This window comes from Podarcis raffonei, chromosome 4 (assembly GCF_027172205.1).
Source record: "Podarcis raffonei isolate rPodRaf1 chromosome 4, rPodRaf1.pri, whole genome shotgun sequence".
In the NCBI taxonomy this organism is placed as follows: domain Eukaryota; kingdom Metazoa; phylum Chordata; class Lepidosauria; order Squamata; family Lacertidae; genus Podarcis; species Podarcis raffonei.
The window spans coordinates 58,846,393-58,908,934 of NC_070605.1; the positions used below are offsets into that span (position 1 = coordinate 58,846,393).

A 62,542-nucleotide genomic window follows, 5' to 3' on the forward strand; every position below is an offset into this window, starting at 1 on the left:
CCCAGTCTTAAGTTCACTTCTTCATATTTCCACATCAGTTTGCAATTTGTTTTTTTTAAAAAAGTCATCGTGAAAATTCATGAGCATTTTAGTGAGGACTTCTTCTTGTTTACATATTATTCCACACATTTTTGGCCTAATACACACATTTTCTGCAAAGCAATTTTCCCTTAATGTGATGCCTTTTTGTATGTTGTTTTCACTGATATGTGCATCTTTATGCACACTTAGCATTTTTGTAGACATTGTTTAACTTGAAGTGCATTGCAATGCAGAGAAGAGCACATTTTGAATGGTAGCTCCGTTTCAGTTTGCGTATTGTTTTGGATAATGTGAGTTACGCAGCTTCCCCTTTAAATGTGAACTAAATTCTCCCACAACCATGTCTGTGAGAAGCTGCCCACAACCTGAATTCATTATAGGAGTGGGTTTCTAAGAGCAGCCACCCTGTTGGCTTATTTTCTAAAGTTATTAACTAGTCAAAAAGAAAGAGAAAGAGAGAGAGAGAGAGAGAGAGAGAGAGAGAGAGAGAGAGAGAGGGAGAGCGCTTGCAAATGAAGCTTTTCCCAGCATTATCACCTGTAAATTTCTATTGGTTTTTTTTACAGAAAAGTTAAAAACCAGATTAAATGTAAAAACAGAAGTATGGGCTGACATATTATGATGATGTTGCGTGGACACCACACAAAATTTGGGAGCAGCAACAATTCCCTAATAAACACCTGTCTGGAAGCACCCCAGGGTCACAGAGCGACTGAAAACAACTATTGTACAAGCAAAGGGAACAGTGAAAAGCAAAGAAAACACAGAAACTTAATATTATCCTGATGTTTAACATGAATTATTTTGATGTGTCAAGACTGTTTACTGAGAAAAAAGCCAGTAATCGAAAGTGTGTGTGTGTGTGTGTGTGTGTGTGTGTGTGTGTGTGTACACACACACACACATTTTTGAATGATTTTTTTCCTGTTTGGCTCATAAAACATTTAGGTTTTGTGAGGAAAACTGTGTAACTAGATATTGAGGTGATCCATTACTGGGGTCGCTTATTGGAGTTATATGCTTTTGTGCTGACAAGAAATAATTTGGTGGTAGCTATGGCCTGAATTGGAGCTGTGGTTCAGTGTCGTCTGTTAGAGGACACAATGGGAAGGGAGGAAACTAGGCAATGGGAAAAGGTGGGGGGAATGAAAAGAAGCATCTTGTGTGGGAGAGATTCCTGGCTGACCGTCAAATAGAGCCAGAGCAAACTTTCTGCATGGCTTGGTGATAGTGTGGAAATAAGGACAGATTGATGGGCTGTGGGCTGCTTTTGAGGGCTATATATTTTCTGCTTGGGAAGCATCAAGAAAGGCCTGAGCAATAACAAGTAATAATATGGATTATTATTCCAGATGGGGATGGGATAATATGAAAGCACAGGTGATAGTCTTCCAAGATCAGCATGATGCTGCAGTGTTTGACTTCAATGTACAGTGCTGAGAAAATAGTTCATGGGGCTAGCTGGAGATATTCCAAGAAAGCAGTTTTGTGAGAGAGAAGAGAGAGAATTACTCAAAGAGAAAGTGAAGCAAGGATACCATCATTTTAACTACTGCTGGACCGGGCTGGAGAATCTATCATCACCATATGTGTGATTGTGGCTATGTAACTGTTGGGAAGAAGGTGAGGCTGGTGAATACATTGCCACTATGCCTGTTGCTGAAGAAAGTGTGATTACATGTGCCACAATGATCTGAGTCTGAGAAGCCCAGGGGTACAGCATGTTCATGGAGTTTTCTTGGCAAGGATACTGGAGTGGCTTGCTGGTTCCTCCTCCAGGTGGATCACGTTTGGTCAAAACTCTCCACTATGACCTGTTCATCTTGTGTGCCCTGCTTGGCGTAGTTCATAGCTTCTCTGAGTTCTTCAAGCCCCTTCGCCACGGCAAGGCAGTGATCCATGAAGGGGAATGCTCCAACTACCGCACAATTGCACTCATTTCACACGCTAGCAAGGTTATGCTTAAAATTCTACAAGGAAGGCTCAAACAGTATGTGGATCGAGAACTCCCAGAAGTGCAAGCTGGATTTAGAAGAGGCAGAGGAACCAGAGACCAAATTGCAAACATGCGCTGGATTATGGAGAAAGCTAGAGAGTTCCAGAAAGACATCTACTTCTGCTTCATTGACTATGCAAAAGCCTTTGACTGTGTCGACCACAGCAAACTATGGCAAGTTCTTAAAGAAATGGGAGTGCCTGATCACCTCATCTGTCTCCTGAGAAATCTCTATGTGGGACAAGAAGCTACAGTTAGAACTGGATATGGAACAACTGATTGGTTCAAAATTGGGAAAGGAGTACGACAAGGCTGTATTTTATCTCACTGCTTATTTAATTTATATGCAGAATACATCATGCGAAAGGCTGGGCTGGATGAATCCCAAGCTGGAATTAAGATTGCCGGAAGAAATATCAACAACCTCAGATATGCAGATGACACAACCTTGATGGCAGAAAGTGAGGAGGAATTAAAGAACCTTTTAATGAGGGTGAAAGAGGAGAGCGCAAAATATGGTCTGAGGCTCAACATCAAAAAAACGAAGATCATGGCCACTGGTCCCATCACCTCCTGGCAAATAGAAGGGGAAGAAATGGAGGCAGTGAGAGATTTTACTTTCTTGGGCTCCATGATCACTGCAGATGGTGACAGCAGCCACGAAATTAAAAGACGCCTGCTTCTTGGGAGAAGGGCAATGACAGGCCTAGACAGCATCTTGAGAAGTAGAGACGTCACCTTGCCAACAAAGGTCTGTATAGTTAAAGCCATGGTTTTCCCAGTAGTGATGTATGGAAGTGAGAGCTGGACCATAAAGAAGGCTGATCGCCGAAGAATTGATGCTTTTGAATTATGGTGCTGGAGAAGACTCTTGAGAGTCCCATGAACTGCAAGAAGATCAAACGCATCCATTCTTAATGAAATCAGCCCTGAGTGCTCACTGGAAGGACAGATCGTGAAGCTGAGGCTCCAGTACTTTGGCCACCTCATGAGAAGAGAAGACTCCCTGGAGAAGACACTGATGCTGGGAAAGATGGAGGGCACAAGGAGAAGGGGGCGACAGAGGACGAGATGGTTGGACAGTGTTCTCGAAGCCGCAAACATGAGTCTGACCAAACTGCGGGAGGCAGTGGAAGATAGGAGTGCCTGGCGTGCTCTGGTCCATGGGGTCACGAAGAGTCGGACACGACTAAACGACTAAACAACAACAACAACAGCATGTGCATAGGTTTGATTTCATGCCTAGGACAGATCTGGCCAAGTTACAGACTCACAAAGTTGTGGGTTGAGAGGAACCTTGTGAAGTCATTCAGACCAACCCGCCATCTTATTACAGAGTTACAGAGCCTCTTCCTTTTTCAGAAACATGACTGGGCATATCATTAATTAATTTAAATTAGGTTCCTCCCCATTTGTCCAGCAGAAGGCTTCAGAAGGTGGTGGACTCTTCTGCAAACTGAGGCAGGACAGCCACTTATCAGAGGTGATTGTAGTAGTAGGTTTCCTGCATCAATAAGGGTGTTGACTAGATGACTTTTTGAGATCTCTTCAAACTGCATATATATTTGGTAACTTATTGTTTCATTGGGTTTTTAAAAAAATAGCCAATAATACAAAAAACATGAAATGAAATTCCCATCCTTCCCTGCGTATAAACAAATTACACATTTTAGAGTCTTCTCTGTAGCAATAATGGTGGCAAATGAATATGTTCTCCCCCTATGCTACTGCATTTGTGAAGCTATTCTAAGTGGAACAAATCCTGCTCCAAGTAGTCCCTTCCTAAGTGATTAGAAGAAACTACTAGCTGGCCACTGTGTCATCGACAAAGCATTATGGATAAAATCACTTGCATTGATTCCATACTGGATACCACTTGAGATACAGGCGGTGATGGTTACATGCACATCTGAAAGACACGTGATTGTGCACGCATGCAGAGCATCGAACCAGGAAGTGACCAAAAACATTTTTAAAAAAGGGTAGAACAGGGTGGAATGGGGGCGGGCATTCTTATATGGGCTCCACTGACAAGCATGGGGGCTGCAAAGGAAACCCCCGAGCAAAGTGGTCCTTGACCATACAGTATGAATTCTGAGTGTTATCAGTCAGTCAGATTTAATGGCCATTACAATAGAAATCACAAACAACAAGAAGACAACCCGAGAGTAAGTTAAAGATGGGCACTATCTTGCTGTTATTCTATGGATGAATTTCAGTTGCTGCAGCCTGAGGCATCAAGGTATGGAATTTACTGTCACAAGAGACACTGATGGCCACTGGATTATATGGATTTAAAAATGGATAGACAAATTGATGGAGATCTATAAGCAACTGTTAGCCATTATGCTTAAGCCATTGCTAGAGGTATATGCCATTGAACGCCAGTTGCCAGGGGGTACAGGGGCATCCTGGCCTTCATGGCCTGATTATTATGGGCTTCCCAGAAGCATTTTGATAGCCTCTGTAAAAGGTTGCCTGACTATATGGACTTTTGATTTGATCCAGTAGGGCTTTTCTTATATGCTTAAGTGTGCAATCCTCTATACATACCTGGGAGTAAGCCTCATTGTAGTCAGTGGGTCTTATTTCTGAGGAGACATGCCTAGGCTTGCACTGTATGTTCTTAGCAAGCAGAAGGCCACCCTCATTTAGATAGGTGAGGAAGGGAAAGAGGAGTTTAGCCTAACATCTATTAAATACACATAAAGAGCTTCAGCAAACGGATCTCTCCATCTTCCAGACTAGTCTGCCCTCAGCTGTGATTTAGCACGAGACATAAGCATCCTCCTCTATTTTAACCATAAAGAAGTAAACTTAGAATCTGTCCAGATTGCCAGGAATTGGGAATTTGATGAATGGACATTTGGCTGAACACAGTAAATTCCCAGCTAATTGAAAGCAGAGAACAAAAGTTCTGTACCCACCTTAGAAAAATATTGCTTTCTTAATAAATAATTGAAAATGGCAAACTCTTGACATATGAACTAAAAAAACCTCTTGTATAAATTTAGAAGTAATTCCTGTCATACACATTACCGTGTGGTAAGCAGTTGTGCTACGGGAAGGCTAGAAGTCATAAATCATTGTGGATCACATTTGTAGACACCACAAAATCCAGATAGAGTACAAGGGACCATGATATTATGTTGGTGCCTTGCTACTTTTTTCCTTTCTATTTGATGTGCCTTTGAAATGAGATCACCGAAGGAAAAGGGAACTGGTAATTCTCGTCTGGTGCTCATAAAAAGGTAAAGGTACCCCTGCCCGTACGGGCCAGTCTTGACAGACTCTAGGGTTGTGCGCCCATCTCACTCTATAGGCCGGGGGGCCAGCGCTGTCCGGAGACACTTCCGACTCACGTGGCCAGCGTGACAAAGCTGCATCTGGCGAGCCAGCGCAGCACACGGAAACGCCGTTTACCTTCCCGCCAGTAAGCGGTCCCTATTTATCTACTTGCACCTGGGGGTGCTTTCGTACTGCTAGATTGGCAGGCGCTGGGACCGAGCGACGGGAGCGCACCCCGCCGCGGGGATTTGAACCGCCAACCTTTCGATTGGCAAGCCCTAGGCGCTGAGGCCCTAGGCGCTGAGGCTTTTACCCTGCTGGTGCTCATAGCAGATAGCAGATTTTTACCCTGCTGGTGCTCATAGCAGATAGCAATTACAAATGGATACCAAGAGAAACCCTTTGGTTTTACCTGGGGCAATTATACCACAGTTGTAATGTTCTCATGAAAGCCTGACTTGTGGAAAACATTCTGCCTAATAAGGGTGGCCATGACTCAGAAACTCTCAGTGGCAGAGACAGAGATAGGTCAATGGAAAGAAAATACACTTTGAACTTGGTACATCTTTGTCATTTCACCAGATGCAGGTGATGTATAAAGACCATAGTGCATGGTCCAATAGTCAGTGCTAATCATAACTCAGAGTGCAATCTTATTCATTCATTTTTTGTAATACAGTTTTTCCTGATATACACATTTTTGCAGGTAATATGTTATTTTCAGCAATAAATGCATTTGTATGCTACTTCCCTCTAATATACACATTTCTGCACACTTTTGGGGTTGGAGAACTGCACAATAAGAGTTCAAAGAAGTGTGACTTCCAAAGGCTAGCTATTGTCTCAGTTTGAATATTGTTTTAGAAAGTGGAAATGAGGTACATTAAGATTAAAATTTGAACCAAACCAAATTTCTTGCCCATCCCTACTTATGAATAACCATGTATAGGATTTTATTGTATGTGTCCATGAAGATTCAAGAGCGCCTGTACAGGAGAATGAAGTATATATACTGAGCACCTGAAATTTTATTTTCTTCTAAAATTAAACTAATCCCTAAGTGCTTGTTTCTTCACTTGATTACTGCATTCTAGCCATTCTTGACTGACAACCTGTGCACAGCCTGCCTTCTCTTAAGCTGGACTGTTTGATGAAGCATGAGGTGGGCCTCCAGTAAACCAGATTGTCCAATAAAAGCAGGTTCAAAATGGCTTGTAAATCTTGAAGATAACTCTGCAATTTATAGAGAATCTAAGGATATCAATTATTGCATATTTGTCATTCCAAAGCCTTTTCTCTCTCCCCCCCCCCCCAAATCTGCATCTAGAGAGATCATTCTCTGGGCCGAGCTGGGAAGTGAGAGATTTAAATAGGGAGGAACATCAGAAACACTTTCTCATTTCAATCCTTTAGCCCTTTAACACGAGCACCATCAATCAAACAAGAGCCTTGTTTTGATTTTGTTTCATTTTTTGGCTTAGATACTAAGTATGCTTTTTAAGAAGTAAGCCCCATGGAAATGTATTATATAAACCACTGAGCCTCTTGGGCTTGCCGATCAGAAGGTTGGCAGTTCGAATCCCCGCAATGGTGTGAGCTCCCATTGCTCGGTCCCAGCTCCTGCCAACCTAGCAGTTTGAAAGCATGAAGTGCGAGTAGATAAATAGGTACCGCTCTGGCAGGAAGATAAACGGTGTTTTCGTGCACTGCTCTGGTTTCGGTGTTCCATTGCGCCAGTAGCAGCTTAGTCATGCTGGCCACATGACCCAGAAAAACTGTCTGCGGACAAACGGCAGCTCCCTCGGCCAGTAAAGCGAGATGAGCGCCGCAACCCCAGAGTCGTCTGCGACTGGACTTAACTGTCAGGGGTCCTTTACCATTACCTTTTAAAAAGGTTTTTAGTCTTGAACTTCCAGATGGAGGAAGGTATCAAACTGCACAGCAGGAAGGACCTGTCACTTTTGAGCTGGATATGCAATCCTATGCATATCTACTCGGAAGTAAGTCACATTGAGTTCAATGAGACTACTTCCAGGTAGGTATTACGTACTGGAATGCAACTTTAAACATCCTTTCTTGGAAATATATATAAATCACTGAACAACCATTGTTACTATTAACTGGACTGTATCAGACATGTAATTTCTGTTTTGAATTTCTCTGGATCTAGAACCCTTCAGGATTCTATCTTTTCATTAAAAGGTATTTTTTATTATAAAAAAATCCTTATAAATGAATGAACCACATTTAATCTTCAATGACATGCTCGATCCAGTAAGTTTGCAACTGTGGTCAGAGCAATAAGGCTATAACCCCGTGCCAGCCCCCCTGACTTTTCAGTACCTGAGGTGAAATGCCTCTTACTGCCCCCGCAACCGAGTGGGCACAAGGCTCTGCAAGGGCTGGCACCTTAAGGAGAAACCCTTTGCCTTCCCACTTGTTGGTGAAGCTGGGTGGTAGAACACTATGCTGCTGTGGCAGCGTTACAACCTCCCTTACTCAGATTTGCTTCTGTGGCAGCGAGGCAGGGCAGTGCTGCCCCCTTCCACCTGAGGGAGCTCCTCTCCCTGCATAAGGGGTAGGTCAGCTCTGCCCCATGCTCACACTTACCTAGGAGTAAGTCTCATTGAATTCACTTGTGAGCAGACCTTGCACTGAGTTCAGGATTGGGCTGTAAAAGAAGCAAAGTCATGAAGACGGATTTGCCTTCATTTATTTCATTCATTTAGCCTTTATCTCACATCATTAACACGTGGATCCCGTGGATCATTCAACCTTGCTGACGATTGGTAATGGACTTGGGAACCTTCTTCGTGAAAGCACTGAACGGTGGGTGCCAGCTCATTTATTCTTTTCCTCCCTGTGGATGGAGGACACCCTAAATTAATCACAGAGATTTGGAGGGTAAAGGTAGCAAACTCCTAAGTTGGTTTGGCCTAAGCTGTTTAGCTATAATTGAATGCACTGGATGCATTTCAGGAACAGAAGGAATACAATCCTTCGAAAATTAAAAACATGTCAGTCAAGGGACCAATTTTGCACCCACACAGTCTTGATTGCACTGGTAGCGTCTTTAAAGTGTGTATAGGATGCGGTGCTCCAGTTACTTTTAGGAATGTGTCTGCATCCTGCATGTAGCAAACAAAAAGGCTATCTTTGTTTATATCTGGGTTCTCTGTGCTTGCATATGCATGCCTTCTTTTAATCCTCTCCATATGCCAGTGCTACAACAGCCAGCTTCTTCCACTTGTTGGGTTTTGATGACTTCTGCTTCTCAAAAGGCCACAGTGCCTTGCTCGGCCTGTCTATCTCCCCATCTTTCTCTAGAAACACACACTCTATTGCATTTCTGAGGATGTGTTCACACATGTATGCTTACCACCCCATGACTGGAATGTCAGCTGATGACTTCTCATTGTGTATAAGCCAATGACCATCAAATATATTAGATGGAGATTTCATATCAAACACAATTGCTTTCAATGGATGCTGTTAATAAACCCATCTGCAGATAACACAATTGCGAATCACTGAGCAATGTAAGTTTGGGTGTCATATATGTATGTCTTCTTGTGTCAGCTCATTGCCTCACCTTCTTTTTTCCTTTCACATTTCCTTATTTTTACTTCCCCTTTCATCAGTTTCCCCTTCATCTACCTTTCCTTCAGGTTCTAACTCCATTGCTTATACCACACTTTTCCACCAGCTATCTTGCCCCTCTTTTCTCCTTTGCTTCCTTACTCCCTGTTATCTTTATGGAGGCCTAAACCTGCCCTGAAAAATGCTAATGTCCCTCAAACCTGTGTGATGCTTTGATCCAAGCCAAACTGATAGCAGTTAGCAAAAACCAGATACGTAGTATGAAGTGTTGCCATCCTTTAAATCAATCAGATAATCAGAGCCTTAAAAAAACCCGATGAGTGACTGGCAACACAGAAGAAGAGAGAAGGACACAGACCACCTTTTTCTCTATGGCAGGGGTGCCCAAGCTTTTTTCAAAGAGGGCCAGATTTGATGAAGTGGACATGCGTGAGGGCCGACCAAGGTTGTTGTTAAAAATCTTTTTAAAAGATTTTACCCCAGGAAATAAACTGGCACAGGGGCTGAATTAAACTGAGCGGCGGGCCAGATTAGGCCCCCGAAACGGACTTTGAACAGGCCTGCTCTATGGGCTCTTCCCGGCATCCTTTTTATTATATATTTATGATGTGTGCTTATGATGGTATCAGGGCAATTATATGCTTCAGGGTTACATATGTTTTGTTTCCAGTCAGTGTGTCTCCTGTAACTTCCTGCTGAAATCCTGTAACTTTTAATATAACAAATGTTTTAGTTTATTTATTTTTCTCCCACTTTTGTTTCCCTGTTGTGTAAGGCTGCTCCTCTAGATGACATTAGTGCAAGAACACTCAAGAAGCATCACAGAAGAACTAACAAGGCAGAATGGTGTGTGGATGGCCCAGTATAAACCCATCACTTTTGCGCTACCATTGCATGAGTGAAATGTTGCAGAATATACCAGCAAAAACAAAATGCCAGTAGGGAAGTCCCTGTGAGTATAGAAGAAAACAAGATGTCCATTTGCCTTTATTACAAATATATGTATGTACAGTGGTACCTTGGGTTAAGTACTTAATTCGTTCCGGAGGTCCGTTCTTAACCTGAAACTGTTCTTAACCTGAAGCACCACTTTAGCTAATGGGGCCTCCTGCTGCTGCCGCGCCGCCGGAGCATGATTTCTGTTCTTATCCTGAAGCAAAGTTCTTAACCTGAAGCACTATTTCTGGGTTAGCGGAGTCTGTAACCTGAAGCGTATGTAACCTGAAGCGTATGCAACCTGAAGCATATGTAACCCGAGGTACCACTGTATTTTCTTTAGAGGCTCTGTGTCTTGGATAGCCTTAGAGAGATAGTACTTTTTGATTATTGGTTTGTTAATTTTTATAACCATGACACTCGCTAATAGTGAGATCAAATCAACACCACCACGCGAGGTGAAGAGGTTAACTTGTCAAAAAGCCATTCCCAAATGTTGACTACTTTGTGGTAAAATGGGGGAGGGGGGAATACAAAAATGTGCTTCTGTTCACAGAGATGATACAATAATGTTAGGAAGGTTGACAAGCAATTGTAAATGGGACTTCCTGCGTGGTCATAAATCAATGTAAAAATCTGATATCAGAGCATTTAAAACTGATTTTTTTTTTTGGGGGGGGGGTGTCTTTCGTGTAATGATACCAAGAGCAGGAGAGAGGTTCAAAAGCCCTTTAAGTGATATGTGAGTGAAACTGATCTGTACTCTTAATACACTGTGCTCCTTCCCAGGGGAAAAAAGTTGGGCAGCAGCAAGAGAAGGTGCTCACATGAGTTTCTGCTTGCATAGTGACAGACTGAAATGGTGCAGAGCTTGCTCTGTTTGTTGGAGTGGTTTCAAATTGTGCTCTGTGGAGCCCTGGGTTTCTTGGTAGCTTACCAGGGGTCTCTCAAAGGAGTCCGATGATGGTAGACAAACCTCCCTCAAAGACAGTTTGACCTTTGCTAGGGATATCTTCCTCTAGAATGTTCAGTCCTGGAGATTGTGATCTGAGCCTGCACCCTTAAGAGACAATACAAAAGATGGCAGCCAGGCTCAATGGACATATTTGAACAGAACATGCACCTTGATCCTCTCATAACATGCAGGTTTGTGGCAAACACCAGGGAGCTTTTAATATGGAAAGGGTCCCCTGAAGATAGATAGCTTTTGAAAAACAGCCCTCTGGTTATAAAGCCATACCATGTGTTTTTTCAAGTCCCTTGTCACCAAGAAATATCGTCCACACATAGCAGATCCATACAACAAAAGTGCCATAGTCACGAAGCAGGAAATAAACAGAGCAGTTACCTCAAGAAAGTGAGCCAAGCCATGCATGATATGTTTTACATGAACAAGGAATTAAACATGTTGAAGGCCTTCTAGAAGACTTTTTTTTTTTAGATTGGGAACACCCATTGGGCTCATGCAACAAAAATCTACAAGCACAATCCCCTTCTCTCTTCCTGCATAGCAGGTGCTGGGGACAAATGGCAGGGAATTACTGTTGCCCTCATGTCCCGCTTGTAACCTTTGCAGAGTTATTTGGTTGTCAGTGGCTGATCTTGGAAACAAAATGCAGAACTAGAGTGAGGCAAGTGATTTGCCCAAGGCCACGGGCTCTGCTAAATGCCACGCCAGCGCTTTGATTAGACATTCTTCAATACAAAACACCCAGAGAGGAAAAACCAGCAAGATTATGAGACAAGTACACTTACCCAAGAAAGTGAATACAGCCAGAGGGGGAACTGAACCCCACAAACATTACTCCTTTGATGGGCACACATTTCTTTCTGCCCACTGGTGGGCGGACAAACCTATCAGGAAAATAGCCTAGGCTGTGGATTAAACCGTTGTTCCACAGCACTGTTACCATGATGCAAATACCCTCCAGCTTTTAAGCTTCAAAAAAAAGAGTCAGGAGATATAGTGATTAAAAATCCCCTGCCTAGTGGCAAATTTATTCTCTAGAGCAGCCTTCTCCAACCTGTTGCCCTCTATATGTTTTAGACTACGTATGCCCCACGCAGTGTTGTCAGTGGTCAGGGGACATAAGAAGAGCCAGCTGGCTCAGACCAAGGCCCCATCTAGTCCAGCATCCTGTTCTCACAGTGGCCAAGCAGATGCTAAGGGGACTCTCGCAAGCCCGACCTGCGCACAAGAGCACCCTCCCCTCTGGCAATGCCCAGCAAGTGATGTTCAGAGGCATGCTGCCTCTGATATCGGAGGCAGAGCAAAACGCCTCTCCAACACTAGGGTGGGGGAAAGCTGTCTCCCCCTTCCCACCCCATGCAGCTAGGAAGCTCATCTTTCGCCTTCCCAGCCCCACTTGTCTCTTCTATTCTGCAGCCCCCACTTGGCACCTGTTGTCGCCTCCACCCCCTTGCCCACACCTCCCACCTTCTTTTGTGCAACCTGCCCTGCACACTGCTCCTGCGTCTTCCTCTGCTTACACATTGCAACTACTAAGCACCTTTCCACCTTCTGCCCAATTATGAAGCCACCATCCCCTTATTCTGCAAACCCTTTCATGCCCCTGCTTTCCTCTCCACCCACATTCCCATGCTTCCAACTCCCTCCTTTTTTTTGCAACTCCTTTTGCACATTTTCACCTTCTCTCCCTTCTCCCCTGCTTCCTCCTTTTCTCAACTCTCTCTTGCGCACCTATCACCCATTTTCATGCCTTCTCTTCTCTCCTATTCTGTAGCCCCCTTTGCACACACACCATATGCTGAAATATGCTATTGTATCTTTATGATGAATAGCATCTGAAGAGCAAATCTTTCAGTTAGCTTGTTCAGTTAGAGAAGGTTCAGTCTAGTTGCTGGGTGTTGTACCAAATGGGTGTTTGCTTGTTGATAAAATACCTGTTATAATTTTTATTATTATTATTATTTTAGATTTTCAATGCTTTATTGTACTTACTTACATCTAGACAACATAAAGTTACATCCATTGTTATCAATAAATTGAGTCACTAAAAATCACAAAAATACAAACATTTTAACAATATTTTTTTCTTCCAAAGCGTCTGACCTCCCGTCCTTTCCATATTTCATTCATTTTAAACTTATTGCCTAACTTGATCTGCTTGTTAGAAATAAAAGAAAATGAAAAATATCTATGTTTTTCCCTTTTTACATAAATTATTTACAGAGGTTGTTCAAAGGCTGCTACCGAGTTTAAATCACAGCAACTGTTCTTAAGGTAGTTCTTGAAAATTTCCCAATTTGAAATAAACTCCTGCTTAGATTTATCTTTGATCTTTTCAGAAAGGTTATCTAGCTCGGCATAGTCTACACGCTTCAATATCCATTCTGATTTAGAGGGGATTCTATCACTTTTCCAATACGTAGCAATGAGAACCCTTGCAGCTACTGTGGCGTATAAAAAAAACCTTTTCTTACATTCTAAGGGATGTCAGGTCCTGTAACGCCAAGTAAAAATGATTCAGGTTTTTAAAGAAGAGGTACTTTTGTGTGTTCAGACCCAGAAACCTCCCCCCTAAATAAGTTCGCAATTGACTCAAATTTTGGTTTTGGTTTTTGGCAGAATTTAGGCCACAACTTTATTGATTACAGAAAGTGACTGGTTGCATAGGCTCTGGTTCGACTAGCTCCCTGCCATGCAGCTAGCACTGACCCAGGGCATCAGCATAGGTCAGCCAAGGGTGAACACCCGGATAAGCGGAAAGCCGGGAATGGGCTAACTGCGCCACCCAAATGTCCCTCTGGACTCAGGCATGGGCACAACCCACTCTCAGGGGTTGACCAAACCACCGAGTCCCTGGATTCCTTTAACGGAATACCCTTCACATAGAGATGGTGAGAGCGTTCTCCCATCCCTATCACCTGAACAAGAGCCTATCCGCAACCTTACAAGTTGTGATGATTTGCTACGTGGCAGGCGAAACCCAAATGGCAAAAGCCAATCAGCCAAGTGGGGAAAATTCCTGCCATGCCCCGTCCCAACGGCAGACGACACACGACAGCATAGCAAGGTCAAGCGCAAGCCCTAAAAGTAGGGAGAGGTGGGCGGGTGTTCCGAATGCATGCACCGAAAGAGGAAGCTCTGGGTCACGTGCATGGGCATAAATAGGTGCCTCGAACCATTTAGACTGCGTCCCATTGGCCAGATTGCACCCAGCTTCGAGGGACCTACCAATTGGGTGTTGTGGCTGACCAATCGTACCCACCCACAACACAGGATGTCAGTTTTCCGGGTCTCACCGCAATACCTCTTTAAGGGAGGACTGAATTTAATGTTTTTTTAAAGTTCTAAATAAATCTCATTCCAGAAGGCTTTGATCTTTTTACACACCCACCACATACCTGTTATAAATTAATATGTTGACTCTGAAACTTCATGTTGAAGACAACACAGGGTACCAGGAATGAAATACATTGTGGGAAGGTACTATGGAATATTTGAGAGCACCATATTATTATTTTTCTCTTACATGAAACAGCTGAGGAATGGAAAGAAAGAAAGAAAGAAAGAAAGAAAGAAAGAAAGAAAGAAAGAAAGAAGGGAGGCACAATGGAAGCAAAAAAGTTACTATTTAAACAACAGCAGAGGTTTGACTAAAGCAGGGATGGGAAGAACACTGAGGGATTGTTCTTAAAAAAAGTTTCAACAAGAAATCGAGATGAGTACAACAAAGAGGCTAACACAAAAGCGTTAACACAACTGAACCTTTTCAAACTCCCTGGTTGCACTCAAGTCTTAAACTGCCACTCCCCTCCCAGTGCTACCCCTTGTTTGCTCTACTCAAACTTCTACCATTTTAAAAAATTGCTACTTGGCTCTCCATCCTGGCTTTACTAAAACTTCAGCCATTGTTTAAAATTGCCATTTTCCTCTCTGTATTTTTCCACCTCTGCTTTAGTCAAACTTTTTCTATTGTAGTAAATCACCACTCACAGTTTCTGCCTTCTCACTCCCGTGTCATGGCTACTGCTATTGTGCAACCTGTCTTCACTTTCATTCCCTTACCCCACCCTGACTTCATGCAAATCCAGGATTGTGATGTGCCGCTACAAATCCCCCAATGGAGGCTGCATGATGACATTCTTACATTTTTATTATATAGAGAGACATAGTCTCCTCAAAAGATAAAGGGGCAGATTTTGACATTAGCAGACAAATAGCACAACCCTATATATTCCTACCCAGAAATAAGCACCCTTGAGTTCAATGATCTCATTTACAGGTAAGTGGGTATATTTGCAGCCCAAGTAATTCCCCCCACTAACTAGATGGTGTGCAATGTTAAGTGGTGTGAGTGATTCTGAGAATGGATTTCTACAACAGGCTATGCACACTTCTTAGATATCTTAGGCTCCTCCAGGGCATTTCAGTAATAATAATACCTATTAAGTTTTCACTGATATGTATAGATTGATATCTTTTACCTTTTAGCACCAAAACCACCCCTGTTTCCTCTTAAGCTTTTCAGTATTTATTTCTGAGATCCCTTGTTGTTTTAAAAATACACTGGATTTGTATCAAAAGCTTTTATTTTTGCCTGACTTATTTTTAATATTTTTATTTTTAGCGTGCAATGTCCTGTCCTGTGCAGAGGCCACTGTTAGCAACAGGGTGGAATGCACAGAGTATTTTCCAATTGTCTATGTTTACATGCTTCCTCTTGTCCTAATCAGTTTGCCACTTTAGCACTTTGATGACAATCTCAAAAATTATATTGAATTTCAAGATGAGCTTTGTACTCACATTCCACTTCAACAGTTTACACATCAATAATACTCAAATCATTGCTTGCTATTTGTGTTTTCAGCAAGTCACTAAACTGTTTGTTCAGTATCAGTTCCCCTAGTTTTCTGTATTTGTTTCATTAACTCGCCTACCTCCTGCCAAAGAAACATATGCTTCAAATTATAGCACGCAATAACCATGGGGAATCTTGGCCGTATAACCATTGGCTGTATTATATCACCTGTAGGTAAATTATGTATGGAACTAATATTCCTGGTAATGATAGTACCTGCTACTCACTAGGGCCCAACTCACAGATTACTAAAAAGGTATAGAAGGACCTGTCTTCCTATTGCCTGATTCCATGCCACCCCACTAACATTTGTGGGGGGAAATCACATGGGTTGATGTGGAGAAATTGTGTTTGTGTGTGATAGTGAGATAGTGGTGGCATTCTCTTTTGAGAATGCAGATGTTTTGGCACAAAAGGGAATATTACAAGAATGAAAAATAGCACAAGAGTACAGACAAATTGGCATGAAAAACTGAACACAATGAGAATATAATATTTTATGCGAATACATAACAGTGATGTGTGAGTCATAAATTTGTTTTCTGAACTCCTGGCAGATTTTTGGAAGGGCTGCCGGGTATCAAAATTCTGTGGTGGTGGGGTCGAAAATACATTTGAACTGAATTTTTCATTTTCATTTTGGAAATCCAGAGATGAAATCTGTGCCAGTCCAATGGCGGCACACAAAGAAATTACATCCAAATGTGCTGAAGAAATAACTTTTCTTTTAAAAGGCCAATTCCTTTTGAATCAAAAAGTTATTCCTTGGGAATCTTTCAAAGAAGAGCAGATTTGCTTTCTTTCATCTTACTGCTCTCTCTCAGATAAAGGTAAAGGTACCCCTGCCCGTACGGGCCAGTCTTGACAGACTCTAGGGTTGTGCGCCCATCTCACTCAAGAGGCCGGGGGCCAGCGCTGTCCGCAGACACTTCCGGGTCACGTGACCAGCGTGACATCGCTGCTCTGGCGAGCCAGAGCCGCACACGGAAACGCCGTTTACCTTCCCGCTAGTAAGCGGTCCCTATTTATCTACTTGCACCCGGGAGTGCTTTCGAACTGCTAGGTTGGCAGGCGCTGGGACCGAACAACGGGAGCGCACCCCGCCGCAGGGATTCGAACCGCTGACCTTTTGATCGGCAAGCCCTAGGCGCTGAGGCTTTTACCCACAGCGCCACCCGCGTCCCTGTCTCTCAGATAAATGTGTTTAAAATGTGTCAGTCATTGTAAGGATAACATTCTTTTCAATGTCATTTCTTTGGGTACTGCCAGCGGGTCCATTTGGCAGGCCTGTTGTACAGGCTTATTGGGCCAGATGCAAGAGATGTTTGCTCAGTTCTCCACAGGCATGGGGTGGTGCATTAAAACACCCAAGCCTAAAACTTGGGGAAAGTGAGTCTCAATCAGTCCTTGATTCTGTGATCTGGCAGACAAATCTGTTTTTTTATTATTCAATTGGATCAAAGGCCTGAAGTAAAATTGTGGCAATAGCTCTCATTCTACAAAGTGCATAAAGTTAGGGAGTAGTAAGGCAGGGTGGGGGCCAGATCCTTAGATCCCCCAGCCCTCGTGGGCCACTTTGACAGGCACGTGGGGCCACACACCTGTCAGTCTCCTGACATTGCCATAACGTCAAGAGACCCATTTTTCCTTTGCCGCACAGGTTGGACTCAAGATATGCTGCCAAGGAAGATTCCAACTGAATCAACGAAGGCATGGGAGTCACTGCCAATCAGCTGATCAGAGCTGACTTCAATCCCCACTTTTGCCAGGAATTGGCTCCACTTGGAAGCTTCAACCTGAGGCTCAAGAGAGGAACCAGTTCCAGTGGAGCTTGAATTTGGCACCAAATTTAAAAGGCACTGGATATAAGCCCAGCTTGCCAAGGAACAATCAATAGCATAGTTTAAGGCTCCTGGTTCCTTTGCAACTGTGCCTTAGGCAAAGCTTTACAGAAATGATCTCTAGCTAATTTGCTTGCCTTTTGGCTCTTGGTCCCACTTAGGAAAGATTTATACTTGAATAGTCCAAGATCTGGCATGAGTGCCAAGGGTGTAAGTCAGTCTAGCCATCCACAAATCTCCATTGGACACAGGTGTTGTGGATGTATCTTCTCCAGCCAGCAGGAGGACACCACAAGCAAGAAGGAAGCAGAGAATTAGTAGCACACGAATCCTGGAGCCGAGAAGTATGTGAGTAGCTGCTTGGCATTGCCTGCCACTACAAGGGTAGTTATCTTAGTCATCCCTAAGTGACAGTTTTCCCACCAACTTTTTTTGGCATATGTGATGCTGACAGGGACTTGGAGCTAAAGTCATGGCTCAATGCCTCCTGGGAGGTGCTGAGCAGTTTTAGCTTTTATTGATGCAACTGAGCTGGAACCACAAAAAGACAAAAAAGTGGGATCAAAGAAAAAATATTATCTTTTTAAAAGTAGCAATATGGCATTTTTTTAGAGGAACGGAGTGGGTTGTGTGTGTGTGTTGTTGTTTTTTTAAGTTCAAACATGCTCCAATTTATAACTTCTTAGAGATTTATTCTGTTCTTTCCAGAAATCCTCTATCTGATTTATGTTTAAGGGATGCGTTGTACTTTGTAAAAAAACTTCCTTTTTGAAGAGCCTTGTAAAAATTGCACAAGAGACTGAAACAAACCACGCTCACTTGAGCCAGAACAACTCCTCCTTAATTCATTGTTTTAGGTTTCTGCTATGTCACACAGTAATTAAAGTCTCGAGTTTACAATGACAGCATAAATTGGAAGACAGAAGAAACAGCATCTCCTCAATATTAGGAAATAGAAGGCATGAGTTTGGTTTGCTCTAGAGCAATTAATGGAATACAGGAGGACACAAAGCATGTCTGGTAAAAAGAAGCAGAAGGAGAAAGAGGAGAATGTCTGAAAAAAGCCGACTCTTTTAAATACTCCCTCATCTCCTTCGCCTCTGACCAACAGTTATTGGAACCATAAACAGGTATTTCACACCAATAGGACTATCTGGAGTGCTGACAGCTCTGGAGGGTAAGGAACAGTCAGAACTACAAATCAAGGATTGCCAACGAAGGACAGACTGGGGTCACAGCCAAGCCGGGGTACCTGGATAGGAGCAGGAATTTAGCAGGCTCCCAAACAAAAGCAAAGCAGGAGCCAGACAGTTGGGGGAACTCTCACAAAAGTTCAAAAGCAGGAGCAAGGATGGGTCAAGGTGAGAGCAGAAACCAGCCAGGCATCTGAGTAGCAAACAAACATAGCAGCTGTCATGTTGCTTAAATATTTTTTTCTTTTGCTTTCTATGTGCTGTTTTATATAGCCCCCGGGCAACCAATGGGGAACCTCAGAGGGCTGATCAGTCATGGAGTGAGGGTGTTGCATGCAGTTGCTAAGGCTGTTCGGCAATAGGAGAAGAAAACAGGCAGTGGAGAAGATCTGGGGGACGACATGGCATGGTTGCAAAGTCTGATCAAGCTTGGCTTTGTTTCATATTAAAACACTCATGGACACAAAACACAACAGAAGGTAACATCCTCCATGCTGGTTAATGCTTTGCTCTAGTTTTGCTTAACAGCTGGGATAGCCCACTTTGTAGTAAATGAGACTCTTAATCTAAGGATTGTGGGTTCAAGCCCCATGTTGAGTGAAAGATTATTGCATTGCAGAAGTCCAATTCTGTGATTTTACTGTTCTACCCTGACTTTTTATTTATTTATCTGTTCATTCATTTATTAATTATTCTATTGAATTTTAACAGGTAAAATGCTATACTTCCATTTACAGAGTATATAGAACATACACAGTTTGCTTGACAACAACTGCTGTGACTTATAGCGCAATCCTATATATATCTACCCAAAAACAAGCCCTACTGACTTCAGTGGGGTTTACTCACAGGTAATTGTGTAAAATTACCTTCCCACATGGTTGCATCTCCTTCAGCTGCACCATTGCAAGGTCCTGGGTACAGATGTGAAGGCCTGGGGTGGAGGAATCAGTTTTTTATTGTTTCTTTTTTTTTTGCAGGGCAGGAACCCAGAAAAAATGGTCCACCCTACCTACTTCCCAGGTGTTTTCGAAAAAGGCCAAAAAAGAAGATACAATTTTAATGTTTTATTTATACATTTAATTATATGTCCTGAGCCTCAGAAGGACTCAGAATAGACAATGACCTATAAATAACAATAATGTTGTGTATAGTTCAAGAGTCTCTCTCTGTGTGTTTGTGTGTTTGTGTTTGGATGGGAGGGATTAAAAAGGATGGGTACCTCCTGATAATGTACTGAAATGGATTTCACTTTTGTTGTTTTTAATGAGACCTCCTCACTTACACTGGCAAAATTGCCCTTGCAGCCATTTGTGAGGGCTGGGCAGCAGCCAGCAAGCGGGAGCCAGAGCTGAGGACCAGGATCCAGGAGTTGTGCCAGTGATCTGAGCCAAGAGGGTCAAGTCAGAAGTAAGAACCAGGGAACAAGCCAAGAGCCCAAACAAGTCCAGAGCCAGGAAAGACTATCAGTGCTCAGGCAAAGTTCCAACCTGAATAGGAAGGCTTTATAGCCACTCCTATTGTGCAGAACCGGCCTGGATGCCAGAACATGGAAACTCTTCTCTGCTCCTCTCTCTAGTGTTGGGGGCTGGCCACATAGGGCAGCTATGCACTGAGTCATAGACTCCCTCTTTTAGCCCCAGCAACTTCTGAAACAGTTCTGGGCACAGAGAAGGGACTGCAGATTGTCCGGCGAAGGAGTTTAGCCATCTCATACCATTTTTCTGCTGCAGCTATCTGCAAAATTATATTTGCTCCCGCAAATGTTGAATGACAGACTTATTCCAGGTAGACTTCCTTCAGCCTGTAGGGCAGACATAGGCAAACTCAGCCCTCCAGCTGTTTTGGGACTACAACTCCCATCATCCCTAGCTAACAGGACCCGTGGTCAGGGATGAAGGGAGTTGTAGTCCCAAAACATCTGGAGGGCCAAGTTTGCCTATGCCTGCTGTAGGGTAAGGACCCTTGCAGCTGTATTCAGAAACATGTTATTGACACAATAATAGTGTGTTTGTCGTGGCTTTGTTCTGCTTCATTGGTAGTTCTGTAGTGCTTCCACAATGCTACCACATTATTGCAGTCCAGAGAGGGCTGTAGTGCAACAAAAGGGAGAGAAAAACACTAGTACAAAAGTTAAGGGATTTCAGCAGGGAGTTACAGGATGTGCACGGATTGGAAATGGAGCAGTTTAACCACCCCAAAATTTTTCCACGCACAAATATTATTGGAAGCAGAATTGTGTAGAGCTGCCCCTTAGCACCATGAGCAGAAAGCATCATATATGCAGTAAAAAGAACATTTGCAGCAGTCCTTTGTCTAAGGAGATTCTGACTGCATTCAGAGGAGCTATTGACAAATAAGTGGCTTAAAATGGGCGTGACTTTTTTGTAATCTGCAAGAATCGTATTTGCTTAGACAAGCCTACCCAGATATGTAGAAAGCTGATAACTGTTTCTAACTTATTGTTGATTTTAATAATTTTTGAATGTTTTAAATTGTTGTTTTATTCTTTTGGTAAACTGCTTTGAATTTTTGGTTTTTGGTATTACAACCCAGCAGAATATAAATTTTATGAAATAAAAATAAAACCATGTCTTCTCAGAGGTATGTCCAGTGGTATTCGGTGGAGCTCACTTCCCAGTAATGAGGGTTGTGACAACAGACCATGCTTCTTACTTTATTTATATCCATTGCAGTTCTCCAGAGCACACTTTGGATCAAATAAAAATGGTTCTAGACAGAGATTCTGGATGGCTCTCCCCCCTTTTGCCACCTCGCCATCCCTCTTGTCAACGCCAGAGTTGGAAGGCGGAACCCCAAATTGATCACAAAGAGATCAGTGAAAAGCTGCAGAGAAAGAACAAACTGAACGTTTCACGAGGGGCTGGGTGGGAGAGATGGCTCAAACTCAAATTTAAGCCCCTCTAAAACCAAAGTGGCCCACTTGCTTTCCATCCAGCCAAATCTGACTGTACAGATCAAGCCAAAGAATGTTTCCTTTGTTGTGTTCATGATGCTTACTCATCTACCAGCCATTCCCCTTTTAGAGGAGTCTATTTTTACAGCATAATTTCCATCTGTCTTTTGATCTTTTACCACATAAGAGGCTCAGATATTAACAACACCCAGCCTGCCCAAACCTAAAGAGACTGTGACAGCATGGACTCAGGGGGACGGTCTGTCTTTTTGCAGGTCCAGCCTCCTGATCAGATAGGCACTTGTGAATGGCAAGATCTGCTCCCTCTGCGCTCTTCAGCCCTGGGTACAAGCCTTTATTTTTAACCGGCTTGGCGGCTCTGTTACCATTTGTGTGCACTGACATTAATCCTCCAAACACTACAGAAATATATGGCGGAACTGATAAGGTCTGTGGCACCAGAGCAAATTGTATAACTTCCATCCCCCGTAAGCCCAGTGGGAGGTGATTTTACAGTTCCCGCATAATTTCATAAGTATAAAAGGAAGTGAGCTTAGGATTGGTTGTATGGTACTTTTTTCCGCTGTTTAGTTCCATTTTGCTCATCATTAGAAGCGGATCGTTAACATTATGCTCCTGGCACATAAAGCTTAAGCAAAAAAAAGTTTTAAAGATTGGACACAGAGGGCGGAGAGGTGATGAGTTCACTCTGTCTTTCTGATCATTAATATGTGAGTCCCGGAGAGAGCTTGCTTAAAGCAGACTTCCAAAAGCGCAAGGAGAAAGATGCAAATGTATGCACGTTCATTCAGTTTAATGACAAGGCAATACAATATGCCCTGTCTGATCAACTGCAATAAGTCAGTACCTCTTTCTCTCTCTCACACACACACAGGATTCAAGTCATAAATCTAGCATAAATAACTTACTCTTCAGACAAAACCTCATCAAGGAAGAAGTTGCACTTGGTAGATATTTTCCTGAAAAGTATTTTTCTCTCCTCACCGCCCCCCCCCATTTGAAATGGCAAACAATTAGCAGAGGTGCAAATGAGCTTGTCTCTGACCAAGTGCTCTGGCAAGTTTAGGTGGGACAGAATGAAGTTTCGACCTGAACCTCCATAGCCTTGTATGCCATCACAGGAAACATCCTGAAATTTTAGTGTATTTGCATCCAGTTTTCCAGTTCTCCAATGAGAGAAGTCTGTGCAGAAGAAGGAAGCTTGACTGGTGGTGGTTAGTGATTTCTCAGATAACAAGAGCTTCACATTTCTGTGGAATTCCCATTTGCTTGTGAGCTGCCGCTGCCGCTCGCCTGATTGATATATGACTGCAATGGCACTTTTCCATTTGACATTCTCTCTCTCTCTCTCTCTCTCTCTCTCTCTCTCTCTCTCTCTCTCTCTCTCTCTCTCTCTCTCCTGCTTAAACAACAGCCCTAACTTTTGTGTGTTGCAAATATAAAAGGCAAGCCATGTGACAGGGGGACAGAAGAACAAAAGCATTTGGAAGTAACAAGACCTCTTTTTCGCTCTGAGTTGCCGGAGTCCAAAGGAAGGTGAAAGCGGCGCGTTTTGCAAAGGTAAGCAGGCAGGGAACGGAGAGATTGGATCAGAACGCCAAATATCGCCTTAATGTGCTTAATGAGAATGATTTGTCTTTTGACAGCCCCGCGCTCTTTAAATATCCTGCTTTATTGTTCACGAACTCAGATTTCATTAGCGATTGCCTAAAGATTCGCTGCCTACTAGATCTTTTTTATTTATTTATTGCCAGCGTGCCTTAAATTATGTGTCTCCTGAGGATGCCAGGGGGCAGTCAGTGGGGGAAAAAAGAATGAGTCCTTCTGGGGATAAAATAACTGCAGCATTAAATCCATCTCATCTCCGCGCAGGGGCTTCTCGGTTTGCACTGACCCTCGTTTGTACGAGCTGAACTGGAAGGGGGACAGGCAGCTGAGTCGTGCGAGTCCAAAAAGGGGGCTGAGGGGTGTCTCCAGCGCTGCCTTTATCCCATTACAATGGGACTCCATGAACGCAGGCGAAGCTCCTGCTTTAAAACGGAGATGTGTTTACTTTTATGACAACTAACGTATGCTGATCCTCTGCCAGTCATCTGCTGGAGGGCTTGGAATAATTCGAAACAATAGGCAATATTTATTTCTAGGGTTGGGTGTCATCCTTTGCGAGGTTTTAGGTTTTGTTTAGGATCTCCCACCCCCCTTTCCCCCTTTTGTATTTATCCAAACTTCTGGGAAGTTTTGCCACGGGGTGCACAGCACTGGTTATGGATTAGGATGGATTTAATATGTGCATTTGATTGGTTAGGAACGGCGAGGGAATCCACAGTGTTTGTCTTGGCTGCAGAACAGAGGGGATATATTGAGCAGTCGGCTTACGCCGTCAGCACAACCAATAATGCAGGGGGATGTCTGTTCGGCAGATCAAACCAAGGATGCTCAGGCAGGTCAAAGCTCTCAGAAATAATTTGCCAGCCTTCCCATACCTCCGTTTGAAAGAAGTTTCTGACGCTGCCCTGGAATCACTGGGTGATAGCTCACTAAACCATATTGCAAGCAGATTCATTGAAACCAATGAGTCTACTCTGAGTAAGACTAATGTGACCCCCTTTTTTGGAGGGGAAGGTTTCAAATGTTCTATTTTAGAGCAGCATAATTCTGAGAGATAATAATACAATGGGTTTTTTTAAACCAAAGATATAATGGCAATTTTCATTATTATTATTATTATTATTATTATTATTATATAAATGTATAGGTGGCTTCACATCATAAAGCCATAGAAGCAGTGCAAATAATAATAATAATAATAATAATAATAATAATAATAATAATAGCTGTAAAAGCAATAAGAGCAATTCAGCAAACTCCAGAACAACAAAACTATCCATACAAGCTCTAAAAACAATAAAAACATTTCACCAGATGTAAAATTGATCTTCCATAAATGACTGGGCTACACCTCAAAGAAAGCCTTCCTAAACAATAAGGTCTTCAGTAGGTGCCTAAACATCATCATGTTAGGTGCTTCTCTGTTTTTTGGCTAGTCGTAATTCCAGAGAGCTGGAGCTGCAACACTAAGAGCCTGGTATCTTGCATAGGCAAAGTGCACTTCTGAATATGTTACTCTCAGCAGTGTCCCATCTGAGGAGTGCTGTTGCTGGGCAGCAAGGAAACAAGGCAGTCCTTTAGATATCTTAGTCCTAAGTTGTTTAGGGTTTCAAAAGCTAAAAGCATGTTAAATGTAACAGCAACATCTACATCGAGGAAATTTAGTGGACAAATTCCTGAAGAAAACAGACAGTGAGCTGAATGAATATTTAAAGCAGCACACATGATTATAGCATAAATTTCATGTGGACATGAAAGTGTTTTCTAAAGGCTGCATTTGAGGGGAGTGCTGCCAGCTAGTCTAAGATTCAGAAAGGAAAAAAGTGAACGAACCTCTCTAGCTCGTCCCTCACTCTCTCTGAAGAAATAGGAAGAATAATCGTAGAATAAGTTTACTGCAAGTGATACAAGAATATTTTAAAGATAACATTTCCCCTATATGAAGTGTGATGTTTGCAATGGAAATGTGTGAACCACAGCAAGGCAAACAGACATGACAGAGAAAGTATATGCAAAAATAACTTAGAAAATATGTTTGAAATTTGTGGCTAAGGACTATCTTCATTAGCCCTGGCCCCATAATGGAAGCAACCAACCCAATTGCATAGAAACATTGTGTCATGCAATAATAAAAGACTGCCGTGCAGTTGGATAATTTCATTTTTTACTGGCTCTCACCCTTTGTTTGTTGGTTTTGTCCCAGAAAGCTAGTGAGTACCACCCATTGATCCAGAAGGGTGATGTGATCAAGATGGGTGAACATAGCAGAAGCATTTGGATTTAAGTGAAAGCGTGTTCTACAGTTAAAACTCATGCAGCCTGAACCTCCCCTTTTGCATGGGCGCTGAATGGCAGAAGCTTGCTGTCATCACTGCTATGATTATACACTGGAAGGAGGCAAATGGCATCAGATTTGTGGATTCCAAAACAGTGTAATGTCATTCAAGAGGCTGGAGAGCAGAAAGACAAAGTCCTAATGCAGTAGAGAGATCCCCTGCCTTAGGAAATTGCCTTACATCGAACCATGTGGCTCAGTATTGTCTACGATGGCTGAGAGCAGCTTTCCAGGATTTCACACAGGGATCTCTCCCAGCCCTGCATGGGGAAGTTAGGGACTATTTGCATGTAAAGCTTGTTCTGTGCCACTGAGCTATAGCCCTTGCACTGAAGAGTCTATTTCATTTATTGATTAAATTTGTATCCTGCCTTTCCTCCCAAATGACTCCAGGATGGTTATTATATTTTCATCTTAGCTCTGTTTGGGTAGCCGAGGAATAATCCTGCAATAATTTCCCCCGGTTATGCTTACTGTCTGAAATGGCCTCTTCCACCATTTAAACATTGACAGTACCATAGATGCCTCATGGTGGCTATGAAATTAACGACTTAGGCTACATAAGATATGTGAAATTTTAAGAGGATTATTTTAGATGGGAAGGCTAGGGCAGAAACTCCTGTTACACTTCTCCTGTTAAGAGCCATTCACAGTGAATCGCTTCTAAAGAAGCACACCTGTAAACCTATCACATGCAACACTGAGGATGTATTTGTGGTTCAACAGACTTAAAAGCAGGCCAGTGTGGATTCTGTGTGATCCTTGCAGGCAGGCATAGGATTTAGTGCTACGGGTGTGCAGAATTGAGCCTTCAGAGGATCTCTGTTTTCTAAAACTGGCTTTTGGTTCTTACTGGTTTTATTATTGCAAAGATAAACCTGAAAGCATGTGGGCAACACAAAGTAAAATTTTAGAAACTAGAGTTGAGCTGAACAGGTTTCCAATGTTTCAGGGTGGCACTTTCAGTTCTCCAAAAGGATTTTGCATAGCAGTAGCAGAACAAAGTCTGTGAAATAAGCACACTTTTTTTTAGTTAACACAGTTTGTTTAGGTTCCAGAATTCATGTGCCATAACCACCACATTGGAGTGCTAATGCAAAAGCTATCCAAGTTGACTGTCACTAATAGAATGCAATTTGCACATTGTCAGGGTGGGGAGACAGCTGCCTCTATGGCGTTAGAAACACAAGAACTGATGTGCTCAAGTCAGATCTGGCTTGCTGTTGGCTGTCTGTTCTGCTTCTACCATTATCAGCAAAGACACTGTTACATCAGTGGAAGGAAAGAACTGTCTCTTCTCAGATCTCCTCATGCAGCTGTTTGCTGGGTTGAGATTCCTCAGAACTTATTGAGATTCAGGAAAGAGATTTCTTCTTTATTGTGCATGCATGATTATTTGTGTCCATGATGGTATCAGGACAATTATTCGTGATCAAGACTATTTGTAAAACAAATTTGAGTAGTTGTGTTTTGTTTCCAATAGGCACATGCTTTATAGCAGGACTGGATCAAACGTTGTTGTACTTTAAGTAGAACTGTGCTACCACTGCAGTGGATCACCTGTGGAGAGGGACAGCACACTCTTAGCTTATGGAATCCAGCGCAGAGAGATGTGGTTGCTACCTTAAATGGCTTTTTCAAAGGTTTAGACAAGCTCAGGGGGCATTTAGTAGCCATGATGGCTAAATGGGCAGTATAGCTCTGAAGATCAATTGCTGGGCACAAATGTGGGGAGGGCTGCTGCCTATCTGGCCTGCCTCAGAGTTTCCCAACAGCATCTGGGGGGCCGCTATTGGGAACATGATGCTGGTTTAGGAAGTCTCTAAGTCTCATCCTGCAGGGATGCTGTTCTTCATCCTTCTAAGATGTATTTATTTCCACCCCACCTTTTCTCCAAGGAGCTCAAGGTGGGCTTCACCAGTTTTATCCAGACAACAATACATTGACATAGGGTAGGCTCAGAGAAAATGGCTGGTCCCAGATCATGGCTGGGCAGGGATTTGAACCCTGGTCTCCCATGTCCTAGTCCAACACTGCTGCCAATCCACCACAGTAGGAGTTCCATGCCACCTTTCAGTGTGAAAGCCTCGCAAGGCAGCTTATGGACACAGTTAAAATATAAAGTATACATAAAATCAATTCAGTAAGGCTGCAGTCCCATGCTCACATTCTTTTGAACTCAGTAGGACTTACTTCTGAGTAGACATGTACAGGATGCACTAAGACGAGAAATTAAAGCAGCCATCTAAGTTCCCCTCCAGGTGTGCATTTGGGATGATTTGTGCTCTTAAAGGTATCAGAGTGGTCACATGTGCTCCTGAATATATATATATATATATATATATATATATTGATTTTTAACATACAAAATTATATAACATACCACACAATTTATCACACATACATTCTTATTGGACTTCCATCAGCACCTCTGACAATCCTCCTTCTTAAACACTTCTTATGCATTTCCTAACTTAATATTGCCTTTACATCTCTTAACATATCACCCCTCCTTCTCCATTTTTACAATATTTCTAATATTATTCCTCACAGAACTTCTTGCAAACCTACAAACATCGTCTGATCATCACATATACTTTTCAAATAATCTGTAAATTTACTCGTCTTCGGTGAATTTCTGGTCCCTCCGGTTTTGGATCCTTCCCGTTAATTTATCAAGTTCCGCATAGTCCATTAATTTCACACATGTGGTCCTGAATTTAAGATGGTTTGCATCGTCAAAGTCTTTGAGATGGGTACATGGTCCTTAGCTTCCAGGAAATACCTCCCAACTTTTCATACCAAAAATGTTCCTTGCCTCATGTGCCATGCTGCCATGGCAATGTGCCACACTGAAGCCTCTTCTTTCTGACGTAAGCCTGTCCCACATGCTTCCAGCTGATGCCCACATGCTTCCAGCTGATGTGCTGAGGGGATGTTAAGCGAGCAAAGCCACTTCCGGCCTGCCCAGGAGGTGGGGTTGCGGGCTTCCTTGGGAACCTGATGTCCTGAAGGGAGTATTAGCTTCAGGAGCCCCGTCCACGCTTAGATCTTACAAATAAATAAATAAATAAATAATAAATAATAAATGAATGAATAAATGCTAGGCTTGACACACCTCGAGGCAAATTAGAAAATCCTAGGCTTGACACACCTCCTACCAAGGCTAAAGCTCTGCAATACTTGGTACATTGGAGGGTGCTGGGTTGTGCAGCAAAGACTCTTAAACATCCAGTAGGCGGCAATCTCCCTTTATCTGTAAGGTTGTTTAATCCATAGACCCTGGTGTGGACTTCTTAGCGTGAGGGGCACTGTAGGGCTGCTGTTCAGGGAAGTTTTTTAATGTGTGATATTTTAGGGTATTTTTGGTTTCTATGGAAGCTGCCCAGAGTGGCTGGGGGAATCACAGCCAGATGGGCGGGGTACAAATAATAAATTATTATTATTATTGTATTATTGTAGGGCTGGCGCAGGCTGCAGCCTCCTAAAAGTGATGGTAGAAGGCCCTTATGACATTCTATGCCAATTCCAAAATAAATAATTAAATAAAATTAAAATAAAAAAAATAAAATAAAATGAGAAGTATCTGTTGGTCCGAGGACAAGGCCCAGTTATTTTCAGCTGCATACTCCATTGCCTTTGGCACTATGCGCATTGGCGAAGTGGTTTGTAAGGGCCAACCAGAATCCGCTGCCCAAGGTTAGTTTGAGAGATCTGACCTTGTTCAGATCCAATTTAGTCCTGCATGTCCAATGTTCCAAAACCGATCAGCAGTAAAGGACACTAAACATTTCATGTACGTGAGAACAACCATCTCAGGTCCATTCCTTATACATTTGGTTGGCTCCCGCCTTGCGCAGCATCAGTCCACGCGCGTTATGCGAAGGGAGATTGCTGCCTGCGGTTTATCCTCAGCTGAATTCGCGGCTATCTCCTTTAGGATTGGGGCCGCCACCACAGCACTGCATTTGGGACTCGCAGCTGAAAGGATAAAGGACTTGGCGGCAGTGGAAGTCTGATGCATTTAAGGGATATATACGTAAGACCTTGTGACTGTTCACAGTATACCTGACCTGGCTTTGTTACCTTCTTTTGCTTTCAGGTGACGTTGTGCATATTTGGAGTATAGGCCCTCCACTGGCCACTGGGATAGAAACCAAGCTGTTAACGGGGACCTAGGGTGCAGGAGCTATGAGGGCGCACATCTGGATAATTGGGCACAGCATTGTGCATTGGGCCAGGGCCCGCGCCATCAATTCCGGTCTCGGGCCGCACCTTAACTACATCAATATATCTTGGAGCTATCGGAGGGGAATGCGCTGGGCCGAAATGTTGCCTGCGATTAGGGCTAGAGCGGCAGCGGAGGGCCCCCCAGATGCTTTAGTTATCCACTTTGGCGAAAAGGATTTAGCTTACAGAAAGGTAGTCGACTTGATGTGGCATATCTTTAGTGACTTTGAGGAACTTAAGGCCTCTTATCCAAACATCACCATTCTTGGGGCCTTGTTGATGGAAAGCCGGGTTTGGAGAGAGAGCAGGTGCCCGATAGCCACAAATAGGGCTAGGAAAGCCTTGGATCGGGCGGTGGTGCGTAGAGTGGCAGCCCTGGGTGGGTGGGTCATTGACCACCCGGGCAACTGTGAGGCCCTCTACCGGCTTGATGGCGTGCATCTTTCAGATGCGGGAAATGATATTTGGCTTGATGGCGTGCATCTTTCAGATGCGGGAAATGACATGTGGCTGACTGATATAGCAAAGGGGGTAGGGGATTGGTTTCAGGCATGAGAGTATTGGCGGCGAGCAATTGCTCGTGTGGCGGTAGGCATTGGTAAGAAGGGGTTAAGAGGATGTGTGTGGGGGGGAGGAACGCCATCACCTCCCCCCAGCGACCGAAGGGTGGTCCGTTAAAGGACTCCGGGGGGCGTGGCCCTGTCCGAAGCCTATGGAGGTGAGGGCCAAAGGCACGCCCCAGAGCGGTGACCCGGGGGAGCTCCTAGTCGACGTGCCTTGGCAGGAGACTCCCCCGATATAAGGTTAACCCTTCCCCGTGTCTCCAGCAAATGGGCTGGAGCTGGATAGTCGTTAGGACCAATGCCTAAGCCAATGCCTCTCATTCCTGAAATTCAATAAAGTTGTGGCCTAATTCGCCCAATTGACCTTAAATTATGGTGTCTCGTGTCTTTATTTATCCTGGTGGGGGGCGGGAACTCGCCACGCAAAGCCACTTCCGGCCTGCCCAGGAGGTGGGGTTGCGGGCTTCACGCCCACCCCACATGAGCGGGGGCTGGTCGCAGCCCCCGCGAGAGCAGGGGAATCCTGGTCGGGTCTGCCCCACCCAGCCAATCAGCTGGCTGGCTGGGGGGGGGGGCATGGCCTGCACTATTTAGGGCCGGCACGGAGGGGGCTCACCCTCTTTTCGCCGGCTCGCCCCCACGTTTTCCCACCCTCCCTCGCTTTAACTAGGCTTAGGTAGGTCTTTGACTTTGCTATGGACTTCGGTCTGTCGCCGCAAGGGGCATGGTAGGAATTTTTCCCAATTGGCGATTTCTGGCCTTTTGGTTTTTTGCCTACCTCGTAGCAACTCGTTACAACTTCTCGGCATTGGCGGTAGGCATTGGTAAGAAGGGGTTAAGAGGATGTGTGTGGGGGGAGGAACGCCATCACCTCCCCCCAGCGACCGAAGGGTGGTCCGTTAAAGGACTCCGGGGGGCGTGGCCCTGTCCGAAGCCTATGGAGGTGAGGGCCAAAGGCACGCCCCAGAGCGGTGACCCGGGGGAGCTCCTAGTCGACGTGCCTTGGCAGGAGACTCCCCCGATATAAGGTTAACCCTTCCCCGTGTCTCCAGCAAATGGGCTGGAGCCGGATAGTCGTTAGGACCAATGCCTAAGCCAATGCCTCTCATTCCTGAAATTCAATAAAGTTGTGGCCTAATTCGCCCAATTGACCTTAAATTATGGTGTCTCGTGTCTTTATTTATCCTGGTGGGGGGCGGGAACTCGCCACGCAATCACAACCTGAATATCAAAAACTGTAAAAGTGAAAGTATAGTGCTGTCTTGGTGAATAACTCCTGCTTAAATAAAGCGGGGGAATGGGCGACCCTTGTGTTGCAAGGGCTGGGGGAAGCTTTGCAGCTGGTGAGCCTCTTAATTTTCTTTTGGGTATTTGCATGACAGCAGAGGGAGCCCAAATGGAGGCTCCATGAGCTCAGGCAGAGAGGGGAGGGCTGGAGGGGGGGGAGGCAGAGAAAGAGAAATAATGGTGTAGGTGTGGCTGTGTTGGTAGTGGTCTCTCTCGCCTTATCCTTTTCCTTTCCCTGCAGGGGCTGAGTCAGGAAGGAGGGAAGGAGAAGGGGGAGAAGGGACTGGGTTTCCTGCTGCAAAGGAAGGAGAGAGAAGAACTGTGGCAATGCTGCTGCCAGAGCTGCCAGAGCCAGAAGAAAGGTCAGGGTGGCATGTCGGCATGGCATCACAGGGCAGCTTCCACTGTTGGGGGGAAAAGAGAGGGAGAGGGCAAATGGCAGGACTGGAGGAGTCAAAGGAGGCAGTGCAAAATCAAGAATGCAGAAGCCTTGAAGAGCTTTTCTGTACTGGAGGGGAGGGGAGCAGACTTATATAATAATAGCAATAACAACTTTATTATTTATACCCCACCCATCTTGCTGGGTTTCCCCGGCCACTTTGGGCGGCTCCCAACAGAATATTAAAAACACAAGAAAACATCAAACGTTAAAAACCTCCCTCAACAGGGTTGCCTGCAGATGTCTTCTAAAAGTCAGGTAGTTGTTTATGTCCTTGACATCTGAAAGGAGGGTGTTCCACAGGGAGGGCGCCACTACCGAGAAGGCCCTTCCAGTACAAATCTACAACATCCGCATGCAAAGTGCAATATGCTTGCTGCCGCATCCACCTGCAGTACATACAGTACCCGTCTGAAGGTGCCCTAGAGCAGACTACAGTCTAGCACAGGAAGCGCAGTAAAATAATTTCAAAACCAAGACATCAGTGATGCAAACAAGAAAACATTAAGAACTGACGGGGCACATTTAACTCGAAAGCAGTGTGAAATCAAAGGGGTTACAAGGCTCATTTAAAAGCTGAAAAGGAGAGGGGGGGTCAAATGTGCATCCTTGGTGAGGGAGTTTGACAAGTATGGAGCCACCACTAGAAAGGCCCTGACACTGTATGATCCATTTTACTGAGCAGAATATGTGTAAGCCGATTCTACTTGTTCAAATCCTTTCAGGCAAGGATTACTATGAAGCCGGTGGGGCATGGCTAATAGTCAAACAGTCTGACCTTTATGGAAAAGCTGCTTTGAGAACCATTCAATTCACAGACAGGCTGTAAATCAAATAAATAAATAAATAAATAAATAAATAAATAAATAAATAAATGCCTCTTTAGACTTTTCTAGTTAAAATCTGTTTTTGTCCTGAAGCACAAAAGGCTAAACATTCTTTTAAAATGTTTCAAACTTTTCTTGTTTGGTCTCCTTTGTATTAATGCGAATCATTTGGCACTTGCTGTCTTTTAAAATCCTGCTAAGTTTTTGATTTAAGAAAAAAATAAATTCTTGTGGCAGTGAGTTCCACACGATAATTTGCACAGAAAAAGTGATTCATCACCTTGCTGCCTATTTTCAGTTGACTGCCTCTCCATGCCACTGACTATTCCTTTGTTCTTGTAATCTGAGAAAGGGGGACTGCAAAAGCTTTGATCTGGCATGCCTCTGTAATTCACTACTTTATGTGCCACTCTGGGTGGTTGCTGGGAGGAGCAAATACTGTACATGCTCACTTCCATAATGAAACATAGATGTAATTGTATGAGCTCGTTTGCCTGATTCCCTGCCGATTATGGTGTGGAATCCACCCGGGACCCCACAATTCTGGAGGGCCCACAATTCTGCTCCCACACGGGGAGAGCGAGAAAGAGAAGGAGGGAGGGAGGGTGACACTGTCGCCTGGTCTGACTTATGATCAGCTGTTACTTCCTTTTTATGTGTGTCAGTGTGGAACATATTAAAATTTCTCAGTGACGGCATGCATGGAATCCCTCTGATGCCGCACCTCTAACTTAGCAGAACAATAAAAGCAAGGTTGTAGTAAGCCTTTGAGCAGCTGGTTGTCTATATATTCTCTCTTTTTTCACATAATCTAATTCAGAATAGAATCCGGGTAGCACTGGCACTACCACTTCCAAGCTCCACCGGCTCTCGTTCTGTTTGCTGGAATTTTGTGGTGCAGCTCGCCCAATCGCGGTACGTTATCTAAATGGCAGACAATGTATTCTTTCTCGCCATTTGTCCGTCAAATGCTGAAGCCAGCTCATACCAATGGGACTCTGAGCCACCAGGAATTCTCCTGGATCAATATTATTTTAGAGATTTAGAGACAGACAGATGGATAGATAGATAGATAGATAGATAGATAGATATAGATAGATAGATAGATGATAGATAGATAGATAGATAGATAGATGGATAGATGATAGATAGATAGATGATAGATAGATAGATGATAGATAGATAGATAGATAGATAGATTAGATAGATAGATAGATAGATAGATGATAGAGATAGATAATAGATAGATAGATGATAGATAGATAGATGATAGATAGATTGATGATAGATAGATGATAGATAGATAGATGATAGATAGATAGATAGATAGATAGATAGATAGATAGATAGATAGATAGATATAGATGATAGATAGATGATAGAGATGATAGATAGATAGATAGATAGATAGATAGATAGATAGATAGATAGATGATAGATAGATAGATGATAGATAGATAGATGATAGATAGATAGATGATATAGATAGATAGATGATAGATAGATAGATAGATGATAGATAGATAGATGATAGAGAGAGAGACAGATAAGAACCGAATCATTGTTAGGGGAGTCTGCCAATAAGGTTCTCATGCTTATTAATACAGCAGAGCTATAATACACGTTGGCATGGTCTTGCAGGCAAGTTGAGGATTTGAGTTAATGTTCAGAGTCTGGTTTGGTGAAGGAAGGTCAGTCAGATCATGATAGGGACCCACATATCACTGCCACAACACTCAGGCTGGGGCTGGATGGGAGCGTCAGAGCATGCCACCCACCTTGTTAAAAGAAACAAGTTGATATCTGAGGACCTTTCATTCTTTCTCATCCAGTCCTTCCTTGAAGGAAATGACAAGTTTGACTGAATGAATCCAAAGGAAAGGATTTAATTCCTGACAAGGGTACACTGCAATGGAATTATATGGGGTTTTTGTTGGTGGGGACACACACTGTTTTCTTTCATTATTATTATTTTCATCCTTTGTGGAATTTCCCCAGTGATCTTCTCAAGAGAAAAAGCAATGAGTGACTGCAAAACACGTTTCCAAGCACAATTCAAAGTGTTGGTGCTGACCTTTACAGCCCTAAACGGCCTCGGTCCAGTATATCTGAAGGAGCGTCTCCTCCCCCATCGTTCTGCCCGGACACTGAGGTCCAGCTCTGAGGGCCTTCTGGCGGTTCCCTCACTGTGAGAGGCCAAGTTACAGGGAACCAGGCAGAAGGCCTTCTCGGTAGTGGCGCCCGCTCTGTGGAACGCCCTCCCATCAGATGTCAAAGCGATAAACATCTACCTGACATTCAGAAGACATCTGAAGGCAGCCCTGTTCAGGGAAGTTTTTAATATGTGACATTTTAGTGTATCTTTCATCTTTGTTGGAAGCCGCCCAGAGTGGCTGGGGAAACCCAGCCAGATGGGCGGGGTACAAATAATAAATAATAATAATAATAATAATAATAATTATTATTATTATTATTATTATTATTGCATATCTACATATTACATACTGTCTTCTATTAGGAGCAAATCAACCATCCCTAAGGAGCAGGAGTGGGTGGCCTGGAGGGTCAGCACTGCTATATACCTGGCCTTTGGTTGGTCATGTTGGTGCTGCTTAAAGGAAGGTGGAGAAACAAAGTGGTGGCTGGTTAAAAAGGTAAAGGGACCCCTGACCATTAGGTCCAGTCGTGACCGACTCTGGGGTTGCGGTGCTCATCTCGCTTTATTGGCCGAGGGAGTCGGCGTACAGCTTCCGGGTCATGTGGCCAGCATGACTAAGCTGCTTCTGGCGAACCAGAGCAGCGCATGGAAATGCCATTTACCTTCCCGCCGGAGCGGTACCTATTTATCTACTTGCACTTTGACGTGCTTTCAAACTGCAGGTTGACAGGTTGGCAGGACCAGGGACCGAGCAACGGGAGCTTACCCCATTGCGGGGATTCGAACCGCTGACCTTCTGATCGGCAAGCCCTAGGCTCTGTGGTTTAACCCACAGCGCCACCCGCAAGGTTAGTGCAGTGCAAATGCACTGGAAGATCCAATCTGGTGGGAGCACGAGCGGGTTTCTGCCATGTGGACTTTGCTGCTGCCTTCTCCCTTCCACTCTACCGGCAGTGCTGCAACCAGCCAGAGACCAGGGGAACATCACTGCCCCACCATGCTTTCTGCTACTGCTAAATAGTGATCAAGTTTTTGAGTTCTCCAGGCTTTTTCTTCAGGCTTAAGCAAAACAGGGAAAGTGGGAGAGAGCTAGACATTATGCAGAAACCTAGAGGTCTGCAGAAAATGACAGTCTTAAGACGGAGTGCAGGACACATTAGGCAGGCTTAATTTGATTAGTCTCTGGTAGAGCGTCCTGAAATCTGGAAACAGATTTTGGGTTGCACTAAAGTCTGCTGGGATAAAGAAACAATAATGGAGAATAATGTTCTCCATATTTTTTTTTTAAAAAAGATTATAACATACAGCAGTTACTCAGATTCATTTCCAGCACCTGGATCCCTTGTGAGGCAGAGAACAGAAGTAAAGAGAAGTTTGGCAGTTTTTATTTTAAGCAACGTTGGAGGTTGATTTTGGGTGGCGCACTAAGAGTCAATAGAAGTCAAACTGGGAGACCCTCCATATGATGTGGATGTCTTCTACAACATGCTGTTGACACAATAATAGTGCATTAGTGGTGAATTTATTCTACTTTGTTAGCTGTCCAGCAATATTTCTCTATTAAAGGTAAAGGTACCCCTGCCCATACGGGCCAGTCTTGACAGACTCTGGGGTTGTGCGCCCATCTCACTCAAGAGGCCGGGGGCCAGCGCTGTCCGCAGACACTTCCGGGTCACGTGGCCAGCGTGACAAAGCTGCATCTGGCGAGCCAGCGCAGCACACGGAAACGCCGTTTACCTTCCCGCCAGTAAGCAGTCCCTATTTATCTACTTGCACCCGAGGGTGCTTTCGAACTGCTAGGTTGGCAGGCGCTGGGACCGAGCAACGGGAGCGCACCCCGCCGCGGGGATTCGAACCGCCGACCTTTCGATCGGCAAGCCCTAGGCACTGAGGCTTTTACCCACAGCGCCACCCGCGTCCCTATTTCTCTATTAGTACCACATTAATGTTGTCTGGAGGGGCTATAGTGCAACGAAAGCTGAACAACAAAAACTCAGAGCAGAGTTATCGGTAGTTTAGCAGGAAGTTACAGGATACACACAGACTGGAAATGAAACAGTATAACTGTCCCCCCCCCCCCCTCGTAGCCACGAATAATTTTGAAAGGAGGATTGAGTATGATTCCTCTGATAGCATCACTGGCACAAATAATAATGAATTATTTGTAGGAACCAAAATGCAGATGGCATGTCCCATCTTCACATAGTAAAATATAATCTTCCTTCAGTTTTAAAAGTCTTCAAATAACAAAAATTGTATGCGGTCATTTTGGTCTCTTAGGGAGAAAAGAATCCAAAAGCCACAGTGAGATTTTATCAGAACTCAGACTCTAGAATTCTACCTTCCAGCTTGTAGAAGAGTTCTGGAGAACTTGAAAGCTTCCTGTTTACCTTGCGACATGTTTGTTGGTTTCTGCATTGGTTTCTAGACCTTTTTGAATGAACCAGCATGGCTACCTACAACTTTTTTGTGTGTCTTCTGTGTCCATTCAATAATCCTGTGCCAAGCAACAGTACCCATTGCACATCACCATTTTAAGACGGCACTAGTGAAGCTTGTGAAGCTGTTGCCAGGCCAATAGGGAACAGAGGTCGGGGTAGGGGGCGGGGGGGGGGGAGAAAAGAAATGTTAACTGTGCCTTTTTCTATGGAGATGGGAAGAGGACAGTCCCTTCCACTTTGGCTTGCAAGCCAGAGCAGAACTCTTGCCCCAAATATCAGTCCAGCTGACACCAGATATTTTAATTGAACTTTGTGGTCTTTCTCCTATATATCACTGTTAGGTGCAATTCCATGATTAGAGGTCTTGATGCTACTATGTCTGTTGTAAACAGTTACAATCAATTCCCCCCCCCCCAGTGCAAAGCTATTATCCTGAAATGCCCACAATCAAGTTACTATCCATATATTGCTGAACTAAAAAGAGCTTTCAGACAGAAAATAAAATGTATAGAAAAATATCTGGACTAGTAAGCTTCTGACAGTGCTATTTTATGCATTTTTAAACATAAATATGTCCCAATGAATTCAATAAGACTTACTCCCAGGTAAGCATGTAAAAGATTGCAGCCTGAATTGCTCTTCATTTACTTTCAAAATGCTGTCTATTCTCCTGTGTTTGAGAGGTGACATGCTTATCATATGATTATGATTACTTTTAAAAAGATAGTTAATGGGTATTGTTGGATAAAATTTCATCCGTGCCATCCCAAGTTCTCAAGCAACCAGTAAGGCAGTGAACTAGTTGTCTGATGACTGATGGTGCTAAGGTACAGAATAATAATTGACACTTTAGGCATACTGTGTGTATACCTGAAATTTTATTGGTTAGTAACCTCATGGAAATTCTAGGCTGGGCGTTTTCATGCTGGTTCCCTGTCCAGTTGCAGAGCTGATAGGGACATTGTGGAACCAGCATAGACCATGCAGTCTCTAGAGTCTCCATCCCACTATTGACAATATGGTCTCTGGGTGTGAAAAGATGACCAACTGACAGCAGAGGCATGAGCCATATGGATGTTCTCCAAGGCGAGTAGAATCTCTGGGGGAGGGTCCCAACCAACAAGGTATCCCCCTCTCCCCATTTCTTTGCTGATAAGCACAAAGGACTCTCTTAATTCCTCGCCAGTGGAGAAGTAAACAACAGGCATTTCAGATGTAAACCTTTCTTTTACACCAAAAAATCTATAAAACTAGAGCAAATGGGTTTTAGAAAATGTTTTGAATTTAAGACCATTTTCAGCTGCTCACTCAGAGGAAAAGAGGCTAAAGTGATAGCAAATTACATAGCAGAACTGGCTTCCAGAAAATGACAGTGAAATCTTACTCTCCGACATCATCCTCAAAATGACGGGGTTATGCTGGAGAACTGACTACACAGGTGGATTCTGTCTTTGTATTGGAAGTACTCGACAGTTAAGAGGGGGCGTCGTCGAGGACATAAGGGCCAGAAGTTAACAGACCCACCCTTAACTTTTGGACAATCTGACTACGGTGCCTCCTTGCTCTCGTCCAGAATGCTGTTTATATAACACTGGATTAGCGTGTGTGAATGGCAGGCCAAAGCTTCAACAGAAGTAGATCACGTTAGTTCTGCTGCAGCCAGAGTTACTCTTGTCCTTTATGTCAGGCAGGATCTAGCCCCGAATGTTTAAATTTGGTATCCATACAAAACCGTGCTGGGTGGGGTGCAATTATTTCAGTTTGTTTGGAATTGTCTTTTATGTGGCTTCAGTTCTCTATTTTCACCTCTTTCCCTCTGAGTGGATCACAGCTGCTTTATGACTTCATCCGGCATTTTTAAGTTGGACAACAATGCAGTTGCGAGGGTTTCAAATGCACTCGCATCACTGTCTGCCTGCCCAGTCATCAGCCGTGCACAAATGCTTAAATAAGGAAGCATGAAGAAGGGGGAGGGAAACAATCCCACTGCAGGAAAATTTATTTACCGACAAAGGGCAAGACCTACTGGGCACTTCTTCTCTCTGTGCCACATGGAAACAAAGGGGAGATGAGCCAAAGCACACTTTTTCTCTTGCTAAGTCCCTTTCACACTACTGTGCCAGAGAACGGTTGTTCTGTTTAAAGCAGCATTAGGGTGGAGCAATGTTGAAAGTTGCATTAAATGAGGGCTTGATAGACTGCAAGGAAAAATGCAAGAGGAAATCGTTGCCGTAATTTAAATTTTGGCGATCGAGAGGACATAGCACTTAGCAAATATCCAATATCAATATAATGGCATGAACATTAGCAGAAGAGAAAATACTCAGTGCCAACCCCTGATGTTCTTTATCTAGCAGTTTTTCAAGCACCTCCCCCCCTAATTTCCATCTGATGTTCTCTTTCAGGCATACATACGGAACGGTGCCTAGCGCAGCCAAACCTTGCATGTGTTTCATATGAAAACTTTTCTCTAGTTTTTGGATATTTAGTAACAATGACTTAACCTCTTTTATGTGCTGATTAAGTTTCATTTTGCATGGAGGACTGCAATAAAAGTTATGGCTTCACAAAGAGGTGGTTAGAAAAATGGTTCCACGTGGTGGCAGCTTGCATTGGAATTGCCCCAAAGAGAACACAGGTCAGGGCTTGGTCAGAAAGCACATTATGCTTTGCGCACTGGCTGGAGGCTCCAGATCAGATTCCTATAAGGCAGAAAGTGGGGAACCTTTTCCAGCCTGGGGCCAAATTTCCTCCTGGTCAATCTTCTGTGGCCCACATGTCAATAGCAAGTGGGCAAGAGGCAGAAGTTTGTGGAGATGTGAGTCTCACCTTTGCACAGCAGGCTATATTCCACCCATGCAAAAGTTAAAGGTTTCTGACTTTTGCCACACATTTCTTTTTCCTGTATCCAGGCCAACAAGAGACATTGCCACAATTCAATGACATACCGTCTCCCTGCCAGGCAAAGACAGCAAGCACCAGTAAGCACCAGCAACATGTGTCTGGAAGCTGGGAAAGCAAGGCTGCCCCATCTATGCTTCCACAGGGACTTCATATGTTCCTAGATCCCCTTGTTTACAGCCAAGTACACACACCCATGTACACACACACATCCTAAATCCACAGTTACCAGGAAGGAACATGGCCCTCAGACATGTTCCTGTGTCTGCCTAATTTCCCCTGTAGCTAGTAGCACTAGCCCTCAGCTGCTGTTTTTATTTACTCATTCTGCTGGTGGTTTTATTATTTCATTATATTACACCACAAGATGTGCTGGGAGGGAGTTGTTCTGAAAGGCAAGGTATAAATCAAACCAGGAAATAGCATTGATATAGCACTATAGTGTGTTCAAACCACTTCAGATACATTACCTTGTTGAACTCCTTACAATCACCCCGTTGTTGTAGATCTCCTCCCTCGCCACTGATATTGTATGTGTGTGAGAGAGTGTAGAGGCTAAGGGAGAGTATTGTGCTTAGGCCTACCTAGTGGTTTCATGGCAAAAGGAAGCAGAGTGCTTGGAGTGGCTCATGAAGAGAGTCTGCAAGAGGTCCATTTGCTTGTGGTTCTCCAGCAGGCACCATTCCATGCACACAGGTCACACCGGGATTAGCGGGAAGGGACTTGCTCCGAGCAGAGAGTCTGCCTCGTGCAGGGCTGCCATTTGCTTGCACAGCTAGCAGCTCCTTGAATTTTATGCCTATTATTAGATCTAAACCTGGCATCAGGTTGGCAGGCTTCGCAGCAAGAGCAACAAATCAATCAAGCAAACAAGCAGAAACTCTTCCAAATAAAACTGCTCCGGAGATGGGAGGGCTGCGCTGGAAGCAAAATAGGAAGTTGCGTTGCCCCCAGGGCGTCTCGCCCACTACGGACCGTAACACGTTTAACTATTAAGTGTGTTTTACTCATTCGTCCTATATTCTGAAGTGAGTAGTCAGTTTTGTCCCCCAGTCCACACTATGGAGCCAAGCCCAAGCAGTTGCTTGACAGTGTTTCTGTAGAATAAAGAAGGCATGTGTCCTGCATGACAGAGGACAATTCTCTATTTGAAGGGCCTTCCATCCTAAGCCCACTTTAAAGCTAAACAGGAAGGTAGAGAAGAGACCTTGAAGTTGCCTACTAGATAGATAGGAAACTGAGAAGGTACAAAAGTCACCTGGTCACCATCTTCCTCACTATGGTGGGATGTATTGTGTGTTTCTATTTAAATTTATGTGATCATTTCTAAATGATCACCTACTCATCAAAATCAGCACACACACATTTCATGCACATCTGTGCCCCCGTTTTAAAATGTTGTGCGAGTGGCCCTCCTACTGTAGGACATTGAGCTTTCTATGTTCCTCTGGTGCTACGATATGGCAGCCTGCATATGCAGATAACTATTGAGCGGTTTCCATAGGATTGTGCTATAGCCTCACCTGCAACTGTTGCACAGGGCACACCCTAAAAAGTCTGGTAGTTCATGCTAAGCATCAGCCCTCCTGTACCTTACCTAGGAGAATCCACTAGCTTGTTCTTCCCCACATCCACAGCTGACCTGGGAAACAGAGGTACAGCTTTGGCCTGGGTGAGCAGCCAGATGCCTGGCATAAAAACTGCCCAGCTGTGTTGGCAATAGACACCCAGCAGCACAGCGGCATGTCTAGTGAAGTGGCAGCTTAGCAGAGTGGGTGGGGAAGGTTATGGCAGGCCTCCATGGGAACCGCTCCTCACCCTGTTCTTGCAGGGCCCGCAATTGTAACTTCCACTTTCCCACCACATTTCTTGTAAATGTATGTAATCATTTTTATTGCAGTTTCTGTAATTTTGGCCTCTTTTTCGTAGCAGCTTATTTGGAGCTAGTACTTCAAGGACCACCACAGAGTTGAAAGGAGGCTCTGTAGGATTCTCTGCTCAACCCTGCAGCCTCCTCCATCAGCCCATGCAGTCGCTGGCTTTTCTAAGTGCCACTATGCAAGTCACCCCTGCCAGTTCACCACCAAGAAAGGCTTGTTCTCCAGTAGTGTTGGGTAGGGATGGGAGACGGGAGTAATTTGATTCCGTTCACCTCTAAAGGTGAAGCCTTCTAATCTGACACTTCCAGAACGAAAAGAACTGAGATGTCCTTCCAAAATTTGTGTTTATCTGAATTTTGCAATGCCACTCTTCATCCAAGTACAGTGGTACTTCGAGTTACAAACACTTTGAGTTACAAACTTTGCCCCAGGATGAGAACGGAAATCACACACCAGCGGCACGGCAACAGTGGGAGGCCCCATTAGCAAAAGCGCGCCTCAGGTTAAGAATGGTTTCGGTTAAGAACGGACCTCTGGAATGAATTAAGTTCATAACCCGGGGTAGCACTGTAATGTAATGCCTAGAGGAAGATAAAATGTACATATAAATGCAAATATTGGTGAGAATAGCATGCAAAAATAAATTATGTTAGCGGAGATTGTTTTATAAGAAAGTGTTTGTTAGACAAAGGTGCACGTGTTAGGAGAAATTATTACAAATACGCTGGTGAATTTTCACAAGGCTTTTTTTTTTTTTTTTTTGCAAACTGATTTGGAAATGTGAAGAAACAGGAGAGAGAGAGAGAGAGAGAGAGACTGAAATCAAAATTGACAAATTGACAGATTTTCCCCTGGTAGTAGAAAGCAGCCTCTGGGTGGGTGTGCTCAGCACATGGCTCAGCAGTCCATTGGACAGAGCAGATGAACAATAACACAAGTAGGTCTTAGGAAAGACATGGAGAAACCTGTTCTCAAGCTAAACTAAACATGGTCTATTGCCATATAGTTTGCCCCTGCAGGCAGGTTTTTCCATTCACAAATCGTGTTGGAGTAAGTGAACTCAGATTGAGAATATGGTGGGGAGGGATAGGGGAGGCCACTTGGGAGGCTGGATCCAGCCTGCAGACTGTGGGCTAATTACCTGGGGTTATGTCCTTTAGCTTCCTTGCCAACAAGAGGCATGTCACTGTTCAAATTGCCTACCTGGAGCAAGGAAAGATGGGGAAACAGCTAGTGGTTGGAACAGGGGAGCAGCCTTCTATGTCCTTCAGTAGGAATTCAGTGGCCAGCCCAGTCCTACCATTGGGCAGAGTGAGGAAGCCTCCACATGCAGCTGTTTTGGGGTTATGAAAGAGCAGCAAATGGCTTTTTAATTCATGATTTCTGTGTTCTGAATTTATGATTCTTTCATTTTTGGTTACTGTACTCCACATTTATGATTCTTAAAATTTATGGTTATTGTATTTTAAATTTATGATCCTTTAATTTAGGGTTATTTAATTTAATTTATGGGTTTTGTACTTAACGGGTATTATTTCATTTCATTTCTGTTTATTGTATTTTGACAGCTAAGGAAGGGGAGAGGGAGAGGTGCTTGCGAGGTTTTCTGCGCCAGATGCCAAAATAACTTGGCTGCCTTTGGCCTTTATGCACCTAGACATGTGGGAAGCAGCAAAATGTCTTTGGCCAGACCTGCTCACTGATTAAAATTATTTCTTCTTCTCATATTGGTTGGTTGGACTTGACTGACATATCTTATATGCTTCTTGAAAATGAATTGGGTAGGTTTATTGGTGGGGCTGAAGTTGCAAGATCTGCTGCTGTTGCTATTTTATCAGGTGGCTCATCTATATATTTCACCTTCTCTGTCAGCCTGTTTCTGTGTACCAATTGCTGGGAACTGTAGGTGGGCAGAGTGCTCTGGCACTTATGTCCTGCTTGTATGCTGCTCACAGACACTGGGTTAGCTGGACTAAATGAGCTATTGGCCTGATCTAGTGGTGGTCTTCTTATGTTCTTATGTACATGTTATAAAACATATATAAAACAACTCTTGGTGAATAAAGAGAAAGTACAACAGGACATCTATTCTTTCAGTGTCAAGAGCTTCAGATTTTAAAGCACCAGTTATCTCGAGCAGGAATATCGGGAGGTTTTAAAGAATATATGTTTCTAGCCCTCATCATTTGATGAAATACCACCACTGATACTTCATGTCAGGGGTGGGAAACTGGGGGCCCAATTTTTATTTTTATTTTTTAATTTCTATACCACTTTATATTTTTAATAAAAATCTCAAAGAGGTTTAAAGCATATTAAATCAATAAAACAATAAAACAATAGCCAGGCGATGTTCCTCCGACCTCAAAAGGAGCCTCTTCAGTAGGGCTGGGTGAGTCTGGGCCTCGCCCAGGTGGAAAATGCCTTGCAGGGAGCGGCCTCCACACCTCACAGCCCTTTGCATCTCTCTATCTGATCCTCACACGATATCCCCCATTGAACCTGCTTGGTACACTCCTTGAGAGCTTCTGCCTAGCTGGAATGTGTTTTTGAACTGTGATAATGCCGCTTACATGCCTGGGTAGAGGATGGAGAGATGGATAGACGTGTGTCTGTGTGTAGAAACCTCTGGCCTCCGTAGTGCTGGAATGTACCCTACTGTGCAAAATCAGAGTCACATCCATCGCCAATAAATTTGGCCCTCAGGCTGATAAAGGTCCCCAACCTTTGGTGTGCTATGTGATTCGATCCTAGTGTGACTTAAAGCAAATGCATGTGGCTTTGGGGGTTATTTACTGGAGCTTCTTGGGATTTATTTATTTTGGCTTAATGCAAGTAAATAAACATTTCTGTACAGGTGAACAAATTTAACATAGTCAAGTCGGCTCCCATCTCTTTCTTTGAGATGGAAAAACCTGACTCTTATAATGTGCCCTCCATATGGTCACAGAACCTCCTATTAGTAAAATCTCATTCAGGTTTGTTTTAGATCAGGATTTGTGAAACATGGGTGCCCTCTTACTTATGAAGGCAAGAACTTCCCCCCTAGCTGCAGGCACTCACCCTCAAACACATGTTGTGTGTGTGCTCACGCACCCTTTGTGGATGTGTAGGTAAGATCTCTTTGCTAGCAGCAAGACTGCACAATTATTTTCACATATGTTCCATGCATCTCAGATCATTTCAGTGGACACAGCTGTGTGCAGAGCACAAAAAAGCAAGTCTATCGTTGGGGCAATCACTGATTAGAATGGCTGAACAGATCACTGGAGAGAGGGATGAGCCCAGTGAATTAATTTTCATTTCTGCTTTGAGCCAACATTTCCATCTTTAATGTAACTCTCTTTAATCCTCTGGAACACACCTTTCAATTTTTCATGCGAATCCTCAGGCCTTTTAATGTTCAGAAATCCTCAGGTGCCTTGCTAAATAATTGACATTGAACGGAATCGACTGGAGATTTCATTGCATAAAAACATTTTCTGCAATATTAAATGTCCTTATTATTAAAACACTGATAGAAGAGGCTTTCAGCCTTGCGAGGCTTTGACCTCTTCTTCCACCACACCTACAATGGGATGATGTTTGCTCAGTAAGTTTTTCTTGGCCGAGACCGGTCTTTTGAGCTTTATTATTATTTATGCCTAGTTCACTCTAGAGGCCATTTTGTTGTTTTTTCAGGATCTTAATTTATTTATTTTCTATCCCAGCAGCCATGCAGGAGATGTTCTGATGGATTATGCCCTCCACAAATGCCTAACTCAAAACCAGCAATGACAAGCCAGAGACTTAGCACAGAGTTCTCATTTTCCTCGAAAGGGACTGGGCCTCAGTCTTTAGAGTGCTTCTGATGCTCTGCCTCCCTCTACTGTATTTCCCGAGAAGTTCTCCAACGATGGGAAATCATGTATTAGCCGCTTCCATTTCCATGCTGTCCCTTCTGGCAATAATGGGAGACACAGACAGTAAAACAGACAGTACTTTCATGATCGATTCAGACCCAGACCGCTGCATGAGGCACCATTATGTGGATTCCATCAGCCACCCTTTGTACAAGTGCAGTTCAAAGGTAAGTGCTATCTTAAACTTCTCAACCTTTCTTACATGCAGGTACCATAAAAAAACCCAACAACGTAAGGGAGGACAATGTGTTGTGTACACGTGTAGTATTTGAAGCACACAGAAGCTGATTTTTCACAGTGCAGTTTTGCACATGCTGATTCGCAATTGTACACAGCTATGTGTGATGACATTATCTAAAGTGGCAGCTGCTATTCATGTTGTCTGTGCAATGGTGTTATCTACTCCCCTCCCCTCAAACAGTGTGTATATAACTCTCTCTCTCTGTGTGTGTGTGTGTGTGTGTGTGTCAGTAGTTTGAAAGAGAGGGGTTGGAAACTGGTGTGTTGAAATATTATTTTTATTATTTATTATGCATTAAGTTTATATGCTGCCCTTCATCCAAAGATCTCAGGATGGCTCACAAGATACAAATACAGGATAAAAGCACAAAATAAATAGTTCAACCTCAGGGCCAGTTCTACCATTAGGCAGAGTGAAGCAGCCAACTCAAGCAGCCAGTTTTGGAAGTCATGAAACAGCAGCAAATTTATTATTGTTACATTTTTTACTGCCAAGGAGGAAGAAAGGCATCTGTAGGATGTTCTGCCTCAGGTGCTAAAGTAACTTGGCTGACTTTGTGTTCTGTGAATTTTGACTTGTGAGTGGAGGGGAAGGCAACATTTGCTCCTCCACATCAGGCGGCAAAATGTCTTGAGCTGCCCTGGTAAACCTGTCTTTATATTCCTAAACTTTTTTTTTTTAAATCATATTCAATTCCAGTATCGCATATGCAGTGTTTCTCAGACTTGGGTCACCAGCTATTGTTGGAGTGCAACTCCCACCATCCCTAGCTAGGAGCTTAGTGAGCATAGGACTGTAGCCTCAGTGAACTTCTCCAGCCATGACTGGTTACATTTGAATTAAGGGAAATATGACATCTAATCCTTTGAAAAATAAATGAATTAATAAAGCTGATACCTCCGAATACCAGACTGAAAATCAAATGGACATCCAGAAAACTGATGGTGTAATTTGCCCTTTCCTAACCTTTCAGGTGCTCCCGTCATACCCAATCAGCATGGCCAATGGTCAAGAATGATGGTCAAACATCATCATGAGTGCCATTGCTTTCCCATGCCTAGTGTAACAGATCACCCATGCAAAGAACACTTATTCTGAAGGAGAAGCAGAGGAGATGATGTCAGTACAACTATGTGTTTGTGAAGTTCCAAGGAGATTCTTAAGAAGTCCGACTTTTATTTTTATTTTTAAGCGAAAAGGGCTGATTCCAGGACAGATCATAGAGATTTTCGCTTCTGGAGTGAAATATTGAAAAGATGCCTCTCACAAGGGGCTGAGCTGTCGTTTTTTACTTCCCACCCTTTGCACTGCAGACCTATGCATACCTCAAAGTCTCCTCAGTTTCAAAAGCAATTTGCCACGAGGTCTGAACTGCTGTTCAGTGTTTGAAAGTAGTCACACTGTTCTTTGGAGGCAGGAAAACCATCACTCTTTCTGGAAACTTCTCTGAAGTAACTGCCCCATGACGATGCCAGTTCTGTCTGATTCATGTGATATAATTTTTGATGCACCTGCTTGAAGAAATTTATGAATTGGCCAATTGCAAATCTAGTCAGCTCAACTTCCCTTGAGTGAGGTGGCAATTTTTCCAACCACTCCAGTCACAGAAATTGTTGCTGACATATTTTTGATCTGTCAGTTCATATATATTAAGTTTCTCCACATGAGCACATTCCTAGAGAAGGCATGGACTGCCTGCAGGGACACAAAATAGATTATGTGAATTGGCACTCAGCCTTTATGGCTGCAGAGTTGCGTTAGAAAATGTGACAGCAAGAAATGCTCTGAAAGGTACATTTATAAATTGAAAAATATACCATTTAAAAATATTAACATGTTCACCAGCTGCAATCAGAAATCTACCAGAGTGCAAGCAAGCAAATACGTACAGCTAAAATAGGGAAATTAGCCACACTCATCCGGATTATATTTTCTTGTGTGCTGATTGAGTTGCTGCATTCACTGAAAAGACACAATGTAGGCTGGGGAGATTGTTTTGTGTGGAAATTTTCCTGACTCAGCTCAGTGTTCAGGACTGTCATTGTCATTCAGGTTGTTTTAAAGTACTTCATCTAGTCATTCCCTTCTCAGCCAGACAACTTCATTTGTTACAGACTTCCTGATATGTTTCATATTGTGAATGTATTAAGGGGAAAGTGTGACTGACCGTGTAGACAGTCTTTCCTTCAAGGTGGTGGTGCTACAACCATATTTTAAAGCAGAACTTCCATAATGAGTGGAAAGTCCAGAGGTTTCCTCATCACCATCAGAAATTTCTGTAGCCCTCCTGCCAAGTCCATATGATTTTTAGTGTCAGTGAATTATTAGCAAGAAGAAGAAGAAGAAGAAGAAGAAGAAGAAGAAGAAGAAGAAAGAACAATACCTCAAGAAGAGTTTTCAAAAATCAAAATTTATAGAAAATGAAAATGTCCCTAGAAAATTGTCAACGCATTTCAGTAGGGCACAATAATACAATTTCCCTCTTACAATATTCATATTATTCTTATTATTACAGGAAAACTGTAATATTGTACACTTGAGGAAAGTTTTTTACCACAATGTATCAGGCATTTTCTAAAGACATTTTACTATTTAATACATTTCAAAATTTCAATACAATTTGAATCCTTGACCCCCTTTTGGCCTCCCCCTTTTTGCTAATATTAGTATATATTGCTAATATTGGTATATATTTCATATATTCAAGACAATGTCCCCCAAAATAAAAATCAGTGTGTTTTTGTTGTTATTTTGAAGACTTCATCACAATGAGACAAAAAGGTGCTATTGAGAAATAATCCCTTGTGGATTGAAAGTGGGGCAGTGGGGTGGAATGGCCCTTCTGTAATTGGGGATGGGCCATAGCTCAGTGGTAGAACATCAGCTTTGCATACAGAAGGTCCCAAGTTAAATCCCTGATAGCTTCAAGTCAGGGTTGGAGAAGACCCTGGTCTGAAACCCTGCAGAGTCACTGCCAGTCATTGTAGACACCACTGAACTAGGTGAACCAATGTCTGATTCGGTATAACACAGCTTCTTATATTCTTAATTACATTCAGTTGGTAGCAAAATTGAGGTAAAAACACACCACTTGCCTTTTTTAAGGGATATGAAATTCATTTGTGTCCACACACGTCCTCCTTCCATGACAGCTTCAGATCCAGTTTTCTTTTGATCCAAATGCAGTAGATGTTTACATATGGTTTCAAGTGATTTTTGGCCAACCTTTCCCTTTTCATTTAGAAACATGAGGAAATGCCAAAAAAGGTGTTTTTGCTTGAAATATTTTGCTTGGAGAAACTTGCTGTGGCTTAATAGCAGCTGTTGAGTTTTCTGCTGTGTTCTGCTCCGTGGAAGTGGGGAAGAGAGGCAGCGCCATCGATTGTAGCTCCAACACCTGCTGCTGTTGCTGACCATTTGCCCTTCTTTTCTCTGCAAAAACCAGCTCAAAAATCCTTACGGAGATTTGTCCCCATTATTGCCTGTTAAAAATGAACTTGCCTTCTCTGTTCAGCCTTTGAAAAAAAAGCAAACGACTGATTCCACCTTATATTATACTATATATAGGATAATGTAGACTAAACATATAAAAATACATAAGATGCATAAAAGAAATGCATAAAAGAAAACTGCAAAGCATAATATAAATCCTTCAGAGAAGATTATGTCAACTGAAAACTGAAAACAACAATTCAGCTGGAGAAGGCCTGAGTAGAAAGAGCAGTAGAAAGAACAGCGCTTAAAGCATGGGTAGGCAAACTAAGGCCCGAGGCCTGGATCTGGCCCACTCACCTTCTAAATCTGGCCCACGGCTGGTCTGGCAATCAGCGTGTTCTTACATGAGTAGAATGTGTCCTTTTATTTAAAATGCACCTCTGGGTTATCTGTGGGGCATAGGAATTCGTTCATTTCCCCCCTCCAAAATATAGTCCGGCCCCCCACAAGGTCTGAGGGACGGTGGACCGGCCCCTGCTGAAAAAGAAAAGTTTGCTGACCCCTGATCTAAAGCAATACCTGTGCAACTGCAATGAAGGCCCTCTTGGTGATACCTACATACTGAATATGTGACACCTCCAACAAGGGCTCACCAGCTGAGCCCAGGGGCCAGACAGGAATATAGGGCAAGTGGTCTCTAAAAGCCTTACATACAATCAGTAAGGGATTTCCAGAAGGATAGCAGTGTTAGACTATTGCAGAGAAATCAGCAAAGAGTCTTGTTTCACCTAAAGACTGAGAAGTTTCTTATGGCATAAGCTTTGCTTGACAAAAGTCTACTTGCATTGTGTGTCACTGTGTGCCACAAGACTCCTTTATATTATTATTAAATCTGGAAGATATCATCTGTGTCTGGGGAAATATGGTCCATAAAAACAAGAGGGAGGAATGAATGCCAATGAGTATTTAATTCTATAACAGTAGCAAGCCTAGAGTTGGGAGAAAATTCTCCATGCTATTCATGGGCAGTGGGTAGGGTGAGGCATTTCATTACCCATGAATAGAGCGGAGAATTTTGGGAAAGAATCCCAGAGGGAAGAAGAAATTCTGTAACAGCATCTTGGGGCAGAACTCACCATCAGCAATGGCAAGAGCATGGCTTCTTCTTCTTCTTTTGCCAAGAATGTTTTAATTAGACTGCTGTCATATCTATAATATTATTGCACACATACCATATTTTTTGCTCTATAAGACTCACTTTTTACCTCCTAAAAAGTAAGGGGAAATGTGTGTGCGTCTTATGGAGCGAATGCAGGCTGCGCAGCTATCACAGAAGCCAGAACAGCAAGAGGGATTGCTGCTTTCACTGCGCAGCAATCCCTCTTGCTGTTCTGGCTTCTGAGATTCAGATTTTTTTTCTTCTTGTTTTCCTCCTCCAAAAACTAGGTGCGTCTTGTGGTCTGGTGCATCTTATACAGCGAAAAATACGGTACATGCCTCTGCCTCGGAAGCACTACAGTAGATTCCTTTTTCTGCTTAAGTGCGTTAGAGGAATAGACAGGAAACAACTGGACTAGGAAAAGAACTGGGGTCCAAACTGGCCATTTCCAGGTGGCCACAGGTGCTAGATCACATGACTGGGTTTGCAACACTTCATATCTTACCCCTTCTGATCCATAATCAAAGCATTCTATATTTAACCCCCCCCCAATATGCTGAAACAATGTATACAAAATGTAGCTGATGTGACAGAAAACTTAGGCCCAGAGTATATATACCCATAATTAAATTATTAACACAATGCAATGAGGCCCAAATGGGTTGTGAAGTGGGCTGCTTAACAGGAACCAGGTAGTTATGAACGATACAATTTCTGCCGGCATCACAAATTTGCACTGCTCTGGGGCTCTGTTCCTTGATTCCTTTGTCTCCTTCCTTTGCAGATGGTGCTGCTAGCTCGTTGTGAAGGACGTTGCACTCAGACATCACGCTCCGAACCAATGGTGTCCTTCAGTACGGTCCTGAAACAGCCCTTCCGCTCCACGTGCCACTGCTGCCAGCCACAGACTTCCAAGCTGAAAGCCATGAGGTTGCGCTGCTCAGGTGGCATGAGGCTCACGGCCACCTACCGTTACATCCTCTCCTGCCACTGTGAGGAGTGCAACTCCTAGGAGCAAACCTTCTGCAGCAGAAAGAGCGGGAGAAACACATGGTCTGCAGCAGAATTCTCAGAAGCACCAGCAGCCAAGGCTCACCTTTTTGCCAACTTGCTATTACAGGTCTCACACAACCAAGGCCAGTTAAGCATGGATTTAATTTTCAGAGCTGCAGAAAGCAAATCACGATGTTGCTTGGGAATGTGCCAAATCACGAACAGACATCAGAATGTATATCTATGCTGAAGGGAAAAAACCCTCTTGTGGTGGTGGAGGACTGGTTTTTAGAAACCTATTTTTCTTGGGAAAATACTTTGGGTAGTTTTTCTGGTTCAGTATTTCTTTAAATCCTGAATAAGGGCCCGTGAGAAATTATGACTCTTCATTTTGAGAGCCCTGCCAGTAAAAGTAAAAGGAACGAAAGACATTATAGAATATGTACATTGGATGCTATTATGTGGGAAATGTTTTATTTTAGAAGAAGAGAAAGACTCCGTCCCTGTATGCAGAAGCCTATTGTATCTTTTAAATATGCCCATTAGTTTATATTGGCCTTGGAAATGGACTGTATTGATGGTAAAAGTTATATTTTATCTGGTCTGGCAGCCAAGTGCTGGACAATTTATTGTGGTTTAGGTGCAGTTACAAAATAAATAACAGAAAATTTATTGAACAACAAGTGCAGCTCCTCCAGTGTTGGGAAGTGGTGTTTACGATCAGGGACTGAAGCTTTGAAAATAGTTGTTTTCAACTGGGCCTCTTTCCTACTGTTTTAACTTCTATGCAGGGTCCAGAGCTTCCAAAATAGTAATAGCTAGTCTTGTTTTCCTTCACAATAGGCACAAGTTTAAATGAAGGGTTCTCTTGTTGGTGAAGACATGGTTTTTCATTACTTGGTAAGTGCATCATTGACTGATTACTTACATGGGTGAAATGGTGTCACCCATGTCATGCCCCTTGATACAACTTTGAGCACCGTACTATGTAGTGGGGCTGTATACACTCTTCTGCCCAAACCGCCCCCCACCAAAACCCCTAACCATTGTGGCATTTGTAATCAACAGGTTCCCTTCATTAAATACAAAGCAATGACACCAGAGTCTTACTTTAAGTCATGCATTTTTCCATTTTCCAATGGATATAAATTTATGTTTCCAAGATGAAGTTACAGTTGCACAGGATAGGATTATACGCAGAAATACATTAGAGTCTGAATTAGTCTAAAGGTTTATGAATTACTTCTTGCTGAAAGTTTAGGAGCGGGCGAAGCCATTGCAGTTACAGCTTTCTATGCCTAGCTTTCTGTGGTTAATATAAGTCCTGCCTTGGATGGCAATGTATTCTTCAGAACAATCAACCAGTTTTAGAAACTCTTTTCCTCCGCAGAAACCCAAATAGATCTACCATATGAGGAAATAATGTTCGCCCTGAATTCTTTGACTTCCAACCCAATCCCCCAATCACTTGTATTAAAGATCTAAGAGCTGCAGCCATGCTAATTTAGTTGGAGCAGTTTTACTGCACCACTCTAAATATGAGAAAAGAGTAAAGTTGGGGGCCAGAAGTGAGCAGGCAAGCAGCCCATCTGTTCTATGTCATCTAATCTGTCTGGAATAATTGCCATATATAGCAACCAGGATTTTGACAATTACATCACAGAGATTCCATTAAACGCACTGAAGGAGTCCCCAGTGTCTCTTGGGGAATGGTTGCCTGGCTAATGAAAACAACAAATGAAATGGCCCGTGGAGTTTGTAGCCAAACAGCTTTATGACCTACATGCCCATAATTGTGATCATCCAGGGAACGCCACAGCTCTTTGTTATTGGCTTTCCATCAATAAGCTAAAGAAAATGGAGATTAGTGGCAGGTGTGAGCTGTTTTGTGCAGCTAAATTCATAGACAGGATATCATTCATGACAGAAACGTGAAGAACATGAGGTCATCATAGATAGATATACATTGCTTCATCTTGACTGATATTTCTTTCACCCCTCTGAAATTATTATGAACTCATGAGCAAAGCACTTAGGAGAGTCTCTCTCTCTCTCTCTCTCTCTCTCTCTCTCTCTCTCTCTCTCTCACACACACACACACACACACACACACACACACACTGCAGCGACTTTGTATTTCATTTGTTTATAATGGAAGCCTAGGCAAGTCTACTCAAATGTAAGTCCTATTGAGTTCAAAGAGACATACTCCCAGCTAACTGTGCACAAGATTGCAGCATTACTATTTTAGTTATATTATGGTTACAGTTACCAAATTTCCATGTCTATGGCAGGATTGCCATATTGCAGACCAAAGACCCATCTAGTCCAGTATCCTGTGTTCATAGTGGCGAACCAGATGTCTATGGCAGTCTATAAGCAAGAATACAAGTGCAACAGCACTCAGGATAGCTTAGCTAATAGAGCATGAGACTCTTAGGGTCGAGGGGTCGAGCCCAACAACGGGCAAGAAAGATTCCTGCATTGCAGGGAGTTGGACTGGACGGCTCTTGTGATCCCTTCCAACTTTACAATTCTGTGATAATAATAATAATAATAATAATAATAATAAGAAGAAGAAGAAGAAGAAGAAGAAGAAGAAGAAGAAGAAGAAGAAGAGTTGTTTGGATTTGATATCCCGCTTTATCACTACCCTAGGGAGTCTCAAAGTGGCTAATATTCTTCTTTCCCTTGCTCCCCCACAACAAACACTCTGTGAAGTGAGTGAGGCTGAGAGACTGCAGAGAAGTGTGACTAGCCCAAGGTCACCCAGCAGCTGCATGTGGAGGAGCGGAGATGTGAACCCGGTTCACCAGATTACGAGTCTATCGCTCTTAACCACTACACCACACTGGCTCCCCACTTGTGATTCCCAGCATCTGGTATTCAGCAGCATACTGCTTCTGGCAGTATGGAACATAGCCACCGAGAGACTTAACCATGAATTTGTCTAATTCTCTTTTAAAGCTATCCATGTTGACACCCATCCCTGTGTCTTGTAGGAGAGACTTCCATAGTTTCACGATGCACTGTGTAAAGAAGTACTTTCCTTTGTATATCTTTAATCTTCCAACATTCACCTTCATTGGATGCCGCCTGGGTTCTAGCATTATGCCTTTCTACCCAGTTTCTCCATACCATGTTTAATCTTCTACAGCTCGAGCATGTTGATGGGTGTCAGAGAACTCTGATGGAAATGGAAACTGGAGCCAATGTTTGCTTGTTTGTTCCATGTCCGGAACACAATCCAGAGAATACTGATCAGTATTCACTGCTATTGTTGCTTTCAGTCCACAAATGATATGTAACTGATTACATTTCCCTTCCTCATATGCATTGTTTCCTTTGCACTAGAATTAATGGGGTGGAATAATGTAACTTACATAATTAATTGCGTAGGTTGTGCAAGTTATGTTGGTTCACCACAGCAGTGAGACAAATAATGTAGTTTTTGATGGAAGATAAAGTGTTGCATGTGACGAAAACAGGCTGGAATGGGAAAATGATGCCCTCTGACATCCCTAGCCATGTCCCTTCTTACTTACCTTTGTTTCTAAACTAAAAAGCATTGTAATCTTTCCTCATGGTGGAGTTACTCCATCCCTTTGATCATTTTGATTGCCCTTTTCTGAACTTTTCCCCAGTTTTAGATTGCATTTTGTGAGGTTAGGTGACCAGAACTACGGAGTCAGAAAGGGTAAGGAGATAATCTAGTCAGGTTCGCCTGAAAGGGATCTTGTTCTGATTAGGGTCTGGGCAGTAAGGGAAATGGTTGCTGACCCCAAATATTCAGACTCAATAACGTGAAACCTTATGACATCTGCATTTCCTCAAGGAATTAAATCCAGAGGCCTTCAGTTACCAGCATAATGCTTTCTCATAGATTATTATTTTACACCCACCCACCCACCCCAGAACCATTATTTTCAGTTTCAACAATGCCTAATACAAGCGGTCCCATATTTGATGCATGTATATATATTACACCAAGACTTACATTGAGTTTCTGGATCATTAGTAGCCTAGAATTGTAGTGGGTGTTCTTAAAACTGTTCCAGTAGCTGAATAATATTACCCAGGAAATGAAATTTCTTGCTATTCAAACACTGTAGCAATGTTATATATCTCAGCTAACCGCTGTGTTCAGCATCTCCATCCGTTCTCCGCCCACCGATTACATTTTGAGGCACTAATCATCTTTCCAAGCTAGGAAGCAAAAAAAAAAAACAAAACTGAATAATGATGCGCAATAGAAAAGCATGTGGTCGTTCCATTCTCTCTCCCCAGCCCTGCATAAAAAGAGAAGGAGAATTTAAAGAAACATTTTCACTCCAGAACCAACTTAGGAAAGTATTTATAGTAAGACAAAAGAACTTGGGACTGTGTGTATTTTCATATTCCCTTTGGCTAACACAATACCAGAACTATTATCACCACAGTAGGACACACAAAAGATATTTGTGTATTATTAATACTCCTTCATAGATTCCTTCCTTTTCTGCTACAAAATAATCATGATCATATTCTTGTTACAGCACCAAAGTTTTTCCCGCATCCAATGAATTGTAACGGCATTAACCCAACTGTTTAAACATTACCGGTAATTGATGCTCAAATTTTAACAACAACAACAAACCTAGTATGCATGTAGCATGCAGTGTAAACAGGTAAATTTAGGTTCTGATCCACCCCACCCCACATTACGTTGGCTGCTGCCAGAGTCCTGGCACAGGGCATGTGGGTGGGTGGAAGGGCCACTGGCAGTATCCCCACTAGTGAAGCCCAGCGGAAAGCCACCCAAAAGGGCATCCTGATGATGGAGCCGGCCTGGGATCCACTGGCCAGCATCAAGCTTGACCTGCCTGCACCCTCAGCTTCTGTTGCCTCCTTTGGTGGCTGGGCTGAAGATGCAGAAATAGCTCCATTGAGAACAGCAGAAGGAGCCCTCTTGGTATTTCAGCTGCCCTCAAAAGATGTGGTGATTTCCCCCAGCAGAGGGCATTCTCTACTGCAGTCCCAAAGTTGTGGAAGTCCCTCCCCACAAAAGTGCATATGAAAATTTCACTTTGCTGTTTCAAGCGAATGCTTCAATACACAACTCTTTTTTTAAAGAAAAAAATTATTAGCTTAATATAACTATTACAAAATCAAAATCAATTAACAAAGTGTTACAATTACATACATATATCCAAAATTCTCCATAATGTTGTTAATAAAAAAGAAAAATATAAAAGAGAAAAGAAGAAGAATGAAAAAGAAGAAAGAAAAAGAAAAAGAAAAAGAAAAAGAAAAAGAAAAAGAAAAAGAAAAAGAAAGAAGAAAGTAGGAAGAATTTCTTCCAAATTTATTCTACATGTTTTTCAATAAACAAATAATAATAAATTTTCATTGAATGACTTCCACCGCTTACACTGCACTTCCTATAGACATTTTAAACATAATTGTATCTGTTATTCCATATTTTTTTCTCTCCCAAAGAATCTCTTTTAATTAATCAGGTCGCTAAGTTCTCTGGGTCTCTCACAAGTCTACTCTAAACACAACCAAAACTTTGTATTTGATCCTTGTCTGTATAAATAATCATTTAAACATTTCCATTGTTTCTGAATTATACTCTTTGGTTTTTGTCTTATTAAATCAGTTAACTTTGCTAATTCTAAATATTCGCATAGTTTATTCAACCATTCTTCTTTGGTTGGGATGTGATTTCCTTTCCAATGGCTGGCTATCAGCATTCTTGTTGCTGCTGTTGCATACAGGAAAATCTTTATTTTCTCTTTCAGTATGTCTCCAGTCAAGATTCCTAATAAATATGATTCTACTCTTTTGTTGTAAGATATTTTTATCAATTTTTAAAATTTTCTCATGTATCATATTCCAAAATTTCTTAATTTCAGGACAGGACCACCACATATGATACAAAGTGCTAGTCATTCTGTTGCACCTCCAACACTCATTATTACTCAATTTATTCATTTTTGCCGACCTGCCTGGAGACAAATACCATCTATGGTGCATCTTCATAAAATTTTCTTTTAATTGGTAACAGGCTGTAAAATTTATATTTTTTGTCCGAAATTTCCCCCCAATCTTTATAATCAGTTTCGTAACCTAAATCTTGTTCCCACTTTAGCATATTTTTCCTTTTAATTTCTTGATCTGTTTGTGTATTATTTAATGGTTTATACATTTTTGTGAGTTTTTTATTATTTTGTAAAACTTCTTTTTCTAACTGATATTTCGTTTTCAAATCCTCTACTCTTTATATCTTTCTCAAATGTCGCTTTCAACTGAAAATATTCCAGCCAATTTATTCCGTCTCTTTTAATTCTTCATACTCTTTTAATTTAGGATTTTCATTCACTTCTTCCATCAATTCTGTATAGATTGGCCATGATTTTTTTGCATTGTTTTTAGGTGTGGAGGTTGTCTCTACTGGGGAGGTCCACCACGGAGTTTTTTCTATAATTTTCTCCTTTGTTCTCTCCTATTCTTCAAACAAGGCCTTTCTCACTAAATGATTCGTACATCTTTTATGTACTTGTATTTTCCCGTAAAATAAATAGCCATGCCATCCATAAATTTTATCTCAACCTTCCAATTCCAAAACCTCCCTATTTTTAAGTAACACAACTCTTTACCTGGGCCTTTGACACCTGGGGTGTAGCTTTTTAGAGTCTATCATTTCATTGTAAGTTTTTGTTTTTTTAATGTGGGACACGTGGCAAAAGGTTATTCAGGCCAATGGAATAAAGCTGTGATAGGATGATGACACTACGCATTTAAAAGACAAAGGGCTAACTGCCTATGCAATGGGCGGATGATCTAAAACTAACAGCAGGGCTTACGTGGCTGTGAGAAGATAACTTGAGGAGATGTCTGTCCAAAGAGGGATATGAGATGCTGTTTCAAAAGGAGTTGCTTTAAACTGTTTTGCATGCTGTCTTTTCAATAGTTGTTACTCACCTTGGGACCTTAGGATGAAAGTAATAATGCTACTTCTAGTCACAGTCAATCATTGCGTGGTGATTCCCGCCCCCTCCCACAGATGGAATAAATAAAGACACCGGACACCAGAATTTAGGTTAATGGGCGAAAAATGGCCACAACTTTATTGATTACAGGTAAGAGCGGTATTGGCTTTAGGCATTGGCCCTATCAGACTAACCGGTATAAAACCGGGAAGGGTTAAGCACCAACAAGGGGAGCCCCCGAGATGCACATCCCTAGGCACTCCCTGAGGGGTTACGGCTCGGGAGCACGCTTTGGGCCCTAGCCTCCATAGGTTTCGGACGAGGCGACGCCCCTCGGAGTCCTTTATCGGACTACCCTTCAACATTTGGGGGAGGTGATGGCGTTCTTCCCCCCAACTCATTTGCATAATACCCCTGCCAATGCCTAACTGCCCAAACCAAAGGTGTTGTAACGTTTTGCTACGAGGTAGGTGAAAAAACCAAGTGGCTTCCAAAATACAGCCAATTAGCCAAATGGAAAAACTCCTACCAGGCCCCTTGAGGCGACCAGCCGAAGCCCATAGCAAAGTCCAAATGACAACCTAGAGGGTGGGTGGGTGGGAAACTGCAGCTGGCTGAAAGAAAAGAAAGGGCGAGCACGGGCTGCCCCAACCTTAAATGAACTCTCCTAAGCCCGCCCCCGTCGCCAGCCAATTGGCTGGTGTGGTGAATGATGACTCCCGGGATACCCAAGTCCCGCGGGGCTGAGCTAGCCCCGCGAGGATGTAGGTGGGGCGTGAGCCCGCAACCCCCCCTCCTTATGTCGGCAGTGCCTTTATGAATTCAGAACAATTAAGAGCTTCTGCATTAGCTCAGTTGGTAGAGCAAGAGAGTTTGAACCCCAAGTTGGGCAAAAACATTCCTGCATTGCAGGGGGTTGGACTAGATGACCCTTGTGGTCCCTTCCAACTCTATGTTTCTGAGTGTCTATGTGGCACATTCTTGATTCAATGCAATAAATTCCTGTTCTTAAGGAGACTTACTGCCCTAACCACGTACATGTGGTTGGACATTGTGAAGGCTAGGCTACATCTGGATACTGCCATGTAATATTATTTAATATTCCAGAGTTCTACCGATTTGGGGGACAAGAGAACTGGTCCCTGTGCAGAACACATCCTGATGATATTGTATAAACACTATCTGGGCAAGCCCCCAAAATACAGTTTTCTAAACTAATCTTGCCGCATGATCTGAATATATACCAAACCCCTTTCCCATGGTCCTGTTCTGCATGGGGTCCGAAAAACAAATCATTTGATAGCATGAGAAAACTGGCTGTGTGAAACCACCATTAGCCTCCCCCTTCTTCCTTTCGGCTCATGTAGCTTGACAGCAGCAGTCTCTTCCGCATGCACACCTCTCATCAAACGCCTTGCCGTTCCATGTGGATGGTATTAGCTTTCTGTCCAGCAAAAGGACGGTTAAATTTCAGTAAGATAAACTAACAATTTCATGAGAGTTGGGAGTGTTCTGAAGGCCAACTGGTCAGAGATGGGAACTCTGAGCACAGCATATAATGTAACCAAGTTCCTCACTGGTATTGTTTATTTGTAAGAAGTGCAGTAAAATGTTTTATATCATGATCTGTCAGGAGGAGGTTGTGATGTCCCAGAACACAATGCTCATTTAAACGTCTAGTAAACTTTGAAGGCTAGGGCATGGGTCCAGTGAAGCAGTGATTTGTATGAATAATTTCAGCACAAATGTTGCTTTGTTGGTGGGACTGCTTGCTGCTTAAAGTTCTCCCCTCCATGCTTAACTGCTTTGCCAGATCAGCTGTCATAGAAAGAAAACAACTAAAGCAGGCTTCTCCAATCTGGTGCCCTTCACTTCTTGTTGGGCTACAACTTCTGTGAGGAGAAATGTGATTATAGCTTTAAGGACACCTCCCATATCTCATTCAGGGGTTGAGGCCCAGGCAGGACATTCACAGCCAGCATGACCAATTGTAATGACAATTGTAGTCCAATACATCTGTACTAAGAGTACAAAGCTAGGAAAGGCTGAATGAAAAGATTATTTCACATGTGAATACAGGGAATCAAGATGGTAACACAATGTGGTTTTTTCAGTTAGTGGTGGATGTTTCCCAGTGCATCAGTCTCTACTTAACATCTGGCTAATTGAACTTCTTTTCAGGGAACACAAGGACAGAAAGTGTTGCCTTCGTTGATCCCATTAACTTAAACAAAGGCTTTGGATCGGCACTTATGCTAAAATTTGGCATGACCGCCTCTTGCGCTCCATTCAACAGCATTGTTTTAGCACCCCCTGCAGCATAGCACCCAGTGCGACCACATCGGTTGTGCCACCCTATAACTGCCTCTGCTATAGTTGTAACCAACAAACATGGAACATACTTAACACTTCCTTTGAATTATCTTCTAGGACCCATTCATGAATTAGAGATGCTGTGCCTTCCTGTGTTTATCACTATGTGGGGCTACAAGCCATTTGGGGAATGAAACCTAAATTGCACAAAATGAGCGTTGGCTGAATTGTCAGCTGGCAACATTGCACAATTCCAGATAGGTGTTTGGAGGCATGGCAAATCCTGCCAATATTTTTATTCCGGGCACTGAAATGTGCTATAGTTAAAGGTAGCATTTTTGTGACTAGTCAAGAGAGATGTTTAAAAGGCAAAGTTCTGGCTGTAATTGGGGATGTTCCAATGTCCTTCTATTTGCACCTGGGCGCCTTTTTATTACTGCCTTCACACTTATGAATGAAGCAACATCTGATAAAGAAAGAGGAAAACATCTGCTTGGAGGGAACAAATGACGATGTATCATTTTCTGTAAAATAAAATGTACTACAGTGTGTGATTGTTTGCCATTAAAGCTGGCGGGAGATTTGCAACTGAGCACAGCAAGAACAGGAAACAGGATAGAGTCCTAATAACAGGAGGACAGCGTTCCTTGGCAGAGGGTCTCTGGAAATACAACAGAGATGCAAAGAGAATAGCTAAAAGGCATCATAGTCACAGCAGGAGACTGGAACAACGGTGCACAGGAAGGCATTTTGTTTTGATTTCCTTTGATGACTCAGTAGATCTTTGAAAAATTGACAACTCACCTATAAAGATCACACTTCTAACCTGAGCGGGATCCAGAGGGTGGCAAGTTCAGGTATTTGCCAGTGACCCAAGAAGAGCCAAGATCTCACAGCCCCACCAAGGTTGTCAGTCTTGGTGACAATATTTATCATGAAGCATCCAAGGGGGTCAGAGGTAAGTCTTGGGTTGCAGCACTACCGTTTCCAGGTTCAGGGGAGCATTGTCCAAAGACTCCCCAAATCACATAGCTAGCACAGTTCCTGGGTATTGGACACTGTATGAAAAACACTTCAAAAACCTTTGCAGGCAGCCGATGAGCTCAGGGCCAGAGCAAAATGTTTTGGTACCCTGAGAAGCAAGTGATCGGGGAGGGGGGATATAACCCAGGATCTTGTGCAATGATGTAGATAATT

General features: G+C 43.0%; 1 protein-coding gene across 2 annotated transcripts; it reads left to right on the forward strand.

Annotated features, from left to right (window-relative positions):
- Positions 1 to 22,672: 22,672 nt before the first annotated feature.
- NDP (norrin cystine knot growth factor NDP) lies at positions 22,673 to 52,741 on the forward strand. Of its 2 annotated transcripts, none has more exons than XM_053386880.1 (3): positions 22,673 to 23,219; positions 46,039 to 46,397; positions 51,850 to 52,741. In XM_053386880.1, exons 2-3 carry the CDS (start codon positions 46,179 to 46,181, stop codon positions 52,075 to 52,077), a joined length of 447 nt encoding a protein of 148 aa, XP_053242855.1. In that variant the 5' UTR covers positions 22,673 to 23,219; positions 46,039 to 46,178; the 3' UTR covers positions 52,078 to 52,741. The 2 variants fall into 2 exon arrangements, with proteins under 2 accessions (XP_053242855.1, XP_053242856.1); XM_053386881.1 differs by having other exon boundaries at positions 46,042 to 46,397.
- The last annotated feature ends 9,801 nt before the right edge of the window (positions 52,742 to 62,542 follow it).

What these genes read in the sequence shown, in the direction of transcription:
- NDP (XM_053386880.1), top strand. Translation starts at nt 46,179, where the DNA reads ATGCTCTGCCTCCCTCTACTGTATTTCCCGAGAAGTTCTCCAACGATG. An exon ending in TGTACAAGTGCAGTTCAAAG is followed by an intron (nt 46,398 to 51,849) that starts GTAAGTGCTATC and finishes CTTCCTTTGCAG; the next exon opens with ATGGTGCTGCTAGCTCGTTG.